The sequence below is a fragment of the Elephas maximus genome, chromosome 3 (genome assembly GCF_024166365.1).
Source record: "Elephas maximus indicus isolate mEleMax1 chromosome 3, mEleMax1 primary haplotype, whole genome shotgun sequence".
Lineage (NCBI taxonomy): Eukaryota > Metazoa > Chordata > Mammalia > Proboscidea > Elephantidae > Elephas > Elephas maximus.
The window spans coordinates 24,855,667-24,927,755 of record NC_064821.1 but is presented as its reverse complement, the minus strand read 5'-3'; the positions used below and the strand labels follow the sequence as shown (position 1 = coordinate 24,927,755).

Sequence of the window (72,089 nt, the reverse complement as noted above, 5' to 3'; positions counted from 1 at the left end):
TTTATTGTGCTTTAAGGGAAAGTTTACAAATCAAGTCAGTCTCTCACATATAAACTTATATACACCTTACTACATACTGCCATTTACTTTCCCCCTAATGAGTCAGCCCGCTCCCTCCTTCCAGTCTCTCCTTTTGTGACTGTTTTGCCAGCTTCTAACCCTCTCTACCCTCCCATCTCCCCTCCAGACAGGAGATGCTAACACAGTCTCAAGTGTCCACCTGATACAAGTAGCTCACTCCTCATCAGCATTTCTCTCCAACTCATTGTCCAGTCCATTCCATGTCTGATGAGTTGTCTTCGGGAATGGTTCCTATCCTGGGCCAACAGAAGGTTTGGGGAGCATGACCACCAGGATTCTTCCAGTCTCAGTCAGACCATTAAGTCTGGTCATTTTATGAGAATTTGGGGTCTGCATCCCACTGTTCTCCTGCTCCCTCAGGGGTTCTCTGTTGTGCTCCCTGTCAGGGCAGTCATCAGTTGTGGCCAGGCACCATCTAGTTCTTCTAGACTCAGGATGATGTAAGTCTTTAGTTCATGTGGCCCTTTCTGTCTCTTGGGCTCATAATTATCTTGTGAGCTTGGTGTTTTTCATTCTCCTTTGATCCAGGTGGGTTGAGACCAATTGATGCATCTTAGATGGCCGCTTGTTAGCATTTAAGACCCCAGAAACCACACTTCAAAGTGGGATGCAGAATGTTTTCTTAATAGAATTTATTTTTCCAATTGACTTAGATGTCTCCTTAAGCCATAGTCCCCAAACCCCCGCCCTTGCTCCACTGGCCTTTGAAGCATTCAGTTTATCCCGGAAACTTCTTTGCTTTTGGTCCAGTCCAGTTGAGCTGACCTTCCATGTATTGAGAGTTGTCCTTCCCTTCACCTAAAGTAGTTCTTATCTACTGTCTAATCAGTAAAGAACCCTCTCCACCCTCCCTCCCTCCCCGCCTCGTAACCACAAAGAATGTGTTCTTCTCAGTTTAAACTATTTCTCAAGATCTTATAATAGTGGTTTTATACAATATTTTTCCTTATGCATCTGACTCATTTCACTCAGCATAATGTCTTCCAAGTTCCTCCATGTTATGAAAGGTTTCACAGATTCATCACTGTTCTTTATTGATGTGTAGTATTCCATTGTGTGAATATTCCATTAGTTATTTCTCCATTCATCCGTTGATGGACTCCCTGGTTGCTTCCAGCTTTTTGCTATTGTAAACAATGCTGCAATAAACATGGGCGTGCATATATCTGTTCTTGTAAAGACTCTTATTTCAAAGAACCAGCTTTTGGCTCTGTTCATTCTTTCACCGTGGTGAAAGCCACCATCATTCTAGAAGTATTACAAAATCACTACACCTAGCCACCCTGAGCCTGCCCTTGTCATCAGGGGGCTGTTTGAATAATCTGTCTGACACTAAATCTTTAATCCCGTCTTTTCTATTCTCCCCATCACTCACTCCATTATAACCTTTACTAGCCTCTGTATGACCTGATTATTGATTTTTTCTGAATTATTGCTCTTGTGGGTCATCATTTTTGCATTGCTTTTCTTCGTGGTTATTTAAATAAGAATTTACTGTCTAGCATGTTCACAGTAGCCTTCAGCAATCACCACTCCTCTAATCCTGACTTAGAAAACTTACTGTGTGAAGTGAGATGTGTTTTAGGATTTCAGTTAGTTTATGCTTGAGTTTCTCGAGATAATTAGGCTTTAACCTCTCTGCCATATAATTGAACATAAAGTAATTGAATCTTTCTTGGCATCCTATTTCATCAGTGAACCTGCTACTCCAATAATGATTCAAACTCTGCTTAGAAAATTATGATCGAATATTTATTAAGTGTCAAACTTCCTGGGGATGAAAGACATGGGACTCACACCTTGTTCTCCTGATTCCCATCTCAGGCTATGTCCCCTTTACAAGAATATATAAGGATTTTTGTTCTCCCATCTACTTTGATTCAAGATGAGCAAACAGAGGCAGAAGCATCAATTCTGCCTCTTGTTTCTGGGGATTTTTCCAGCATGAATATTGTGTATCACTGGGTTTTCTATGAGTAGTAGTTCATTTTACAACTCACACTAGAAATCCGAGATATGGAAATCTTATTCCCTATAAAGATGATGATTTCATGTGGACCCATCATGGAATGATGACTATTACTAGATAAACTTCAGGGGTATTTGTGATTCTGTACATTGACAATAAGAGCATGAAGCTGATTTTTCTATTGGAAAAGCAAATGTTGACAATTACCAGTAATGGTAAAATTGAACACTCATTGACAGCTACAGCTCAAATAAGTATCCTTCATTCATGTATCTTATAGAAATTTCCACTCGTGTGAATGGAGAGAAGCTTAAGATTTATATAGGAGTGTTGTGATAAGAAATTGAAACATAAAATGATATTCACCCCTCAGGAAATCCTATGTATTAGTTAAACCAGATTTTAACTAAATTCATGAGCTTCACAGAGAGAATTAAAATACCATGTTGTGGTAAATGCCAGCAATTTGGGGGACGTATTTTATGTGTAGTGTGAAACTATTTATGTAAATTTTCAAAAAAACTCTCATGGCTGTATAAACCAATCTTAATATTGTCAGGTAAGTGTTCCCAGCAATTTCATGACTGTTGTTCCCCTTGGGGAAATGGTAGTGCAGGAGAATGGGATCATGCAGAAATAGGAGGAAACTTATGCATTATTTGTAACATTAAATATCTCTGAAATATGAGTTATGAAGCAAATATTAAACGTTTACATGTTTAATATGTCGGGTGGTTATTAATGATAATAATAATAGCTAACCTTAATGGGACATTTATTAAGTACATGGAAATATTTTAAGTCAGCGATTCACAACACTTGCTCTAGGATCACCAGGACCCTCAAACGTAGGGATTCTGATTTAACTGGTTCTTGGATGTGGCTAATGCATCAATATATTTTAAAAGAACCATGGATAATTACAATGATCAACCAGAATTGGGAACTTCCATTCTAATATATGTAGACAGATGTCTTTTGATTTCTTACTACAACAGCTGTATAAAGTAGGTTCAATTATTATCGCCATTTCACAGATGAGGAAATTGTCTAAGAGTTTGTGGTAATATACTCTGAACTTTTCTTTTTTCATTCTTTCCCCTAATTATATCGTATTGTGTCCTTCCAAGGAGAATGATAACATGAGTTGCCTTCAGGGAGCTGAATTTAGGAGAATTACAATCCCCTTACAATCCCTTTACCAGGAAGGACTAACATGAAAAGCTGTTAAATAGGCCTTAGAAAGGTAGGTTTTAGGCCTGGCTCTGGGATTTCCCTGGTCCTGAAATTCTCAACTGTTAATATACTGGGTTGGATTTAATGAGAAACAAATGCTTTAAAGGTTGAAGATTAGGAGCATAGTGTAGTACTTTTACCAAGTTTCTCCAAATGCTGACAAAAAAGGAAAGAGTGGCCTCGAACACCAGATGTTTTCCTGAGATTGCATATGGTTAATACAAACAACCCTGCATAAAATGAAAATGAAATGAAAAAGGAAAATCGAGTGTTCCTTATCAGTTAATTATTGCTTAATCATGGACAGGAGAATTGCACTGAATATCATTTTGAATCAGTGACAGTATACGATTGTGTGCATTTAAGAAAAACATATTTTTCAAAATGTGAAGTCCCACAAAGACCAAAGGTTAGGATTTATACTTGAAAATAATTTTAAAAGACAACCAACACATTTGATATTACTCAGCTATAAAGAAAAATGAATTTCTGATACATAATTACAACACGGATGAAACTTGAAAACATCCCACTGAGTATAATAAGTCAGTCACAAAAGGACAAATATTGTATTATTCCACTTATATAGAATATCTAGAATACACTTGCCTATAGGTCCTCACGATGGGACCAGTAAGCAACATCATGATAAATGGAGAAAAGATTGAAGTAGTCAAGGAATTCATTCTACTTGGATTCACAATCAATGCCCATGGAAGCAGCAGCCAGGAAATCAAATGACTTATTGAATTGGGAAAATCTGGTGCAAAAGACCTGTTTAAAGTGTTTAAAAGCAAAAATATCACTTTGAGGACTAAAGTGTGCCTAAACCAAGCAATAATATTTTCAATTGACTCATATGCATGAGAAAGCTGGACAATGAATAAGGAAGACCGAAGAAGAATTGATGCCCTTGAATTTCGCTGTGTTGATGAAGAATATTGAATATACCACGGACTACCAGAAGAAAGAACGAGCCTATCTGGTAAGGATGGCGCCGCATTGTGCAGTGTTTCGTTCTGTTGTGCATAGGGTTGCTATGAGTCTGAAACGACTTGACGCCACCTAACAACAACAGCAACTTATTAAGGTTATGCTTGAGCTCATTATTGCAACCACTGTGTCAATCCACCTCATTGAGGGTCTTCCGCTTTTCTGCTGACCCTGTACTTTACCAAGCATGATGTCCTTCTCCATGGGCTGATCCCTCCTGACAACATGTCCAAAGTATGTAAGATGCAGTTTCACCAACCTTGCTTCTAAGGAGCATTCTGGTTGTACTTCCTCCAAGACAAATTTTTTCGTTCTTTTGGCAGTCCGTGGTATATTCAATATTCTTCACCAGCACCACAATTCGAAGGTGTGAATTCTTCTTCGGTCTTTCTTATTCATTGTCCAGCTTTGACATGCATATGAGGTGATTGAAAATACCATGGCTTGGATCAGGCGCACCTCAGTCTTCAAGGTGACATCTTTGCTTTTCAACACTTTAAAGAGGTCCTTTTCAGCAGATTTGCCTGATGCAATGCATCTTTTGATTTCTTGACTGCTGCTTCCATGGCTGTTGATCGTGGATCCAAGTAAAATGGAATCCTTGACAACTTCAATCTTTTCTCCGTTTGTCATGATGTTGCTCATTGGTCCAGTTGTGAGGATTTTTGTTTTCTTCATGTTGAGGTGCAATCCATCCTGAAGGCTCTGGCCTTTGATCTTCATTAGTAAGTGCTTCGAGTCCTTTTCACTTTCAGCAAGTAAGGTTGTGTCATCTGCATAACGCAAGTTGTTAGTGACTCCTCCTCCAATCCTGATGCCCCGTTCTTCTTCATATACTCCAGCTTCTTGGATTATTTGCTCAGCATACAGATTGAATAGGTATGGTGAAAGAATATAACCCTGACGCACACCTTTCCTGACTTTAAACCAATCAGTATCCCTTTGTTCTGTTTGACTACTGCCTCTTGATCTATGTAAAGGTTCCTCATGAGCACAATTAAGTGTTCTGGAATTCCCATTCTTCGTAATGTTATCCATAATTTGTTATAGAAGATTTTTCTTAGCTGCTGCAGTCTAATAAGTTGTTAGGGAAGAACTATTGTGCCACTTTTCTAGTCTTCTATTCCATCCTTACTATATGCACTCTTGGTCTTTTATTCTCTGTAAAGTACAGCTCTGATTTTGTTACCCACATGTTCAAAACATTTAATAATTCTCCATGACCTATGAATTTAGTACAAATTTATCAACCTATTTTTAGGTTTCTATCTCCCCATAACTCTCCTATATCTATCCTACGTGCCATCCAGACTGGCCCCTTTCAGGTCTTTGTTCCTGCCATTTCTTTTGCTTGGAATGCCTTCTATTCATTTTTTAACCTACTTCTAATCCCATCTACCATGAAGCCTTCTCTGATTTTTCTTCTTACAACTCTCTATTGAATTCCCTAGTATTTGATTTGTATTTTTCTTATTACATTAATATTCCCTCTAATACTACATTATATGGTTTGTACTTGGCTTGTCCTTCTTAGTAGCCCATCTTTTTTTCTGTTTTCTTTTTTTTTAGTGCTTTAGGTGCAAGTTTACAGCTCAAGCTAATTTCTCATACAAAAATTTATACACATATTGTTTTGTGACCTTAGTTGCAATACCCACAACAGGACAACACATTCCCCTTTTCCACCTTTGGGTTCCCTAAGTCCATTCAACCAGTTCCTGTCCCTTCCTGCCTTCTCATTCTGCCTCCGGACAGGAAACGCCCATTTGGTCTCATGCATCTGATTGAACTCAGAAGTACACTCCTCACGAGTATTATTTTTTGTATTATACTTCTGTCTAACCTTTGTCTGAAGAGTGGGCTTTGGGAATGGCTTTAGTTCTGGGTTAACAGAGCATCTGGGGACCACAGTTTTGGAGTTCCTCCAATCTCTGTCAGGCCATTAAGTTTGGTCTTTTTTACATGAATTTGAGTTCTGCTCTACACTTTTCTCCCACTCTCTCAGGGACTCTCTGTTGTGTTCCCTGTCAGGGTCATTGGTGATAGCCAAGCACCATCTAGTTCTTCTGGTCTCAGGGTGGTGGAGTCTCTGGTATCTGTGGCCCTTTTGTCTCTTGGGCTAATATTTTCCTTGTGTCTTTGGTGTTCATTCTCTTTTGCTTCAAGTTGGTTGGGACCAGTTGATGCATCTTAGATGGCCACTGGCAAGCTTTTAAGACCCCAGATGCCACTCACCAACGTGGATGCAGAACATTTTCTTAATAAACCTTGTTATGCCAATTGACCTAGATGTCCCCCAAAACTATGGCCCCCAGGCCCCAGCCCCAGCTACCCTGTCCCTCAAAATGTTTGGATGTGTTCAGGAAATTTCTTAGCTTTTGCTTTGGTTCAGTTGTGCTGACTTCTCCTGTATTGTGTGTTGTCCTTCACTGAAGATGATCCTTGTCTACTATCTAGTTAGTGAATTCCCCCCTCCTCCCACCCCACCCTCGTAACCATCAAAGAATGCTTTCTTCTGTGTTTAAAACTTTTCTCGAGTTCTTATAATAGTGGTCTCATACAATATTTGTCCTTTTGTGACTAATTTCACTCAGCATAATACCTTCCAGATTCACCCACGAGAAACTTCCTGGAATTACCATTGTTCTTTATCGTTGTGTAGTATTCCATTGTATATATGTACCATAATATGTTTATCCATTCGTCTGTTGATGGGCGCCTAGGTTATTCCCATCTTTTTGCTATTGTGAACAATGCTGCAGTGAACCTGAATGTGTTCGTGTGAGGGCTCTTATTTCTCTAGGATATATTTCAAGGAGTGGGATTGCTGGATCATATGTTACTCTTATTTCTAGCTTTTTAAGGAAGTGCCAGATCGATTTCCAAAGTGACTGTACCATTTTACATTCCCACCAGAAGTGCGTAAGTGTTCTGGTCTCTCCACAACCCCTCTAACACTTATTATTTTGTGCTTCTTGGATTAGTGCCAGCTTTGTTAGGGTGAGATGGTATCTTATTGTAATTTTGATTTGCATTTCTTTAATGGCTAATGATCGTGAGCCTTTCCTCCTGTATCTGTTAGCTACCTGAATGTCTTCTTTGGTGAAGTGTCTGCTCATATAATTTGCCCATTTTTTAAATTGGGTTATTTATCTTTTTGTTGTTGAGGTGTTGCAGTATCTTGCAGATTTTAGAGATTAGGCCCTGATCGTATAATGTCATGGCAAAAGTTTTTTTTTTCCCAATCTGTAACTTCTCTTTTTACCCTTTGGGGAAGTATTTTGATGAGCATAAGTGATTTTTAGGAGCCCCCAGTTATCTAGTTTCTCTTCTGGTGTTTGTGTATTTTTAGTTATGGTTTGTATACCATTTATGCCATGTATTAGGGCTCCTACATTATCTCTATTTTTTCTTCCATTATCTTTTTCATTTTAGATTTTATGTTTAGATTTCATCCACTTTGAGTTAGTTTTTGTACATGGTGTGAGGTATGGGCCTTGTTTCATTTTTTTGCAGTTGAATATCCAGCACCATTTTTTAAAGAGACTGTCTTTTCCCCATTTAACAGACCTTGGGCCTTTGTCAAATACCAGCTATTCATAGGCATAGAGATCTAATTTTTATTAGTGGTTACCAGGGATGGATGGAAAGGCTCATGAAGATAACTGTCATATACAAATGCTATCTGATTAAGAACATTAACTTTAATGTAGAATGCTGTTTCTGAGATTCTAACTTGTTGTGACCACTCTTTAGTGTCAGGATGGACCTCTCCCCTCAAAAAAATATTTTGGTTCAAATGTCGTGGCTTATGAGGCCGCACACACACCAAGGGTGTATGACAAGGCTTATTACTCATGTAACGATACTGTCTAGGGAAAGCAGGGCTGGCCCCCCAAGCTGGGCTGAATACAGCTTGGAATAGGAAGGCAAGTGGCTGTCTTGGGATTTTTTGTGGTTAGGAGGTGGCTCTGGACTAAGGGTTCTAGGACACTGGCAGAGGCTTGCCCAATTTGCATCTATTGCCAGCACTAAAAGCAGAAGTACCTGGGCTGTCTTATCAGCTTGCCTAGATACGAGGCAGAAGGCAGAAAGGAGGTTGAGGTTTAAGAGCTGTCAGTGGTCAAACATCCAAAACAATGGAGGCTGGCTTTTATTACATAGCTCTTACAGGGTGTATGTAAGTGGTCCATTCAAAGGAACTTAGTGTACTGCATTTTGATAAAATAGAATACATTTTACAGCTGCTTTGTGTTCTTTAGTTAGACTGATTTTTTTCTTAAAGGGTTAAGAATATTTTTTATTCCATATTTGCTTCATAAAGTGGGGAATAATGTCTTACCTGGACTGACACAGGGGCTGCAACAATGGGCTCAAGCTAAACAACAATTGTTGTTGAGGATGGCACAGGACCAGGCAGTGTTTTGTTCTATTGTACATAGGGTGGCTATGAGTTGAAACAGACTTGATAGCAATTAACAACACCAAAAATATCTGTTTTTTTTTTTATTGTTCTGAAAATACAGAATGCGACACTTGGCAGTTCAGGATTTTTTACATGTACAATTCAGTGACGCCAATGATATCAATCATGTTGGGCAACCATAACCATTAATTTTTACAAAATTTTCCATCACCATAAACAAAAACTCAATGCTTCCTATATAACAATTCCCCCATCCTCTTTCCTTCCACCACGATAACCACTAACAACCTTTGCTCTCTATGCATTTGTTTATTCTAGGCATTTCATATAAGTGAGGTCGTACGATATTTGTCCTTTTGTGATTGACTTATTTCACTTAGCACAATGTTTTCAAGTTTCACCCATGTTGTAGAATGTATCAGAATTTCATATCTCTTTATGGCTGAGTAGTATTTCATTGTATGTATATAACACATCTTGTTATCCATTCATCCATTGGTTGTCATTTAGGTTGTTTCCACATTTTGGCTATCGTGAATAGTGCTGCAGTGAACCCTGGTGTACATGTGTCTTCATTGCTTCTTTCAAGTATATACCTAGACTGGAATTGCCGGGTCATATGGTAGTTCTATGCTTATATTTTTGAGGAATCACCAAATTCTTTTCCATAGTGGCTGAACCATTTTGCCTTCCCACCTGCAATGGATGAGGGTTACAATTTATCCACATCCTTGTCAACATTTTTCTTTTTTTTTATCTTAGCCATTCTTGTGAGGATGGAGTGGTATGTCCTGTGGTTTTGATTTGCATTTAATGCTAACATAAGTCCTGGTGGTGCAGTGGTTAAAGCACTTGGCTGCTAACCAAAAGATCGGCAGATCAAACCCCCAGCCCTCCTCAAGAGAAAGATGTGGCAGTCTCCTTTTGTAAAGATTTATGGCCTTGGAAAGCCTATGGTGCAGTTCTACTCTGTCCTATAGTGCCCCTATGAATTGAGATCGACTCAATGATGATTGTTTTTTTTAATGGCTAATGAAGTTGAGCATCTTTTCATGTGCTTGTTGGCCATTTGTATGTCCTCTTTGATGAAATGTCTGCTCAAGTCCTTTGTCCATTTTTTGACTGGATTGTTTGCCTTTTTCTTGTTAAATTGTAGGAGTTCTTCATACATTCTAGATGTTAAACATTTATCCAACATGATGATTGGGATTGTGTGTCAACTTGGCTGAGCCATGATTCTCAGTGGTTTGGCAGTCATATGTGTTGTGAGATTTGATATAATGTGATCACCCCCATGATGGGATCTGCTGTAAGTAGCCAATCAGTTGAAAGGGAATTTCCTTGAGCAAGTGGCCTGTATCAAATATAAGTGGACGTTCTGGCAAGGCTCCTGGGCTTTTTCTCACTCTGGATCCTGCAGCTGGTTTGTGTTCATCCTCTGGTTCTTGGGACTTGAGTTAGCAGCTTACCTGGCAACTTGCTTGCCAGTCTTGGGATTCATCAATCTTTGAAGCCAGTGAGCAACAGCCTTGTTCTCTAACCTGCTGATTTTAGCTCACCAGTCCATATGGCTACATGAATCAGGAGAAGCCTCCAGCCTGACCCATATACTTGGGACATTCCAGGCTCTACAACCGCATGAGCCATTTCCTTGTTCCAAATGTCTCTCTCTATATATTTGTATGCTTTACTGGTTTTGCTTGTCTAGAGAACCCAGCTGAAGACATCAAATATATGGTATCAAAAATTTTCTCCTAGTCTGTAGTTCTCTCTTTACTTTGTTAATAAAATCCTTTGATGTACAGAAGTTTTTAATTTTGATGAGATACATTTATCTATTTTGTGTTTAGTTGCTTGTGCTTTCAAAGTTATATCTAAGAATCCATGGTTAAAAAGTAGGTCCTGAAGTATTGTCCCTAAGTTTTCTTCTAAGAATTTTTTGGTTTTAGCTCTCTTCACATTTAGGTCCTTGATACATTTGGAGTTAATTTTCATATATGGTATGAGGTATGGGTCCAGCTTCATTCTTTTGTATGCGGAAATCCAGTTGTCCCAGAGCCATTTATTAAAGAGACAGTTCTTTCCCCATTTAATTGATTTAACATCCTTGCCAAAGATTAATTGACCATAGATATGCCTGCTTATCTCTGGATTCTCAATTCTATTCCATTAATTATATGTCTATCACTGTACACTATAGACTGTTCTGATTAATGTAGTTTTATATTATATTTTGAGATCAGGTAATGTGAGCCCTCCTACTTTTTTTTTTCAAGATTGCTTTGGCTATTTGTGATCCTTTATAGTATTGTAATCAGGGCCCTGGTAGCACAGTGGTTAAGAGCTTGGCTGCTAACCATGGTCAGCAGTTTGAATCCACCAGCCACCCCTTAGGAATTTTATGGGACAATTAAACTCTGTCAGTTTGTCATATTGTGGGGACTTGTGTGTTGCTGTGATGCTGGAAGCTATGCCACCAGTATTCAGATACCAGCAGAGTCACCCATGGAGGACAGGTTTCAGCTGAGCTTCCAGACTAAGACAGACTAGGAAGAAGGACCCAGCAGTCTACTTCTGAAAAGCATTAGCCAGTGAAAACCTTATGAATAGCAGCAGAACATTGTCTGATATACTGCTGGAAGATGAGCCCCCCACATTGGAAGGCACTCAGAAGATGACTGGGGAAGAGCTGTGTCGACCTTGATGATGTAGATGGAGTCAAGCTTTCGAGACCTTCATTTGCTGATGTGGCATGACTCAAAATGAGAAGAAACAGCTGCAAACATCCATTAATAATTGGAACCTGGAATGTACGAAGTATGAATCTAGGAAAATTGGAAATCGTCAAAAATGAAGTGGAACACATAAACATCGATATCCTAGGCATTAGTGAGCTGAAATGGACTGGTATTGGCCTTTTTGAATTGTACAATCATATAGTCTACTATGCTGGGAATGACAACTCCAAGAGGAATGGTGTTGCATTCATCGTCAAAAAGAACGTTTCAAGATCTATCCTGAAGTACAACGCTGTCAGCAATAGGATAATATACATTCGCCTATGAAGAAGACCAGTTAATATGACTATTATTCAAATTTATGCACCAACCACTAGGGCCAAAGATGAAGAAATAGAAGAGTTTTACCAGATGCTGCAATCTAAAATTGATCGAACATGCAATCAAACGCATTGATAACTACTGGCGATTGGAATGCGAAAGTTGGAAACAAAGAAGGATCAGTAGTCGGAAAATATGGCCTTGGTGATAGAAACAATGCTGGAGATCGAATGATAGAATTTTGCAAGACCAACAACTTCTTCATTGCAAATACCTTCTTTCACCAACATAAACGGCGACTATATACATTTTAATTTTTTTTTTTTTTTTGGACCTCACCATACGGAACACACAGAAATCAAACTGACTACATCTGTGGAAAGAGATGATGGAAAAGCTCAATATCATCAGTCAAGACAAGGCCAGGGGCCAACTGTGGAACAGACCCTCAATTCCTTATATGAAAGTTCAAGCTGAAACTGAAGAAAATCAGACCAAGTCCACGAGAGCCAAAATAGAACCTTGAGTATATCCCAACTGAATTTAGAGACCATCTCAAGAATAGATTTGACGCTTTGAACACTAGTGACAGAAGACCATAAGAGTTGTGGAATGACATCAAGGACATCATCCATGAAGAAAGCAAGAGGTCATCGAAAAGACAGGAAAGTAAGAAAAGACCAAGACGGATGTCAGAGGAGACTCTGAAACTTGCTCTTGAGCATCGAGCAGCTAAAGCAAAGGAAGAATTGATGAAGTAAAAGAACTGAACAGAAGATTTCAAAGGGCCTCTCGAGAAGACAAAGTAAAGCATTATAATGACATGTGCAAAGAGGTGGAGATGGGAAACCAAAGGAAAGAACACACTTGGTGTTTCTCAAGCTGAAAGAACTGAAGAAAAAATTCAAGCCTCGAGTTGCAATAGTGAAGGATTCCATGGGGAAAATATTAAACGACGCAGGAAGCATCAAAAGAAGATGGAAGGAATACACAGAGTCATTATACCAAAAAGAATTAGTTGATATTCAACCATTTCAAGAGGTGGCATATGATCAGGAACCCATGGTACTGAAGGAAGAAGTCCAAGCTGCTCTGAAGGCATTGGCAAGAAAGAAGTTTCCAGGAATTGATGGAATATCAATTGAGATGTTTCAACAAGCAGATGCAGCGCTGGAGGTGCTCACTTGTCTATGCCAAGAAATATGGAAGACAGCTTCCTGACCAACTGACTGGAAGATATCCATATTTATACCTCTTCCCAAGAAAGGTGATCCAACCACGTGTGGAAATTATGGAACAATATCATTATATCACACACAAGCAAAATTTTGCTGAAGATCATTCAAAAAGGGCTGCAGCAGTATATCAACAGGGAACTGCCAGAAATTCAGGACGGTTTCAGAAGAGGACGTGGAACCAGGGATATCATTGCTGATGTCAGATGGATCCTGGCTGAAAGCAGAGAATACCAGAAGGATGTTTACCTGTATTTTATTGACTATGCAAAGGCATTCGACTGTGTGGATCATAATAAACTATGGATAATACTGCGAAGAATGGGAATTCCAGAACACTTAATTGTGCTCATGAGGAACATTTAAATAGATCAAAAGGCAGTTGTTTGGACAGAGCAAGGGGATACTGATTGGTTTAAAGTCAGGTAAGGTGTGCATCAGGGTTGTATTCTTTCACCATACCTATTTAATCTTTATGGTGAACAAATAATATGAGAAGCTGGACTATATGAAGAAGAATGGGGCATCAGAATTGGAGGAAGACTCATTGACAATCTGCATTATGTAGATGACACAACCTTGCTTGCTGAAAGTGAACAGGACTTGAAGCACTTACTAATGAAGATCAAAGACCACAGCCTTCAGGATGGATTGCACCTCAACATAAAGAAAACAAAAATCCTCACCGCTGGACCAATGAGCAACATCATGATAAACGGAGAAAAGATAGAAGTTGTCAAGGATTTCATTTTACTTGGATCCACAATCAACAGCCATGGAAGGAGCAGTCAAGAAATCAAAAGATGCATTGCATTGGGTAAATCTGCTGTAAAGGACCTCTTCAAAGTGTTGAAGAGCAAAGATGTCACCCTGAAGACTAAGGTGCGCCTGACCCAAGCCATGGTATTTTCAATCACCTCATATGCATGTCAAAGCTGGACAATGAATAAGGAAGACCGGAGAGAGTTGATGCCTTTGAATTGTGGTGTTGGCGAAGAATATTGAATATACCATGGACTGCCAAAAGAATTAACAGATCTGTCTTGGAAGAAGTGCTGCCAGAATGCTCCTTAGAGGCAAGGATGGCGAGACTGCTTCTTACATACTTTGGACATGTTGTCAGGAGGGATGAGTCCCTGGAGAAGGACATCATGCTTGGCAGAGTACAGGGTCAATGAGAAGAGGAAGACCCTCAATGAGGTGGATTGACACAGCGGCTGCAACAATGAGCTCAAGCATAACAACAATTGTAAGGATGGCGCAGGACCAGGCAGTGTACGGCAGCTATCAGTCAAAATCGATGCAACAGCAATGAGTTTGGCAATGAATTATGGTTCAATATAAATCTGAGAATTGGTTTTTCCATTTCGGCAAAGCAGACTGTTGGAATTTTGATGGATATTTTATTGAATCTATAGGTTGCTTTGGGTAGTATTGACATCTTGACAATGTAAGTCTTCCAATCCATGAACACAGAATGCCCTTCCATTTATTTAGAGAATCTTTAACTTCTTTTAGTAATGTCATTATACTTCTCAGTGTACAAGTCTTTCAACTCTCTTGTTAAACTTATTCCTAGGTATTTTATTATTTTAGGTGGTATTGCAAGTGAAATTGTTTCCTTAATTTCTTTTACAGATAGTTTGTTTCTGACGTATAAAAACCCTCCTTTTTTGTGTTTTGACTTGTATTCTGCCACTTTGCTGAATTCATTAGTTCTAATAGCTTTCTTGTGGATTCTTTGGGGTCTTCTATATTTAGGATCATGTCATCTGCAGAAAGGTAATTTTACTTCTTTCATCCCAATTTGGATGCCTTTTATATCTTTTTCTTGCCTAATTGCTCTGTCTAGAACTTCCAGTACAATACTGAATAGCAGTGGTGAGGGTAGGTGTCCCTTGTCTTGTTCATGATCTTAAGGGAGAAGCTCTCAGCCTTTCTCCATTCATTATGATTGTAAAAACAGCTTGGGAGAGGTGTCTGACCTTCTCCAACCCCACATGGGGGAAGGAGAACCAAGATCAAAGGGCAAGGCTGATTCCAATGAGGTGGAGGTCAGATACACCTCCTCTCTCTGCCATCTCTTATCAATTCTGTCATCAACTGTCTCTCCCAAAGCACTCTCTACTGGATTAAAAAATTCATTGCCATGACCACGCAGAACTCACAGACCATACTTACAATTATGGGGTTTATTAGGGAAGTAACAGTTATAGTTCAGGCTCAGGATACAGCTCTTCCATCAGGATACCCTCTCCCTAGCTGTGCTCAGAGGCTCACCACTCCCTGGCCCTCAGCCCCTGCCCAAAGGCATTCAGCTTTCTCTGTGGACCAGGAAGCCCACCTCATCATCTCCTGCTGTCTGGTATCTGCTGCTGAGTCTCTCCTAACTTGGTGGTGGTGGTGGTGGACTCCTCTCTGCTTTGGAATTGGCTCTCTTTTAAGGCAAAGCTGACCAATCCCTTTGGTAGGCCACAATTACCCTAACATACAGACACCTGGGTGAGAGTTATAAGACCATGGCTAGAAAGGCCACATACAAAAGTAATCAATCACACCACAAGGATGTTATCTGTGGGCTTTTCATAAATACCCTCTAACAAGTTAAGGGATTCTCTGTATATTCATATCTTGTTGAGAGTTTTTATTATGAAAAGGTGTTGGCTTTTGTCAAAACCCTCTTCTGCATTGTTAAGATGATCATGTGGTTCTTTTCCTTTGTTCTACTGATGTCGTATATTACATTGATTTTCTAATGTTGAACCATCCTTGCATTTCTGTGATAAACCCTATTTGATAATGGTGCATTATCCTTTTAATATGCTTTTAAAGTAAGCTTGCTAATATTTTGTCAAGGATTTTTGCTCTGTAATTTTCTTTTCTTGTGATATTTTTTCTTGTTTTTGTACCAGGTCATGCTGACCTCATAGAATGAATTAAGGAGAACTCTTTTTTTTTCTTTCTTTCTTGTTGAAAAGTTTAAGAAATATTGAAGTTGATTTTGTAAATGATTGGTAGAATTCCTCAGTGCTGGCTCTGGATTTTCTATATTGGGAAGTGTTTGCTGTTTTTATCTCCTCACTTGTTATGGTCTGTCGAAGTCTTCTATTTCTTTTTTGAATTGTTTTACTTTCTATGAATTTGTTATCTCTAAATGTCTTTGCTTCTCTAATCTTCCTAAGTCAAGTATCTCTAATGTGGGTGTATATAGAAGGGGGTACAGAAACTGATGAAGAAAGAGTTCTAAGAATAAAGATTTTGCTACAACTAAGAAATATTGCTGAAGGTGGTATATGGTACTTAGGTGTGAATGCTTTACATGTGAATTTCCAGAATTCAAAATGTAGTTTCCTTGCTGGCAGCCCATTTATTTGTTTCTTTTTATGAATCTTTCTTTTTCCTTCCCAAAGGTATCTTTGCTACATGGAATCACAGATTACAACATGTCTCTGAATTCCTCTTCCAGGTCTCCTCAGACCATCCAGAACTGCAGCTCCCCCACCCCCACCACCTTTGGAATGTTCTTGTCCATGTACCTGGACACTGTTAGTGGGAACTTGCTCAGTATCCTGACCATCAGTTCTGACAGCCACCTCCATACTCTCCTGTACTTCTTCCTCACAAACCTGTCCTTGGCTGACATTGGTTTCACCTCCACAACAACCCCAAAGATGCTTAATAACATACACACACACCGCAAAATCATCTCCTATGTTGACTGCCTGATTCAGTTGTCTTTGTTAAATTTTTTTTGGATGTACGGCAGTCTGCTCCTCACTACAATGGCCTATGACTGGTTTGTGGCCACTTGTCAGCTCCTGCACTATCCAGTCATTATGAGCCCCCATCTCTCTGGTCTGCTGGTTTTGGTATCCTTTCATTAGTCTTTTTTACTCCCAGCTGCACTGCTTGATGGTGCCACAACTTACCTTCTGCACAGATGTGGAAATCCCTAGTTTCTTCTGTGACCTTTAACTCCTCAATCTTGCCTCTTCTGACACCTCCACCAATACCATATTAGAATATTTTATTGGGGCCATTTTTGGTGGGATTTCAGTCTCAGGGATCCTTTTCTCTTATACACAAGTTGTGTCCTCCATTCTGAAAGTCCCAACACCAGGTAGAAAGTATTAAGTTTTATCCACATGTGGTCTCACCTGTCAGTCGTAGGCTTATTTTAAGGAACTGGCCTTGGAGTGTACCTCTGCTCAGTTGTGTCACCTTTTCTCAGGAGTGGTGCAGTGGCCACAGTTATGCACAGCATTTTCGCCCACATGCTGAACACCCTTATCCACAGCCTGAGGAACAAGAACATCAAAGGGGCCCTGCAGAGGCTCCCAGAAGAATATCCTATTCTTAATTCCTGTGCCATCTTTTTTGGTCTGTTGATTAGAATAGTCAGAAAAACTAAATACGTGGAACTGAAGACTATGCTGACTTGGTCACATGATTTTTGTAGGTTTCATAGCTTTCATTACTCTTGGTGTTTCATACCAGAAAAATGCTTATTCGACACATTCTTTTTGGAAATTGAGTGATGTTCTGGGTTCCATTACATATCATAACGTCTGTACAACTGAGTCCTATAACAACTTGGAGCCTTTTCCTTTTGCCACCTGAAACAAAAACATCCTGGTGCCAGAAGAGCTAGACAGTGCCCGGCCACAACCAATGACTGCCCTGACAGGGAGCACAACAGAGAACCCCTGAGGGAGCAGGAGAAGAGTGGGTTGTAGACCCCCAAATTCTCATAAAAAGGCCAGACTTAATGGTCTGACTAATACTAAAAGAATCCCTGCAGTCATGGTCCCCAAACCGTCTGTTGGCCCAAGACAGGAACCATTCCCAAAGCCAACTCATCAGACTTGGATTGGAATGGACAATGGGTTGGAAAGAGATGCTGACATGGAGTGAGCTACTTGCATCCGGTGGACACTTGAGTCTATGTTGGCATCTCCTGTCTAGAGGGGAGATGGGAGGGAGCGGGGGTAGAAACTGGCAAAATGGTCACAAAAGGAGAGTCTGGAAGGAGGGAGCAGACTGACTCATTAGGGGGAGAGTAAGTGGGAGTATGTAGTAAGGTGTATATAAGTTTATATGTGAGAGACTGACTTGATTTGTAAACTTTCACTTAAAGAACAATAAAAATTAATTTTTAAAAAAAAGCATTCTGGTGAAAGACACAACCCTCTTTAAAAAACAAACTAAAAAACCTCCTTCCCTTTCCACAGTTCATACTTACTTTCCATATGTTTATATCTATCTTATCTATGCAGTTTAGCTGTGTGAATTCTTGTTCTGGTCCTCAATTTTGCCTTTACATTGCAAACATCTGGTAATCTCTAAAAATACTCATTCTGAGTTGCACCACCAGAGATTCTGATCTATTTAGGCTGATGTTTGTGGTGAGCTGGAGGATTTTTCAAAACACCTCTGGAGGTACTGGTGGGCAGCCAAAGTTGAAGATTACTAATGTAAGTGAGACCATTGTTCATTGATCAAAGACTAGAGCCTTCTCTAACTCAACATTAAGAAAACAAAAATCCTCTCAACCAGACCAGTGAGAAACATCATGATAAATGGAGAAAAGATTGAAGTTCTAAAGGATTTCATTTTACTTAGATTCACAATCAACACCCATGGAAGCAGCAGTCAAGAAATCAAAAGACGCATTGCACTGGGCAAAGTGGTTGCAAAAGACCTCTTTAAAGTGTTGAAAAGCAAAAATGTCACCTTGAGGACTAAGGTGAGCCTGACTGAAGCCATGGTGTTTTCAATCACCTCATATGCATGTGAAAGCTGGACAATTAATAAGGAAGACTGAAGAAGAATTGATGCCTTTGAATTGTGGTGCTGGCAAAGAGTATTGAATGTACCATGGACTGCCAAAAGAATGAGCAAATCTGTTTTGGAAGAAGTACAACAAGAATGCTCCTTAGAAACAAGGATGGCAAGACTATGTCTCACACAATTTGGATATGCTATCAGGAGGGATCAGTCCCTGGAGAAGGATACCATGCTTGATAAAGTAGAGGGTCAGCAATGAAAAAAAGGAAGACTTTTAATGAGATGGATTGACATAGTGGCTGAAACAATGGGCTTAAGCATAACAAGGATTGTGAAGATGGGGCAGAACCAGGCAGTGTTTTGTGCTATGTTATACATAGGGTCGCTATGAGTTGGAAGTGAATCAACAGCACCTAACAACAACATTGTTCAGTGACCCTATGTACAAGAGAATGAAACATTGCCCAGTCCTGCACATCCTCACAATCATTGCCGTGTCTGAACCCATTGATACAGCCACTGTGTCAACCCAGCTAAATAAGTGTCTTCCTCTTTTTCACTGACCCTTTAATTTACTAAGCATAATGTCCTTCACCATGTACTGGTCCCTCTGATAACATGCCCAAAGCATATCAGATGAGGTCTTGCCATCCTTGCTTCTAGTGTGCATTCTGGTTGTGCTTCCTCCAAGACAGATTTGTTCACTTTTTTGGTAGTCCATGGTATATTCTTCACCAACACCATAATTTAAAGGCATCAATTCTTCAGTCTTCTTTATTCATTGTCTAGCTTCTGCATGCATATGAGGCTATTCAAACATCATGGCTTGGGTCATATTCACCTTAGTTCTCAAAATAACATCTTTATTTTTTAACACTTTAAAGAGGTCCTTTGCTGCAGAGTTGCCCAATGCAATGGGTCCTTTGATTTCTTTACTGCTTCTTCCATGGGCATTGATTGTGGATCCAAGTAAAATGAAATCCTTGACAACTTCAATATTTTCTCTGTTTATCATAGTGTTGCTTATTGGTACATTTGTGAGGAGTTAATATTTTATGGTGAGGTTTAATCCATACTGAAGGCTGTACACTTTAATCTTCATCAGAATTCTTCAGGTTCTCTTCCCTTTCAACAAGAAAGTTTACATCATCTGCATATCACAGGTTGTTACAGAGTCTTCCACCAATCCTGATGCCATGTTCATCTTCATATAGTCCAGCTTCTCGGATTATTTCCTCAGCATACAGACTGAATAAATATGGTGAAAGAATACAACCCTGACAAACACCTTTCCTGATTTTAAACCACACAGTATCCCCTTATTCTGCTCCAATGATTACCTATTGTTCTATGTACAGGTTCTTCATGAGCACAGTTAAGTGTTCCAGAATTCTCATTCTTTGCAATGTTATCCATAATGTGATATGATCCACACAGTCAAATGCCTTTGCATAGTCAATAAAAACAGATAAACAGTGGTAGATGTTCATCTGATAGTTGTCTGTAAATATCACCAACCCCAATAAACCTATCTTTTCATTTTACTTCTTATCATTTGGTGTAATCACTACTTTCTGCATGTAGTATCTGTCTGTTAGCACTTTTTTCTTTTTTGTCTTTCAATATTTCAATAACTATTTTACTAATTACCTATATTAAATGATCTTCACTAAAATAACTAGCATGGTTTCTTCTTGACTGAACACTGACAGAAAAAGGATACTAAAGGTATGTTGCCATGTGTCTGTATTAGGAAGGCTACAAATGTTCTCAGATAAAAGGGTGGTTATAAATCTTATGCCTTGGTTAAGTGTGTGCATTTGAGGTTCAAGGTGGTGGTATCATATTTCCAATTGCTCTGTGGCTGTAAGGGTAAAAGGGTACCTGAGGATAATTAAGTTACCCAAGTTTTATGAATAAATTTAACTTTACTTTCCTTTTCTTTATTCTAGGATCACAAAAGACCATGTCCTCAGCAAAGTGGGACTCTTTGGGTTTTGATAAGTTACACATATAATAACACTACCACTATCAGTTTCAGTCAAGTCAATTCCAGTCATGGTGACCCCACGTGTCAAAGTAGAACTGTGCTCCTAAGCTCTTAAATGGATGATTTTTGACAAGTGGGTTGCCTTGAGTTTTTTCAAGGTGCCTCTGGGTGGACTCAAACTTCCAGCCTTTCAACTAGTAGCCAACTGTGTTAACTGTTTGCACTACCCAGAGACTCTACAAAAAAAAAGTGTTAAAAAATATGGCAATAGACATTTTTCAATTGAACATGTAAAAAGAGAATGCCAGGAGAAGCCAACATGGTGCTACAGACAGAAGCATCGTGCCATCCTTCCTCAATAAATACCTGAAAAACTAAGTAAAACACATACAAACATCAATCCTGGAACCCTAAGTATCAAATGAAGGGACAAAGAACTCAGTCAAGCACCAAATGGAATAAGAAAGTGACAGAGAATGAGGAGAGCTGGAGTGGAGGTTCCCTCCTAGCTAACTTGGCAAGAATTTGCTATCTTGGACTAAGCCTCCAAGGAACACAGACAATAAGTATGGGAAGGAAGCTTCATGGAGCTTCCAACAGGAGACAAATCACCCAGTAACCAGGGATATGTATTTTCCTACCCCCCACCCTTCTTCCCCTGTACGAGGCCTCTGCTGCTTTCCAATGAGCCACAGTTGCTCAACTGGATAGCCACCACCTCATAACACCCAGATTCAAAATCTTGGATCTCAGTGATCAAGGACCGCAGACAGGGAGCATGGGAAGACAACTTCACAGAGCTCCCAACAGGAGGCAGAGCACCCAGAAACCAAGGATACATGCATTCCCTATCCCCCCCTTTCTTCCCTGTATTAGGCCTCTGTCACTCACCAACAGGCCATGGTCACTTGGTTGGAGAGACACCAGCTCACTGCCACCTGGATTTGCCATCTTGGACCTCAGCTACCAAGGACCTCAGGCAGGTAGTATGGGAAGGCAACTTCATGGAGCTCCCAACAGGAGACAGAGCACCCAGTAAACAGGGATACATGTTTTCCCAACCCCCACCCTTCTTCCCTCTCTTTAGCCTCTGCCACTTTCCAATGAGCCACAGTCATTCAGCTGGAGAGACACCAGCTCAATGCTGACCAAATCTACCCCAACCCCACCAGCAGACTCCATCATTGCTATTTTTGCTTTATTTATTTATTTATTGGTTACTTTTGGGGAGCTTTTTTTTGTTTCTTCTCTCTCTTCCTTCCTTTTCTTTCTCCTGCCCAGCTAGTCCCATGTGCTGTCCCCTCCCCCTTTCTTGATGGGCTGTGCCATGCCACTTGGCTAGAGAGCCACCAGCTCATGGCTTTCTTAGGTCTGCACTGCCCCCACCTGCAGGCTCCTCCAGCATATGGCTTCATCAGATCTGCCCTGCCCCCACACACTGAATCCTACCAAGCTGCCATTTTACATTTTTCCTCCTTTTTCTTTTCTTTGCTTTTATTTCTTTCTCTTCTTCCTATTCTTTGTGTCATCCACTTAGCTCTATACATCACATCCTCTCCCTTCCCTCCTGCTTATAGGCACTGAGCACCTAAGCTGTGTCCCTGAACAGCACCAATGTATTCCCCCAGTCCCATCCCTGCACTGTCCCCAGCCATGACTCATTGGCCCCATTTTATGCAGCAAATTACTCATTTCTGCCTCTCCCACCTGCTGGACCTGCCCTGCTGCATCATGGTTGAGCAACCAGGCCTGCCAACCTGGTCAGTGTGGTGAGAAGTACCATGCCCACAGATAAGCAAGCAACAAATCAAACTGACCCACCTTCCCAGATATAATGAAATGAAACAAACAAAAAAACAGTATGAAACAAACAAATCTACATTAAATGAGGAAAATAATTCCTGAATGTCCCGGAGACATTAGACAATATCAAAAGATAAAAAAAAGGACAGGATGGCTCGAGAAAGCAACCAAAATAAAACACCAGATGACCTTCTGGTAGAAGAACTGGAACTACTAGGGAATTCAAAACTCTAATATTCAGGGCTCTCCAAGAGATGAAGAAAAATGAAGACAAAAGTAAGGAAAAAATAGACAGAATCACAAAAAATATAGACAAAATCAGGGAAAACTCAGAGAAAGCAATGGAATAATTCAGGAAAATAATACAGGAACACAATATCAAAATAAACAAACAACTAGAAGTTGTACAAAAACAGCAATTAAAAATCCAAAAGATAAACAAGAAGATTTCAGTAATGGAAAGCACAGTAGAAGGTTTTAGATGCAAATTTGAAAGAATGGAAGACAGGACCAGCGAAATTGAAGCCAAATCCTTGGATACCAGTTTGTTTGAGGGAAAATCAGAGAAAAGAATGAAGAGAAATGAAGAAACCCTAAGAACCACATGCAATACAATCAAAAGCAAAAACTTGCACATGATCAGAGTTCCAGGACAGGGGGAGAAAATGGAAAAAACAGTGAGGATTATTGAAGATTTGCTGACAGAAAATTTCACTAATATCATGAAAGATGAAAAGCTAACCATTCAAGAAGCTCAATGAATCCTATATAGGATAAACCCCAAAAGAAAATCGCTAAGAAATATCATAAACCCACTCACTAAAACCAAAGACAGAGAATCCTGAGAGCAGCTTGAGAAAAGGGGAAACAATAAGACTCAGCAGAAACAATACAGGCAAGAAGGTAATGAGATGCCATGTATAAAACTTTGAAAGAAAAAAATAGCCAGCCAAGAATAATACATCCTGTAAAACCATCGCTCAAATATGGTGGTGAAATTAGGACATTTCCAGGTAAACAGAAATTAAGGGAATATGTAAAAACCAAACCAAACTTACAAGAATTATTAATGGGAGTCTTTCAGTTAGAGAACCAAAACAGCAGAGAACATCCTGAATCTAGGACACAGGACAGAATAGTCCAGATGGCAACCTAGGTAATGAAATCTCAAGGATAAAACAAAACTAAAAGATTTACAGCAGGAAACCAGAGAGGTCAGAACTCTGACTGAAAAATTATAACGCTAGAAATAAAGACATGTTGTGAGGTCTCTGTAATTGGAAGAATACAAACCGTGCTCAGGAAAAAAGGTTTTAGGTATGTCTTGGTAAAGCGTCTACAATTAAGTTTGACATGGTGGGTTCATATTTCTAGTTCCTGAGTGGCTTTAATGGTGCTGAAGGATTTTTAAGTCATTCAAATCATTATGAATAAATTTAACTTTACCTTCTTTTCATTACTCTAGAATAGCAAAAGGCAACATTCTCAGCAAAGGACACTCTAATCTTCCAGTAGTTACAGCCTTCTTGGAATTTCACTTTGTAAACATGCTCCCTTCTCTTCTGTCATGATGGGTCTGCCTTGGAGCTCCTTCTGCTCTTCATTGTATGGGTATCCACCTTTCCTTTAAGGTGCCGCAGTTTGTTTCTGGGCTCTCTAAAATCAGGTCCAATAACCAGTTTTGTTTTACTGCCTTTTACCCCTAGGCTAAATGCCCACCATCTTCACTGACAAGAGACTTTGATCTTCAAAGTATGCCTGAACCTGGATACATGATGGATGACCTTAGAATTGTTGTTTGCACAATGAGACCTTGAGCACTTTAAGGGCAGAGACCGAATATCATTAATCTCTATATTCAAATCTAGCGCAGTGCGGACAGATATTTGGCACATCTCCACTTTGTATGATGTTGAATAAATTATCTACTTTCTTAGAAGAAAATGTAAAGGCATTTTGTCATCCATGCATCCAGTATTTTCCTTCCTCCTTGAATCACCAGGCCTTTTACAGAGATCTCTATGACAGAAGAAATGTATGATTTGCTTTTATTATTATGTACATTCAAGGGGATGTATATTTCCTCATCTAATACCTTGTACAAGATTAAGAATTATAGAAAAAAGGGTGAGTTTTGATAAGTTCTACAAATAACCAAGGAATAAAAAGTAAATTGGATATCTAAAAAGGGAATGCAAGATGGTTGTGATCTGTTACCTTCAAAGACACTCATCAAGGGAGAAGAAATTGGGAAAAGCACCTTTTACCAAACAATCGTAACTATCTTTGTTTATCATATACCATATACTCTAAACACAGGTGTGGCAGTAACCCTAATGTCTGAAAACCTCTACCCACTATGAAATAACTTCAGTTTTGATATTACTCTTTTGCTACAGCCCAAGAATTCTCAAATGTCTCCACACTGAGGCTCTCTGTCTTCCTCTAAAGACCTGCCATTTGAGCATCTGGTCTCCCCCAAGTTACCATCTGCCATCGTGTGTACACATGTAAAGAGCATTTGTTCTTCTATATCCAATTTAATTTGTTATATATTCCAGTTTTCTTCATAACAATTAGTGACAAACCAATCTCCAAGCTCGTCAGCAAAGAGATCTCTGAGCCGGAAGGGCTGCATGAGGGGGATGTAGAAGGTTACAGTAGTCCATCATTCTTATATACACCACTTTATCTACTAGAGAAAACAGAGAAGCCAAAGGCACATTTTATTAAGACTTCCAGACACAAATGGATCTAAATAAATAACACTTTAGAGTGAAGTGAGACCTCCCTAAAAAAAAAAAAAAAAAAAGCCACTGACTTCAAATCGATTCCGACTCACAGCAGCCCCATAGGACAGAGTAGAACTGCCCCATAGAGTTTCCAAGGAGCGCCTGGTGGATTTGAACTGCCGACTGTTTGGTTCGCAGCTGTAGTACTTAACCACTACACCACCAGGGCTTCCTACTCCTAGTTGCTCTCCCCCTAATGAGACATCACACTCCTTCTCTCCACCCTGTACTCCCATGTTCATTCAGCCACCTTCTGTCACCCTCTGCCTTTTCATTTCCCCTCCAGACAGGAGCTGCCCACACAGTCTCATGTGTCTACTTGAGCCAAGAAGCTCACTCCTCACCAGTATCATTTTCTTTCTTATGGTCCAGTCCAATCCCTGTCTGAAGAGTTGGCTTTGGGCTAACAGAAGGTCTGGGAACCATGGCCTTCAGGGTCATTCTAGTTTCAGTCACACCATTAAGTCTGGTATTTTTATGAGAATTTGAGGTCTGCATCCCACTGTTCTCCTGCTCCATCAGGGATTCTCTGTTGTGTTCCCTATCAGGGCAGTCATCTTTTGTAGCCAGGCACCATCTAGTTCTTCTGGTCTGAGGCTGATGTAGTCCCTGGTTTATGTGACCCTTTCTTTCTCTCGGGGTCATAATTCCCTTGTGTTTTTGGTGTTCTTCATTCTCCTTTGTGCTCCAGGTGGGTTGAGACCAATTGATGCATCTTAGATGGTCACTTGCTAGCATTTAAGACCCCAGACGCCACTCTCCAAAGTGCTGAATGTTTTCGTAATAGATTTTATTATGTCACTTGACCTAGATGTCCCCTGAAACCATGGTCCCCAAACCCCCGCCCCTAGCTACACTGGCCTTCAAAGTGTTCAATTTATTCAGGAAACACCTTTGGTTTTAGTTTAGTCCAGTTGTGCTGACCTCTCCTGTATTGTGTGTTGACTTTTCCTTCAACTAAAATAGTTCTTGTCTACTAATTAGTGAATACCCCTCTTCTTACTTCCCTCCCCACTCTTGTAACCATCAAAGAATATTTTCTTCTTTGTTTAAACTATTTCTTCAGTTCTTATAATAGTGGTCTCATATAATATTTGTCATTTTGCAACTAGCTAATTTCACTCAGCATAATGCCTTCTGGATTCCTCCATGTTATGAAATGTTTCATGGATTCATCATTGTTCTTGACTGATGCATATATTCCATTTTGTTAACATACCATAATTTATATAACCATCCATCCTTTGATGGGCACCTTGGTTGCTTCCATCTTTTTGCTATTGTAAACAGTGCTGCAATGAACATGGGTGTCCAAATATCTGTTCATGTAAAGGCTCTTATTTCTCTAGGATATACTCCAAGGAGTGGGATTCCTGGATGGTATGGTAGTTCTATTTCTAGCTTTTTAAGGAAGAGCCAAATTGATTTCCAAGGTGGTTTTATGAATTTACATTCCCACCAGCGGCGTATAAATGTTGCAGCCTCTCCACAACCAAGGCTTCATTCTTTATGGGAACACATGGCCAGGTCTTTCTGCTGTGGAATGGCTAAGTAGGTTCCAGCCATCAACCTTTCAGTTAACCACCAAACACTTTAACCACAGTACCACCAGGAATTTATAGAATACTTATCCTCCCTAAATGACGTGATTCATTCAGTGGATTTGGGGATATTAAATCACACACTGATTTTTTAAATTGAAAAAGAAAAAAAAAAAGAATATCTGATTTTTATGTTAAAATCCACACAACTTGGAAGTTAGAGGTGAGGAACACAGGTAAGCTTCCTCCTTAGAATGGCAGGGCCCAGATACCAGAGATATTCACTTTCTCCTCTTTCTGTGTCATTAATATTAACAAGACTTCAGAGATTGGAATAACATGAGCCGGTATGGCTAATTGTGTGCTCTGGGCATTGAGCTCGCAAGGCCGTATAGCTATAAATAACCCACCTGTGCCCTGAAGGCCTTCAGTTTGCCCAGCTGAGCTCAGTGAGCTCTGTAGCTGTGTCTCTCCTCCATAGTGGTTGTCTGCCTCAGAAGATCCATGCCTCAGTCTCTCTTCCTGATAGTCTTGAGGAAGGTGACTTAGCCTTCAGGCCCACCCAGGGGGAGGGGTGGCAGAGCCACACTCCTTGGTGGTGCCCCAGCAGAGACTCAGCACAATCCGGTAAGTGCTACGGGAGACAGTGGACACATCAGGGCTGGGAAGCATCATTTCCTCCTCATCAGGATACTCAGCACACTTATGATGGCCAGATGGGGAGGTTCTGAAATGCTAAGTTTCAATTTGGAGTCCTGTGAAGTTTTTGTTCCTGGTTCTGGTAGAGGTCCAAGAAAGCTCATTTAGAGTTTTAACTTCTTCTATATTGGATCTGGCTCCTGTTGCACTTCCCTAGCAGAGTAGGAAATGTGTCCTTCTTACAAAATGATCTTCTAGATGGTAATGGTAACAATAATGATGAAGATGATGACAGTAACCACAGTATCATGAGAGCTAATTGAAGGCTGTCCAGTGCCAGGATCTAAGTTTCCTATGTAGCTTGTTTCCTTTTTCTGCACAACCACACCCAGAAAACAGCAACACACATTATTGTCATTTCACAGAAGAGAAATGGAGCACAGCCTTTTTTGTAACTTGTTGCAGCTCATGCGCCAGAAAAGGTTGAAGCCAGGTTTGAATCCAGGCAGTGTGACAGCAGACACAGGGCACCTGGCACTTTGCTTCTCTGGTGTCTCCAGGCAGACACCGCTTGCTCACTGTGCTCTCTTGTGGGGGGTTTCCGCTGGTCCAAAGTGGACAGCAGTGGGTACCACTTTGTGCCTATACTATCAGAAAGATAGTTGAGAATATAGGATGTGGTCACATCAGGGGTTGGCAGATTATAATTCAGGACACATTTCTCTCTTGTCCTTTTTCCTGGATTTTGTCTCGCTGTCCATTAGTCCTTTCATTCTAGTAATTTAGTCCATCTCAGTCTCAGGCACATAAAGACAGGATCTTGGGTTCCATTCCTTGTCAGGACGCTGGAATGAGTTTAAAATATAACTTAGACTCCTGCTTTAAACTTTCTGAAATATGAAGAAACAGAATGAAGATGGTCAGTGCATGGGCTCCAGTGATGTACAATTTAATTGTGAATCCTGTCTGCTCTCCTTATGATCTGTGTGCCACAGGGCAAGTGCCTATTTCTCTCAGTTTTCACATTATCATGTGATTTGATCCGCAGCTGATAGAGGGAGAGAGAGCTGCATTGCTGTAAGGATTAAACAGATGATGGATATTGCCTAAATGATTAACTATATGATGGATGAATATAGTCAGGGCACATCAGTTTTACATATTATAATTGTTAATATAAATTAGATATAGCTTCACACCATTCAACTAAAGTATCCTGGGATCTGAAGGTTTTGTTTTGTCTGGATCCCTGTAAGAGCATTTATTTTCATTCTTATACAACTGGCACAGTGGTTAAGAGCTAGGCTGCTAACCAGAAGGTTGGCAGTTCGAACCCACCAGTCACTCCTTGGAAACCCTATGGGGCAATTCTACCCTGTCCTATAAGATTGCTATGAGTCAGAATCGACTTGATGGCAATGGGTTGATACAAGAGTGTATAAAAATGCTTGGAAGGAAACAACTGAGTCTTGTTCATTTCTGATTCCCCAGAACATAACCCCTGCTTGGCACAGAGTAGGCTACAGTCCCAAGGACAACAACAAATCTGTGTTAAATATGGAATAGACCCTTGGTTCATTTTTCCTTGATTCACAAAATCAGAGTGTAGGCTATAAAGCTTCTACACTGGGTGTTTTCCTGCCTGTGCATTCATCCCTCCAAGGTTGTGCCATAGGACTAGAGACAAGGTAAAATAGGGCATAAATATATCTATATCATGGGTTTTCTATGGGACCTATTTAACAGAGTGTATAACATTCAATTATTTTCAAAAATTGTGAAGATTTTGATAAAACTGCAAGCTAAAAAGGAAAAATGGAGAAAGTGAAGGGGAAAGTAAACCTTATTGTGTGAACCTAGGCACATTTTAAGATTTCAGTACATTCTATGCTCGAATTTCCTGGGACATATTAGGCTTCTTTCTGATATAATCAAATAAAACTGGGATTGTATGTCAACAATGAACCCTTTATTCTCGTATGGATTCAAATTCTGATTAAAAAACTATGTCCAAGTATTTACTAAGTGCCAAATCTTTGTTAGCAGCCACGCGCATCCTAGCGTGGGTATTATTCCCCCTATTTCTAGGTAAGAGAGTTTGTGAGATTTACATGCGCTTCAAATTCGGTGTGTTTAAGATATGGGATTAGGACCTTGCAGTCCTGTTTCCTATTCCAAGGCTCTGTCTCCTCAACCAGAGCTGAATGATTGTGGTTTTTTTTTTTTTTTTTTTTCAGATGAGCAAATGGAGACTGAACCATTGATTCTTCCTCTTACAACTTGGTGAGTTGATCTGTGAATTAAGCAAATAAGCCAAATGCTTTAAAGGGAATTTTGTAGTGTGACTCCTGTGGCTTGTAGGGTTTTCTCTGAATAATAATGCGTTTTACTGAATACATAGGAAATCTGAGCTATAGGACTGTTATTCTTTACACAGAATGGTAATTTTCATATGAATCTATTATGGAATGACCATTACCAGACAACTTGCATGGATATTTGATTCCATACCTTGAAATAAAAGCATGTAGTTGTGTCTGACTTTGTATTGGTAAGCTAATGTTTGAATAGTAGATTCGGACATGTATCAATTTTATACTTCAAACAGCTCTGCTCCATGCACATATAATATAGAAATTCTTAATTGTGAGTTGTGAATAATGAATTCACACATTATAAATTGTAACTAATACATACACATATAGGGAATTCTCAGTTAAGAGTAATACGGTGAGTGAAAGAAAATTCTGCCATGATGTTCTTAATAAGAAAATGACATAAAATGATCCCTCACCCAGCAATACTGTGCACCATTTAAAGTATGTGAAATAGATGTATGCACTTCCTAGAGACAGTTAAAACACAATGTTGTTGTAAATGAAAATTTCCATGGGACAATATGTGGGATTATACTATTTAGGTACAATATCAAGAAAACTGCTTCTGGATACATAAATTAATACTAATATTATGAAAATACTGAGAGGAAAATAAACACACAAAATTTATTACAGAGGTTGCCTTTTGTGGAGGAATAGGATCATACATCAAGAGCAAGAAAACTCAGGTTTTATGGGTAATATTTCAATCTCTAAAATATGAGTTAAAAAGCAAGTATTATTAAATGCTTATGTAATTAATGTCAGGAGTGAGTATTAATAAAAATAATAGACCACAGTGTTGGACCCCTTACTAAGTGCCTGGCAATAATCTAAAGCAATGGTTCTCAACCCTGACTGCACATCAGGATGACCAAGGGACTCACATATAGAGTCTGATTTAATGGGTTCTAGGTTGTGTGTTTTTTTTTTTTTTTTTTTCACTAGGTTGTGTGTTTTAGGTTGTGGCCAGCTCATCATTATATTTTAAAAGGTCCATAGATAATTATAATTATCAATTAGCATTAAGAATCAGTGGTGTAAGCAATTTATATGTACTATTTAATCTAAACAAGAACTCTGGAAACGCTGGTGGCGTAGTGGTTAAAAGAGCTAAGGCTGCTAACCAAAAAGCCGGCAATTAAAATCCACCAGGAGCTCCTTGGAAGCTCTGTGGGGCAGTTCTGCTCTGCCCTATGGGGTTACTATGAGTAAGAATTGACACAACGGGTTTTTTGTTTGTTTGTTTTATTTAATCTAATTTCTTTCTACAACTATAGATGTTACATTTAATTAATACATGTATTTCAACAAATGTGCAAATGAATAATGTGGTATTTCATATCATCCTCTGTTCTTTTCCCTTTATGTATTCCCAAATTAAATCATATGGTACCTTCCAAGAGAAATGAAGAAGTGAGTTGCCATCAGGAAGCTGAGATGTAAACTCCAATCCCCCTGATAACAAAGGATTGACTTGGAAAGTTCTTCAGTAGTTCCAAACCTGGCTTTGGAAAGGCCCTGGTCCTAATTTTCTCAATTGTAAATAAGAATGTTGATTTGCTAAGGCAACAATGTTTTCTAAAAATTTAGGATGAGGAACACATTCCAGCATTTTATCAAGTCGATAGAGAATGGAAACATAAGAAAAAAAGCCAGTTGAACACCAGACTTTCTCCTGAGATGGTGGTGTATTGATGAAATAATGCTACAAACAGTGAGAATTAGGAACAGAGTGTTTCTTATTGTTTAATCACTGGTGTATTTTACACTAATGCCACCTTTGGGATCATCAGTGCTGCATGATTTTGTACATTTACCAAACCACTCTTATGAACATTTGATGTCCATTAAAGCCAAGGAGAGGAAGTATATTTTAAAAGATTTTTAAAGGCAGCACACATATTTGAATGACCATGTATCTCCCTTTAAGACGAGTGTCAGAAATCCAAAGAATGATGAAAACCTGTGAAGATGATTGACATATAAACACACTTGGTGATTATGAACATTTTAAATTAGAATTCAGCTAATGAGGTCCCTGGGTGAAGCAAACGGTTTGAGTTCAATTACCAACTTAAAGGTTGGTGGTTCCTACACACCCTTCAGTGCTGTGAAGGAAAATCCTGGTGATCTGCTTCTGTAAAGATTAAGGCCAAGAAAACCCTATGGAGCAGTTCTATTCTGTAACACATGGGATTGCCATGAGTCAGAATCAACTGATGGCAACCTTTTCTACTTTGTTTTTTAATGTGTACCTACACCTCATTTGTTGTTTCATAAATATTCCAAACCAAAAGAATTTATTATGTTATACTTGGATAAAATAAAGCTCATCTGACTGCTTCTTAAAAAGAACAACCAATTGTCATTGAGTAGATTCTGACTCATGGTGACACTATGTGTGTCACAGTAGAACTGCTCCGTGGGGTTTTCAATGACTGATTTTTTGGAAGTAGATCACCAGGCTTTCTTCTGAGGTGCCTCTGAATGGACTTCGATCTTTTGGTTAGCAGCCAAGTAGTTAACCATTTACCTACCCTGAGGCCGAAAGTGCTTCTCAGTGTCCTTTAACTGAAATGACTTTTTTCTTTTAGAAGGATAATTCTTATTACATGTGTTTTCTTCATAGAGGGGGTGATATTTTGCTCCATCTATGAATTTTTTTTTCCTTTTTTGCATCCTTTGATTTTTTTTTAATTGTATTTTAGATGAGGGCTTACAGAGCAAATTAGTTTCTCATCAAACAATTAATACACATATTGTTCTGTGACATTGGTTACCATACCCATGACATGTCAACGATCTCCTCTTCTTGACCTTGGGTTCCCCGTTACCAGCTTTCCTGTTCCCTTCTGCTTTCTAGTCCTTACCCCTGGAATGGTATGTCCACTCAGTCTCATTTTGTTTTATGGGCCTGTCTAATCTTTGGCTGAAGGGTTAACCTCAGGAGTGACATCAGTACTGAGTTAAAAGGGAGTGTGGGGGCCATACTCTTGGGGTTTCTCCAGTCTCTGTGAGACCAGAGACCCCCCCCTTTTTTTTTTTTCCTGTGAGTTAAAACATTGTTCTACATTTTTCTCCAGCTCTGTCCGGGCGCCTGTATTGTGATCCCTGTCAGAGCAGCCGGGGTGGTAGCCAGGCGCCATCTAGTTGTGCTGTACTCAGTCTTGTGGAGGCTGTAGAACTTGTGATCCATTTGTCCTTTGGACTAACTCTCTTGCTCCAGATGGCATGTGACCAGTAGAGTATCTTAGATGGCTGCTTGCAATCTTTTAAAACCCCAGATGCTTCTCACCAAAGTAGGATGTATAAGATTTTCTTCATAAATTATGTTATGCCAGTTGAGCTAGATGTTCCCCAAGACCTAGTCCCTATCCCTCAGCCTAGTAATTTGGCCCTCCGGGAGTCCAGAGGTGTCTATGGAGCTTCCATGACCCGGGTTTGGCCAAATTGTGTTGGCTTCCACACTATGGTGTACTGTCTTACCCTTCACCATAGCTACCACTTATCTATTGTTATGAATTTATTATCTTAAAATGCCCTTGCTGTTCTAACATCCTCTATCCCAAAGTCTCTAAAGTAATTGTGTACAGAAACTGGTGAATGGCACAGAAAACAGTGAGGAAAGAGCTCTGAGAAGTACAGTGGTTGAGTTTGCTATAACCGAGTAATATGGTTGAAGGTACTGGGGTGTTAGGTCCTTAAGTGTGAATCTTGTGAATTTGTGTGCTTTATTTGTGAATTTCTTGAATTCAAAATACAGAAACAGTGTTAGGTGTTTCTTGTTTCCTTTTAACAATCCTCTTTTCTTTTTCCAAAAGCTGTATCAGGTACATAGAGCCACAAAATCTATCAAGTGTCTCAGAATTCCTCCTCCTGGGTCTCTCTGAGGATCCAGAGCTGGAGCCCCTCCTCTTCGGGCTGTTTCTGTCCATGTATCTGATCACTGTGACTGGGAACCTACTCATCATCCTGGCTGTCACCTCTGACTGGTACCTCCACCCCCCCATGTACTTCTTCCTCTCCAACCTGTCCTTGGCTGACATCGGTTTCATTTCCACCACAGTCCCAAAGATGCTAGTGAACAGCCAGACACAGAGAAAATCCATCACCTATGTGGGCTGCCTGACACAAGTGTCCTTTTTTAATCTCTTTGGATCTCTGAACAGTCTGCTACTCACCACAATGGCTTATGACCAGTTTGTGGCCATCTGTCACCCACTGCACTATATAGTCATCATGAACCCCCACCCCTGTGGCTTGCTTGTTTTAATATCTTTTCTCATCAGTCTTTTGGAGTCCCAGCTGCATCTTTCAGTGGTATTACCACTTTCCTTCTGCACAGACGTGGAAGTTCCTCATTTCTTCTGTGAGGCTCCTCAACTCCTTAACCTTGCCTGTTCTGACACCTCCACAAATACCATATTACTGTATTGTTTTGGTGCCATCTTTGGTGGTGTTCCAGTCTCAGGGATCCTTTGCTCTTACACTCAAATTGTTTCCTCTATTCTAAGAGTTTTATCTTCAGGTGGAAAGTATAAAGCCTTTTCCACCTGTGGCTCTCGCCTGTCAGTTGTTTGTTTATTTTATGGAACGGGCCTTGGAGTATACCTCAGTTCAGCTGTCTCATCTTCTGCCAGGAAGGGTACAGTGGCCTCCGTGATGTACACCATGGTTATCCCCATGTTGAACCCCTTCATCTACAGCCTGAGGAACAGAGACATCAAGAGAGCCCTGCAGAGAATCCTCAGCAGAACAACCTAATGTCAACAATTGCACCATCTCTTTGGGTATGTGTATTAGAGAATACAGCAAAACCAAACATCTGCAACCAGAAATCTTGCCTTTTTGGTTACATAACTTTTTTTTAGCTCTCATGGGTTTTAATCTCAAGATTTCATATCTGAAGATTCCTTCCTTTGTCACATTTTTAATGGAATAGTGGGAGTGTTCTGGGATATGTCAGTCTTCTTGATCAAATCCGCATTATATCTATGATGCCTTCTGTAGCTTCTTATCTATGACCCAGGCTTTCCGGTAAAATGCATACATCTATTTTTATGTACTTATTATCTTCATCCTTTACCATAAAATTCCTGTCTATTACCAGACTACTTTTGTACCTAACAGAACTGTGTATGCAGGTTTTGTGAGAAAATGCATGTCACTGGCTCCATACCTTGACTTCATATTGTGATCATCTGGGAAGCTCAAAAAATATTGATGCCTTGGTCCCACCAGTACAGATTTTGATTTAATTGGATAAGTATGTGGCTCAAGCATGAAATTTTTAAAGCACCACAGGTACTTTTAATGTGCAGCCAAGGTGGGAGCTATTCATCTTTTTAGACTTTTCCTTCAAAGATTATTTTGTTGTGGGTCTTTTGTGCCTCCTGAGCAGATGCTGAAGATCCGAATATGATCAGAGCTCACAACGCAGAAGATATGAAAAAACTTACCCTAACAACACACAAGTGATTTTTCCCAATATTCTTGATGATACTTCTCATATCTTCTCCCTCTGCATCATGTTGTTGTTAGCAGCTCTTGAGTTGCCTCCCTGACACGTGGTGGCCCCATGCACAACAGAAGAAAGTGCTGCCCAGTCCTGTTCCATCCCCATAATCAATTGTGGATCAGAACCGTGTGATCAATGGAGTTTTCATTGGCTGGTTTTTTATGTAGATTTCCAGGCTTTTCTTCCTAGTTCATCTTGGTCTGGAATCTCTGTTGAAACCTGTTTAACATTTTAGCAGCACATAAGTCTTTACTGACAGATGGTGGCTGCACACAAGGTGTATTGCTTGGGAATGAAACCTGGTCTTCCACATGGAAGGGGAGAATTCTACCAATGAAGCACTACTGCCTCTGCCCTGCACGCCGTAAAGTTGGTCATGCGTGCTTGTTGATAAGCTACTGTCTCCCTTACCCAGATTCACTCTTCTATATTTGACTTCATGATGCTCAGCTGGGAGAAGAGAGAATCTTTTAAACCACTATTCTGATTTCCCATCCAGCTTTATTGCTGGGTCTTCTAGTAATGATCAGTAAAGGTCACCACATCCCAATAAGCCTGGTATTTTCCTTATATACCTATTTGTTTAGACCTTGGTGTGGTAGCTTTTCTCTACAGTTACTATCTGTGTATTGCCACATTGTCATTTTTCCCCATTCAGTCCTTTTGTAACTATTTTACCATTTTCCTATATGAAATGCTTTTCATGGTGTTTTCACTTTTCTTTATTGAATCCTGGCTGATAAACTATTTTGGGAATAAAACTATTTGTGAAGTGTTTAAAATTGGAACATCACCAAGCATGCTCAAAAAAAAAAAAAAAAAAGGTGGCTGTAAATGGTATGTCTTTTTTGTGTTTGCACAAAGATTAAGGTAGTGGTATCATAAATCCAGTTGCTGTGGCTCTATTGGTGCTCTATGATCGTTACCTTATCAAGTCATTATGAAAAAATTAAGTGTTCTATTATTTTTCAATACTCTAGGATGGCAAAGGGTCATGTCCCTGCTAAAGGCCAGCTCTTGACTTTCACTTGGCATAACTTGATTAAGACTTTACTGTGTTGCCACGTGGAAACATGGGTGGAGTAGTGGTTAAGTGGCTCCTAACCAAAAGGTTGGCAGTTCAAATCCACGAGGCGCTCCTTGGAAACTCTATGGGGCAGCTTTACTCTGTCCTATAGGGTCACTGTGAGTCAGAATCAACTCCATGGCAGTGGCTTTTCTGTGTTACCGTGTTTCACTGCCTTTGGGTTCCATCTTTGTTCTACTACATGGATATGCATTTCTCTTTAGAGATATTGACATGATTTCCAAGGAAGTAATTTGGAGCTCTCTGAAAATCTGCCCAATAAATAGCTTAATTTACCCTGTTTTTTATCTCCGAGTTAAATCCCTTACAAATTTTCCTGATGAGAAAGTTCAATAAAGGAGAGTGGACTGTACTTGACAGAGTATGAGGCCATACCAGCTTGTGGGAAGATGTAGCTCTTATTAAAAATCATGAAAGTAGTATTCTGAGCCCCCGCTTATGGTTAACTGCAATGAGACTTTGTGGGTCCCATTTACCTCAGAACCGGGTTGCACATCCAGTTCTGGAAACCTAGGGATCCCCATTAAACCCATTGCCATTGAGTCAATTGCAACTCATAGCAACCCTAGGGATGGCCAAAAAAAATTGATATATCCAAAGTAATGTTTCCTTTTGATGTCTCGTAATAAACTTTCCTCAAAAATACCATTTTCTTTTTCCTTTTTAAACTTCAAAGCCTAAAATGAGTGATACTAGTTGATTAATGTTATGAATGGGGAAAAGACTGGAAAGAAATATGTCAGAGGTTCCTAATGGCTATCAGAAGGTGGTGTGCTTATCTCTGATATGGAAGTGGAATCACAGATAATAGAAAGGGTGTGGGATTTGATGACTTACCTCCATCCAGATCTTGGCTTAGAAGGTGGACACCTTTGATAACTCAGCACACCTCATTGAGTCTCAGAGACCTCATCATCAAATTGAGATTAATAGCGCTAATCTCCCAAGGCCACTGTAATGACTAAATATAATTTTGTCAAGGTTGGATCAAATGGTAATTTCCCATCTTATAGTAGCCCTTAATATCACTTTCAAGAAGTTCATTTTAAGTATGCATTCCAAGAATTCAAAAAGACCTTGATACTACAAACTGTTTTCTGCTTAACTTCTTCCAGTCTGTAGTTGTGATAACAAAAACACTCATCTGAGAGAGGGATTAAGAAGACATACTCAAAAATACTGATTATAACAGTGTTTAGTAAAGATAATAGACCTATAATTGAACCCTAACATAGTCACCATATGGATAGGCCTATAGAATTTTTAAACTGATGTGTTTTGTAGGGAAAATATTTTATTTCAACATTAGCTCCTCTAACTCGTTTGCTTTGTGGACTGGGACTTATCGTTACGGTCTCATGGTGTCCAGCTCTTAGTTTTAAAGGATACTTAGCTTACAAACTTGTAAGAATTAAACAGATAATGTACATACCTGGTTAGTAAATACAGATATCATTCCATTGTCATCTACTCAATGGCTGATGTCATTCAAATAAATTATTTGAACTCTAAATGTGGTTTGCCCTGGATACCTGACAGGCCATTATAATTTATGTTTACCCAAGGGCAGAAACCGGATATCATTTATCTGTTGTTGTTGTTAGGTGCCATTGAGTCAGTTCTGACTGATAGCCACCCTATGTACCACAGAACGAAACAGGTCCTGTGACACCCTTAAAATGATTGTTATGCCTAAGCCCATTGTTACAGTCACCGTGTCAGTCCATTTTGTTGAGGGTCTCCTTCTTTTCCACTGACTCTGTACTTTACCAAGCATGATACACTTCTCCAGGGACTGATCCCTCCTGACAACATGTCCAAAGTATGTAAGACGCAGTCTCGCCATCCTTGCTCTTAAGGAGCATTCTAGATGTACTTCGTCCAAGACAGATTTGTTCATTCTGTTGGCAGTCCATGGTATATTCAACATTCTTCACCAACACCACAATTCAAAGGCATCAATTCCTCTTCGGTCTTTCTTATTCATTGTCCAGCTTTCACATGCATATGATGCAATTGAAAATACAATGGCTTGGGTCAGGCACGTCTTATTGCACAGTAAGGCCAGAGATTAGTCCCTTCTCCACTTCGTATTACATTGAATAAAATACTCACTATCTTATAAGAAAATTTAAAGACACTTTGAATCAATACATCCAGTATTTTCCTTCCTTTCTGGAGCATTGTACCTTTCATGGAGATCTTTAAGAACTCTTGAAGGAATAAATACGTAGTTTGTTTTTATTTATTATGAATATTTGATGGAATCTATTATTCCTTTTAATTGTATGTGCAAGAGTAAGAATCTTTGAATAAAAGGGTAGGTTTTGATACATTCTATAAGTAAAACAGGATTAAAAAATTGAGGGTAAACTTTCCTCAATTGTACACCTAAACAGGTTGCAGGAAGATGATAGTCTTTCTGTTTCTTTCAAGGATAGTCACCATGTGAGAGGAAATTGGGAAAAGCAAATCTCACTTTTTACCACAAGAACACAACTCTCTTTGGTTTTCATACATCTGTCCTCTACACTCATCTTTGGAAGTGATTCTAGAATATAATACACTCTGTTGTTGTTAGTTCCCATCAAGTCGGCTCCAAATCATAACAAGCTTTTATGTAACAGAACAAAACTTTGCCTGGTTCTGTGCCATCCTTGCAATTTTTGGTGTGTTTGGTATGTTTAGAGGCCAATGTTACAGTTACCATGTCAGTCCATCTCATGGAGGTTTTCTCCCATTTTCTCTAATACCCTCTACACATTACCCACTATGAAATGACTTCCGTTTAGTATTAAAATTGTGCTACTGTCCAACCATTCTAAAAGGTTTCAACACCCAGCCTCTCCTTCTCCAATACACTGCTACATACTTATCATTTGGTACCCAAAAAAAAAAAAAAAAAAAAAAAAACCTCTGTACTAGGTATCTACACACAAGTAAATAGCATCCTTTTCTACATATCCAATTGATTATATGTATTCAGGTTTTCCTCATATAAGTTGACATACAGATCTCCATTTCCTCAGCAAAGGGATCCCTGAACCAGGAAGGTCACAAGGGTAGGACATAAAGGTGCAACAGGCCATTATTCTCATAAACCCCACTTTAATTACTAGGAAAAAACAAACAAACAAACAAAAAAAAACCCTAGATAAGACAAAAGCACATTTTATTAAAGACTTCAAGAGTTCTAAACACAAAGAATCTAAAGCAAATTTTATTCTGGAGTGAAATGAGCCCTTTTTGTTATTGTTCTTGTTGTTAGTTGCCACCTAGTCAGCTCCAATCATAGTGGACTTATGTATAACAGATCCTAACGTTGCCTGGTCCTGCACCATCTTCATCATCATTGGTATGTTTGTATCTATTGTTTTGTTTATTGTATCAATCTTCCTAAAAAAACGCCCAATTCTTTTCTGTTGAATCAATTCCAACTAGAGTATAACTTCCCCATAGGATTTCCTAGGAAAAGCTGATAGATTTGAACTGCCAACTTTTTGGTTATCAGCCTCCAAGATCTTAACCATTACAGGACCAGGTCTGCTAGTCTGTCTTAATGAGGAAACTCTGCTGATACCTGTGTACCATGGGTGACCCTGCTGGTATTTCAAATACTGGTGGGATAGCTCCCAGCATCATAGCAACATGCAAGCCACCACAGTAGGACAAACTGACAAATAGGTGGTAGGAGACCTTTCCAGTTGAGTAGAAATCAGAAGCCACTGGGAATATTTGCTGAGTTGGGACACAAAATGGGTGCAATTTAGCATGATGCCTGTGGAAGGGTTCTGCTTGTGCAGTGGAAGCCAGGGAGCCATCTTCTACTGCATGGCCGGGAGCAGCATGGTATAGTCTGCAGAAGTATCCGGTATAGAGGTAGATGTGACCATCTTCCAGTTCTTCCCTAGGTGAATTTTGTTGAGAACATGCGTTGTGATGGGCTAAGAAGATGAGGTGTGACTGTGTTAGGCTTAGAACCCCACATCTTAATAGAAGGCAAGTCCTATGTGGTGGGCAGTACCTAAAATTCTCACAATAACCCATGCCTCCTAGTGTTTAATCCGTAGAATAATCTCCTCCCCACAGTGTGGTCCAGACCTAGTGACACACTTAAAAAAAATAGAATATGGCAAAAGTAATGGGATGTGACTTCCAAGATTACAGTGCAAAAGGACTCTGGTTTTTACCTTCCTAGAATTCTGTTGATTTTTGCTGACATACTTGGATGAAAGCCAATTGCCATGTTGATAACTGCTCAATGAAGAGGCCCACGTGGCAAGGAACTTAGGAAGTCCTCTGGTCAATAGCGTCTAAAGGAATTGAATCCTGCTATACCCATGTGAATTAACTTGGAAGTGATCCTCTCCTAGTCAAGCCTTGAGATGACCAAAGTCCCCTGGGGAACACCTTGATTGCAACCTCATAGAATCCTGCAGATTTCAGACAAAGTATGAAGTTAGCCAAACAAGTATATAAAACACTTTTTTCTAATATAACATTTATCAACTAATGAGAATAATTAGAACTAGTACTGTCATTCAAATTCATGAAAAAATTAAAATAAATAAATAAGTCTTCAGTGCATAAAATCCCAAACCCCAAGAAAAGGCTATGGGAAGGAAGGTAGAATATTCTCCTTAGAGATACTAATCTTAAGAGATATGGACATAGTATCAGATTCTTGGTATAGAAATTATAATTCCCCCTAAATCACCTGATCAGTCCATTGCATTTGCTGATATAAAAGTGACTCATTGATTCTTTCAACTAGAAAAAAAACTGTCTGAATTTCATAATACAATCCCTGCATTTTACGAGTCAGAGGTAAAAATATGTGTGTTTTTCTTCTTGAGATTTGGAATGCCCAGACCATTCCAGGACATTCATTTTTCCCCTCCCTCATCCATTAATTTAACAAGCCTCAGAGATTGGGATAACAGATCAGTTAGTCTAATTTTGAGCTCTGTGAGTTGCACTCTCAAAGCTATACAACTGCAAATTATTAGCCTGTGTCTCCAGCTCTTCAGAGTGTCTGTCCCAGCCCAGAAGCCTACATATGTGTGTCTCTTTTTCCCACTGACATCATTCACCTCAGAAAGCCCATGCCTGAGTCTGTCTTCCTGTCAGCCCTAAGGAAGGAGCCTCAGCCCTCATCTCTCACCAGGCAGGAGAGGGGCAGTGGATCCACACTCCAACCAGGACCCATCAAAGACAACATGCTACCCAGTGAGTGCTGAGGGAGACAGGAACACCAGAGGGACAGTCAAGAGCATTGTTTCCCCATTGTCAGAACATTGTTGGGGTAGCAAGAAGGGAAACCAAAATGGACAGTTTCAGCCAAGAGGCTTGTGAATTTTATGTCCTTTGTACTGCTGGGGATCTGAGGACTCAACTTCAGAGTTCTGCTCCCCTTTACCACTATTTCTAGCTTTCATAGGCATTTCTCTCACCAGAGCAGGGAATGAATCCCTCTAAACTGTCATGGTTAAGAGCTTGGCTGCTAACCAAAAGTTTAGCAGTTCGAACACACCAGCCTCTCCCTGGAAACCCCATGAGGCAGTTCTACTCCGTCCTATAGGGTCACTATGAGTTGGAATCGACTTGATGACAACAGGTTTGGTTTGGCAGGTACATTTAAATTATCATGAATTTGAGGATGATGACAATGATAATAATGACGATGACAGTAACTATAATATCACCAAACTATATTGTGGGTTTCCTGGTGCCAGAATCTGAGTTATGTGTTTTGTAGCTTTTTATATTTCATCTGCACAATTTACCCTCAAAATATAAGCGCACAGATTATTATTATTTTATTTTAACGGAAACCCTGGTGGTCTAGTGGTTAAGCACTACGGCTGTTAACCAAAAGGTCACCAGATCGAATCCACCAGGTGCTCCTTGAAAACTCTATGGGGCGGTTCTACTCTGTCCTTTAGGGGGCTATGAGTCGGAATCGACTCGACGGCAATGGCAACGGGTACGGGTATGGGTACGGTAGGTGAGAAATAGAGCACAGCAATTTCACATATTTTAATCAAGTTTTGGTGTAGAATGGAGTGAACCCAGGTTTGAATCTGGGCAGTGAGACTCCATTCACAGGGCACCTAGCCAATATTCTAACCTGTTAACACAACCTGCTATTTCTCTATGCAGGTCACCCCAGGTGGAGTGCTTGCAGGGAAACAGAGTCTCATTCATTTCTGCTTCCCTAGAGCCTACAAACCCCCTGCAATGGGATGGATTGACACAGTGGCTGCAACACTGAGCTCAAACATACTAATAATTGTGAGGATGGTGCAGGACTGGGCAGCGCTTTGTTCTGTTGTGTATAAGGTCATGACCAGTTGGGACCAACTCAGTGGCATCTAACAACAACAATGCAGCCTATACCACACTTGACAGAGGGTAGGCAACCAAAACAAGAAATCTTTGTTAAATACTGGTCATTCTTTTTTAGTTCACAGGAGCAAAGTGTAGTCAATATGTTGTCCACATACTGGGTGCTTTTCTGACTCTGCTTTCCTCCCTTCCAGGGATGCCCAGTAGGACTAGAGAGATGAATGAGACTCAGCACTCTAGAGAGTCAGGATGGACTCTCACCAACCCAGAACTTGGCTCAAATTTTTAGGCTGATGAGGTCACACACACACACACACACACACACACCCCAAGAGTGGATGAAAAGCCTTATTTCTCAAAAAGAACACTGTCTAGGAAGACCTTGGCAGGCTCCCAAGATGTCCAAAAGTGGCTTGAAAGAGCAAGGAAAGTGCCTGTTTCCAGGGCTGTTTTTGTGACTAAGAGGTAGACCTTGTCTGAGGGTTCTAGCACATCAGCAGGGGCTTGCCCAGCTTGAAACTATTGAGAGAGTCTAAAGAGAGAGCGCCTGGGCTGTCTTATCATCTTACGCAGATGTGGGCAGAAGGCAGAGAGGGTGAGGTTTACTAGCTGTCAGCAGTGGAACAACCAAGCAAACAGAGGCAGACTATTTATTGCATAGCTTTTATAGGGTGTTTATAAATAGTCCAATCAAAGGATTTTTTTTTTTTGGTAAGGGAAAAGTTTAATACATTTTCCATGTCAATAAAAAAAGTTAAATACTGTATGTTTTGAAAGCTTAAAGGCCAAAGGAATTCACTGCATTGAATTTTGATAAAATATAATACATTTTAGAGTATTTAATGTTCTTTAATTAGACTGATTTTATCCTTAAAGGGAAAAACACATTTCTTATTCCATACATTTCCTTCATTAAGAGGGGAGGATATTTTACTGCCTGTATGGATTTGGTGTCTCTAGATGGTCTTGCTCCTCTAACATTCTTCAGCTGAGTGTCTCTAAAGTGAGTGTGGACAGAAAAGGACGAATATCACAGAAACCAATGAGAAAGAGTTCTAGGAAGAATGGGTTTGCCACAACTGAGAAATGTTGCTGAATGTAGTGTATGGTCCTTAAGTGTCAATCCTTTACTTATGAATTACCTGAATTAAAAATAGAAACACAGAACTGGATGCCCGTTCACCAATGCTTTCTTTTCCAAAAGCTGTCTCTGCAACACGGAACAAAAGAATCTTATGCATGTCTCTAAATTCCTCCTGCTGGATCTCTCAGAAGATCTGGGATAGCAGCCTCTCCTCTTTGGAATGTTCCTGTCCATGTACCTGGTCACAATGGCTGGGAACCTGCTTATTATCTTGGCTGTGATCTCCGACCACCATCTCCATACCCCCATGTACTTCTTCCTCTCCATCCTGTCCCTAGCTGACATTGGTTTTACCTCCACCACTGTTCCAAAGGTGCTTATGAATACTTACACACACCAAAGAGACATCTCTTTTGTAGGCTGCTTGATTCAGTTGTCTTTTTTATATCTTTTTGCATGTCTGGACAGTTTACTTCTGATGGTGATGGCCTATGACCGGTTTATGGCCATCTGTCATCCCCTGCACTACCCAGTCATCATGAACCCCCATCTATGTGGCTTGCTGGTCCTGGTGTGAATTTTCATCAGTTTTTTTGACTCCCAGCTACACTGCATGATGGTGTCTCAACTTACCTTCTGCACAGATGTGGAAATCCCTAGTTTCTGCTGTGACCCTCCTCAACTTTTCAATCTTGCCTGTTCTGACACCTCTACCAATACCATATTAATGTATTTAGTTGGTGCCACCTTTGGTGGTGTTCCAGTATTAGGGATTCTTTTCTCTTATACTCGAATTGTTTCCTCCATTCTGAGAGTCCCATCATCAGGTGGAAAGTCTAAAGCTTTTTTCACTTGTGGCTCTCACCTGTCGGTTGTTTGCTTGTTTTATGGAACGGCCGCTGGAGTATACCTGAGCTCAGCTGTCTCACCTTCTCTCAGGATGGGTGCAGTGGCCTCAGTGATGTTCACTGTTGTCACCCCCATGCTGAACCCCTTCATCTACAGCCTGAGAAACACAGACATCAAGAGAGCCCTGCAGAGACTCCTCAGCAGAATGTCTTAATTTGAAAACCTGTGGCTTTTTTTGTGGTGAGTGTGTTAGATTTGGCAGCAGAACCACACATGCGGTGCTGCAATACTTGCTCCTTTGGTCTCATAATTTGTGTAGCCCCCATGGATTTCTTTCCTCTAGATGTTTCATGTCATAATATCATATTGCTTGTTTGGCACATTTTTGGGAATTGGACAATGTTCTGAAATCTGTCATACATCCTAGTGTCTGCCCTACTGAGTCATATGACATCCATAGAGCCTTCTGTATTTATCATCTATGACACAGGCATCCTGGTAAAATTCACAGTCTCTTTAAAAAAATACAGTTCTGCACCCTTTCCACAGTTCATGCCTATGTCCATAAAACTTTTATGTCTATCTTATTTATTTATATAATTTGAGCATGATAATGCTTCTTGTTGTTGTTAGGTGCTGTCGAGTCTGTTCCAACTCATAGTAACCCTGTTTACAACAGAATTAAACAATTCTCAGTATTGCATCATCCTCGGAATTGTTGTTATGCTTGAGCTCATTGTTGCAGCCACTGTATCAATCCATCTATTGAGAGTCTTCCACCTTTTCCTTGACCTTCTACTCTACCAAGAACGATGTCCTTCTCCAGGAACTTGTGCCTCCTGATAACGTGTCCAAAGTACGTGAGACAAAGTTTTACCATCCTCGCTTCCAAGGAGCACTCTGGCTGCATTTCTTCCAACACAGACTTGCTGGTTCTTCTGCCAGCTCATGATCTGTTCAGTATTCTTCATCAACACCATAATCCAAAGACATCAATTCTTCTTCAGTTTCCCTTATTCAGTGTTCAGCTTTCACATGCATATGAAGCGATCGAAAATATCATGGCTTGGGTCAGGTGTACCTTAGTCCTCAAAGTGATATCTTTTGTTTTTAACACTTAAAGAGGTTTTTGTAGCAGATTTGCCCAATGCAATACATCATTTTGTTTCCTGACTGCTGGTTCCATGGGCATTGATTGTGGGTGCAAGTAAAATGAAATTCTTGCAATATCAAACTTTTATCCATTCATCATGACTTTGCTTATTGATCCAATTGTGAGAATTTTGTTTTCTTTATGTTGAGGTGTAATCCTTGCTGAAGGCTGTAGTCTTTGATCATCAATAAGTGCTTCAAGTCCTCTTCACTTTCATCAGGTAAGGTTGTGTCATCTGCATATTGCAGGTATTCGTAAGGTTTTCAGTGGCCAAATTTTTCAGAAGTAGACTGCCAGGTACTTCTTTCTAGTCTGTTTTAATCTGGAAGCTCTGCTGAAAGCTGTCCACCAAGGGTGATGATCCTGTTGCTATTTTAAATACTGGTGCAAAGCTTAGAGTACCACAGCAAACACAAGCCACCAGAGTACGGCAGACCGACAGATGTGTGGTCTTTGTTACTATGCCCTCAACCTTGACTTCAAATTGGAACCATCTGGTGAACATTAAAAATACTCATGCCTAATCCCTTAAATAATGAACTATATGAAACCACATGGCCAATATTTACCCTAAAACAATTATGCGACGCTAAGGAGGGGCAGGGGAGCTAGATCAATGGAAACAGAACAAAAAGAGTGGAAATAATGAGAATGTTGACACATTGTGAGAAATGTAACTAATGTCATGGAAAAGTTGTATAAAATTTTTTAAATAAGAACAAATTTGCTGTGTAAACTTTCATCTAAAACACAATAACATTAAAAATATATATATATTCATGCCTGAGTATCAAAATCAGAATCTGATTTATTTAGAGTTGGGTTTGGGGTAAGTCGGACGGTTTTTCAAGGCACCCTGGCAGGTACTAGTGGGCAGCCAAGGCTGAAGACTACTCTTCTCACTGAAAACATTTTCAAAAATGACTAACACATTTTGGGTGCTTTACGAGAAGATTCCGAAGATCTTAAAGTAATCAGAACTCACAAGGGAGAAAATATGAGAGAACTTATGCTTGCAACAGGCTATATGGTTTTTCTCAATATTTCTAGTAACATTTCTTCATATATATTCTCCCTGTATACCATGTTGTTATTGTTACCTGTCGTTGAGTCATTTCTGACTCACAGCAAACCTGTACCATAGAGTAGATAATACATGCTGGTTATTTAGCTCTAGTGTCTCTGCTCCAAACTCCCCTTTCTATACTATATGATGCCAGTGTAGAAATCCTCACATCGCCGCTCTGATTTTCCATCTGGCTTTCTTGTCTGGTTCTTCCAATAATTGTCTGTAAAAGTCACCCCCCCATAAGCCCAACATTTTCACTGTTTTTTTTTACTTGTCATTTGGTGTGGTTGCTACTTCCTGAAGGTAATAACCCTCTTACCACTTTTTTTTTCTTTTATGTCTTTCAGTCTTTTAATAGCTATTTAAGTAATTACCTGTATTAAATCATCTTCATTAAAATAACTAGTGTGATTTCTTTCTTCTTGGTTGAATCCCAACTGATACATTGTAAAACGGAGAATAAAGATATATTGTCACGTGTCTGCAATTGAAACTTACAAATGTGCTCAGGAAAAAGTTTGCTGGTAAATCATATGCCTTGGTCAAGGGTATACAACTGAAATTGAAGGTAGAGATACCATATTTCCATTTGTTATGTGACTCTAATTGTCATTATGAATAAATTTACCTTTATCTGTTTTTCATTACTCTGAGATAGCAAAGGGTGATGTCCTCAGCAAAGGGGGACTCTTTCATCTCTCTAGCTGTAGCCTCCTTGGAATTCCATTGTGTAACCATGCTTCACTGTGTTCTGTCATGATGATTCTGTCTTTGTGTTCCTTCTGTGTTTCCTTTAGAGATGCCACCTATAGCTCCTGATGCAGCAAGGTGGGCTCTGAAAATCTGTGCAGTGGAAAAACGGGTTTAAATTACTCTGCCTCTTACCACTAAGCTGAATCTCTAGTCAACTTCACTGCTGAGGACCTTTGATACTCAAAGTGTGCTTTAATCTGGATGCATGAAAGAAGACTTTACAGTTTCATCTCTGCACAGTGAGACCTTGAGCAGTTTTAGGGCAAGGACTGAATATCATTGGTGTCTACACTCAAAAGCCAGCTTAATTTGGGCATAGATTTGGTATATCTATACTTTGTTTAATATTGAATAAGTTATTCACTGACTCACAAGAAAAAGGGAAGACATTTTGATATCAATACATCCAGCATTGGGTGGCCTACTAGCCCTTCTATGTATATTTCTATTAACATCTGAGATAATCCATGTACGCCTTGTTTGTTTTTATTATTATGAACATTTAATCACATCAACTTTTTTCAAACTAATAGTATACGCAAGGTTAAAAACCATAGACTAATGGATGGATTTTTATAAGTTCTACAAATTACATCACCACCACCAATATCTGCCACTGAGTTGATTCCAAATCATGGTGACCCATGTGTCTCAGAGTAGAACTGTGTGCTATAAGATTTTCAATAGCTGATTTTTTTTTTGGAATTATATCACCAGGCCTTTTTTCCAAGACACCTCTGTGTGACATTGAACTCCCAACCTTTAAGTTAGGAACCAAGCATGTCAACTGCTTGTACCAACCAAGGACTCCATACAGATCATAAGGTATAAGGGGGTGATAATACTAATGATGAGGATGATGATGTTACTACATTATCAGGAGCCTTTACTTAGGGCTTCATTGTGCCAGGCTCTGAGCTAAAATTCCATGTAACTTATTTTCTTGCATCTGTGCAACCAGCTTCCAAAAAGAGCAACACACATCATTGTCATTTTACAAGTGAGGACAGGAGCACAGCGTTTTTTTTTTTTGTAACTTGTACCAGGTCTTGGGTTAGAAAGGGGTGAAGCCAAGATTGAATATGTACAGCCTGACTCCAGACACAAGGTACTTGCCTGTATTCTACTGTCTCCATCTACCCTGCCATTTCTCTTTCCTGGTCATTGCAAGCTGTTCATTGTGCTCTTCCAGAGGGTATCCCTTGCTGCATCACCTATAGGAAGAATATCTGAGATCCCAGGAGGGAATCACAGAATGAGTTGGCAGATGGTAGTTCTGCGCACACCTCTCTCTTGTCCCTGCTTCTGAATTTTGTCTTAGCTGTCTTCTTCCATTCTTTAAATGTAAAAAAAAAAAAAAGCCCCTCTTAATCTCTAAGGGAGACATATGTTGGTGTCTTGGATTCCATTTCTAGTTAGGAAACTGGAATCACTTAAAAGGTGTACCTTAGGTATACCTTTGATTAAAATCTCTAGACCTCTCATTAAAACTTCCTGGAAGGTAGGGTAACAGAGTGAAGAAGCATAGTGCATAAGCCTCAGAGACTGACAACTTACTTTTCAATTCTGACTGCTGTACTTGTGAAATGTGTGCCATGGAGCAAGTTCTTAGTATCCTTGACCTCTACATTGTCATCTGAGTTGATGTCTAGTAGGTACAACTTCAGTGAATAATTATTAAATAGATAATGAATACTATCTTTGTGATTTGATATATGATGGATGCATGTAGTAATAGTAAAATAAAATTTAGATTTATGGCTTTAAGCTTATGGCCTTGAGAACTCAATGCCCAGAGCTCATAATTAGCCAAAACAGTTCATGTTATCACAATCTTTGAGGGCTTGTTAATAATAACGGATGAGGAAGAAGAGAAAAAAACAAATGTCCTTTTCTCAGGGGGAACTTGCCTATCCTTTTCACTTCCAAGTTGCAAGGAGCTTTAAATATTGTTCTTATGTGTGTTACTAGGCTCAGATTCATAATATTCTACTGAAATATCTTGTGATCTGAAGGATTGGTTTTGCCTGGATCCCTAATAGAACATTTTATCTTCATTTTTATACAAGTAGATATTGAATGCTTGGAAGGAAACAACTGAGTTTCATTTATTTAAGAACCCCAAAGCCTATCCCTTGCTTGTCATAGATTATGCTACAACAACGACAACAACAAAACTGTGTTAAATATGGAATAGAACCTTCCTTGGCTTAAAGGAATAGAGGGAAGTCTGTGTATGTCACACATTAAGCTTTCATCTCTCCAAGGATGTCCCACTAGACTACAGACAAGATAAAATAGGACATGAATGTGTCTATATCGTGGACTTCCTATGGGACCTATTATTGTCCATTTAATTAAAAAAAGTTTTTTATAAAATGTACAATATTCATTTATTTTTTAGATTATGGAGATTTTCTACATGATACTGCAAAAACTCAACTGAAAAAAGACAAATAACCCAATTAAAAAATGGGCAAAAGATATGAACAGACACTCCACTAAAGAAGACATTCAGGTGGCTAACAGATATATGAGGGAATGTTCACGATCATTAGCCATCAGAGAAATGCAGATCAAAACTACAATAAGATTTTATCTCACTCCAACAAGGCTGGCATTAATCCAAAAAACAGAAAATAATAAATGTTGGAGAGGCTCTGGAGAGATTGGAACACTTCTACACTGCTGGTGGGAATGTAAAATGGTACAACCACTTTGGAAATCGATTTCACACTTCCTTAAAAAGCTAGAAATAGAACTACCATACAATCCAACAATCCCATTCCTTGTAATATATCCTAGAGAAATAAGAGCCTTTAGATGAACAGATATATGCACACCCATGTTTATTGCAGCACTGTTTACAATAGTAAAAAAATGGAAGCAACGAAGGTGCCATCAATGGATGAATGGATAAATAAATTATGGTATAGTCATACAATGGAATACTACGCATCGAAAAAGAACAGTGATGAATCTGTGAAACATTTCATAACATGGAGGAAGCTGGAAGGCATTATGCTGAGTGAAATTAGTCAGATGCAAAAGGACAAATATTGTATAAGACCACTAGTATAAGAACTTGAGAAATAGTTTAAACTGAGAAGAAAACATTCTTTTGTGGTTACGAGAGTGGGGAGGGAGGGACGGTGGAAGAGGGGCATTCACTAATTAGGTAGTAAATAGGAAGTACTTTAGGTGAAGGGAAAGACAGCACATAATACAGTGGAGGTCAGCACAATTGGACTAAACCAAAAACAAAGAAGTTTCCTGAATAAACTGAATGCTTTGAAGGCCAGTGTAGCAGGGTCAGGGGTCTGGGGACCATGGTTTCAGGGGACATCTAAGTCAATTGGCATAATAAAATCTATTAAGAAAACATTCTGCATCCTAATTTGAAGAGTGGCATCTGGGGTCTTAAATGCTTGCAAGCAGCCATCTAAGATGCATCAATTGGTCTCGACCCACCTGGATCAAAGAAGAATGAAGAACACCAAAGACACAAGGCGATTGCGAGTCCAAGAGACAGAAAGGGCCACATGAACCAGCGACTACATCAGCCTGAGACCAGAAGAACTAGATGGTGCCCAGCTACAGCCGATGACTGCCTTGACAGGGAACACAACAGAGAAACCCTGAGGGAGCAGGAGAGCGGTGGGATCCAGACCCCAAATTCTCATAAGACCAGACTTAATAGTCTGACTGAGACTGGAAGGACCCCAGTGGTCATGGCCTTCAGAATTTCTGTTGCCCCTGGACAGGAACCATTCCTGAAGCCAACTCTTCAGACATGGATTGGACTGGACAATGGGTTGGAGAGGGATGCTGGTGAGGAGTGAGCTTCTTGGATCAGGTGGACACTTGAGACTATGTTGGCATCTCCTGCCTGGAGGGGAGATGAGAGGGTGGAGGGGGTTAGAAGCTGGCAAAATGGACACAAAAAGAGAGAGTGGAGGGAGAGAGTAATTGGGAGTGTGTAGCAAAGTGTATATGGGTTTTTGTGTGAGAGACTGACTTGATTTGTAAACTTTCACTTAAAGCACATTAAAAATTAAAAAAAAAGATTATGGAGATTTTCATAAAGAAGGGGGAAAGAAAAGAAGAAGGGAGAGAAGGGGGAAATAACTTATTGTGTGGACCTAAGCATATTTTAAGATTCCAATGCATTTTATGCTCAATTTTCCAGGGACATGATAGAAACCTTCCACTCTCTTATAATCAAATAAATGGACATTAAATACTTTGTGGAATTGTATCTCATCAATAAATATGCAACTCCCATAATGACTCAAATTCTCATTAAATAAACAACAACCAAATATTTATTAAGTGCCAAACCTTTGCTTAGCTACCACACCTATCCTAGACATGGGTGCTATTCTCCCCATATGCAGCTCGGAGAGGCTGAGAGATTTACTTGCTTTCCAAATGTAGTGTCTGAAATATTTAGACTCAAATTTTGGTCTCCTGATTCCTATTGGAGTCCTCTGTTTCCTTAACCAGAGTAAAATGATTGTATTTCTTTTCAAACTTGCTTTGGTTCCAGATGAGCAAATGGAGGCTGAGTGGATGATTCCTCTTCTTACAACTTGGTGAATTGGTTGATGAATTAAGGGAATGGGCTAAATATTTTACAGGTTACCTTTTAGCTTGAATTCTGTAGATTGTAGGGTTTTCTGAAAGTAGTAATGCATTTTGTTGCATACTTTGAAAATCTCTGAGATATGGGAATATTATTGTCTATACGGGATGATCATTTTCATTTGGAGCTATCATGAAATGACCGTTAGTAAACTAACTTCATGGATATTTGTGATTCTCTGCCTTGACAAAAGGCAGATTGATTGATTGTCTTATTATTCTTTTGGGTAAATAAATTTTCGTAATTGAGAGTGAATTTAGACATGCATTGATTTGTATACCTCAAACAGCTATGATCCAAGCACACATCACATAGAAATTCTCATTGGTGTGATGTGATGGATGGCACATGAGTTTTAATAGGATTGCCACAATAAAAATGGACAAATAAAATGATGTACCTCTCTCAGATAAGACCATGCACCATTTAAAGTGTTTGAAAGAGATGTATATGCTTCACAGGTACACTTACAACCCAACGATGTAGTAAATGGGACTCTTGGGGACAGTGTGTGTAGTATGATGCTATTCAGGCACATTTTCAAGAAAAATGTTGATGGATACATAAGTCAATACTAATAGTATGGAAAAATTAAATGGAAGTATACCATCCAAATGTGCGACAGTGCTTACCTTTGACAAACAGCCACACAAAGGAACGGGATTATGCAGAGATAGCTAGGATATTCAAGTTTTTATTGGTAATATTTTAAGTTCTATAAAATTTGGACTCTGAAACAAATGCTATTGAATGTTTTTTTCTTTTAATATAACATTTAATATAATATGGAGAGTGAGTGTTAATGATAAAGTAGTAGGTAACATTATTGGCGCACTGGCAATCATGTGTCTGGCAATTTTCTAAAGTAATGGTTCTCAGTCCTGGCTGGACTTTGAGGTGACCAAGGGATTCACATGCAGGGAATCTGATTTAATTGGTTCTTGGCTGTGGCCAGTTCATTAGTGTATTTTAAAGGATCCATAGATAATCATAATGATCAACTAGCATTGAGAACCATGGGTCTGAGCACTTTATGTGTATTATTTAATTTCTTTCAACAACTCTAAAAATTAAGTTCAATTAAGGTTCACATTTACATAAATGTGCAAACTACCCATGTGTTTTTCATATTATTCTCTGCTATTTTCACTTTCCTAAATTAAATCATATTGTGACATTCCAAAAAAAAAAAAAAAAAATGAAGATCTGACTTGCAGTCAGGGAGCTGAAATGAGGAGAATGACAATCTCCCTTTCAGAAAGGATTGGCTTTAAAAGCACTTAGGAGGCATAGGACGGCTGGCTTCAGATATGGCTTTGGGACCTCCCTGATCCTAAGACCATTAACTGTAAATAAGAGGGTTGGTTTGATAAGAAAACAAGGCTTTACAAACATTTAGGACGATGAATACATTTAATACACTTTCTGAAGCCAGTACAGAAAGGAAGCAAAATAAAGTGAACTCAGAGCCAGATTTTCCTAAGATGGTTTAGCATTGTTACAAATACATTTCATAAAATGAAAAATAGAAAAACAGTGTTTCTTAAAGGTTCAGCATTGTTTACTCACTGATGTATTGTACATTAATGCCTCCTCTGGGTTCAATGATGCTATATGATTTTGTGCATTTAGAAAACATATATTTATTTAAAATTTGATGTCCACCAAAGCCAAGATTAGGATTTATATTTGAAAGATTTTTAAAGACAACCCACATATTTGAGTGAGCATTTATCTCTACGGAAGACAGATGTCCGAAAACCAAAGAGTGATGAAAACCCATGAGGGACAACATCATCAGACCCTGCTCTGCTGAGCCATAACTGCAGTACAACATGGCAAGTCTGCAATGCACTCCCAGGTTGTATCTGATTTCTAGAGAGCCAAGAGCCAGGAGGCTATTAGAAAAAGGGCACCGATAACTAATATGGATTTCTCCATAAACATCACACACTTCTGATCAGATCCTGAACACAAGCTAGCATGTGGAAAGTAGATTTTATTACATACAATAAGAAGGGGGCAGTATGCAACAGGAAAGCAGCCCCCCTTGCCTCAAAAGCTGTCCAGGCAGAGATGATGACTTTTCCATGCACACCCATTTCATGTCATGGGTGAGACAAATAAACAAGATGGAATATGACATGCCTGTACCCCCTGGCTTCTGGAAATTGTTCCAGTTGATATACATTCTTCCATGCCTGCTTTCTACCTGCCCCCCACATGACATCATAACTGAGAAACACAATGGGAGCCAACCTACTGTCAGTCTCCTGGCGGCCTACCTTCTGCTGCTCTCACCTTGGACAGCTATGCCCACTTAGGTGGGCTGTAAGCTTAAAACTACACATGCTGCTCATTAGCATCATAGCTGAGGAGACACAGACAAATCCCTTCTCCAGATATTTTATACTCCTAGGCTATATAACCTGTTACTGGGATATTTTTCCTGCTTGAGCACTCAAAGAGGAGGTGATCAGAAACCTTGGAGCCTCACCCAGTATTGTATCTCTTTAACCCTGCCGACATTTAGACAAAGCTTTATGTTTGGGGGGTAGTGGTGTGATGGCTTGTTTCTGAAGCCCGAAGATGCTAACAGGGGAGCAACAGGGAAGATCATAGGTGCCAGGCTCTCCCAAAGGACTGCCTATTCAAAACCTGTGAATGTAATTGGCATACAAAAATGATCTATGATTAATGATTAGGAACACTTTATTTTAACTTAGAATCCAGTTAATGTGGTGCTATCTCTTATGGGGTGTTTATTCATATTCCAAATCAGAAAATATATTGTACTGAGGAGGTGGAGTCAACATGGTCCTATAGACAGAAGCACCAGACCGTTCCTCCACGGCAAAGACCTAAATAACTAAGTAAAACAGAGATAAACGTCAATCCTGGAATCCTAAGCATCAAATGAAGAAATACTCAACCATGCACTGAATGGAATAAGAAACTGACAGAGAACAGAGAGCGAGGAGAGATATGAGTGGAAGTCCTCTATCAGTTAATGTGACACAGATTCGCCATCTTTGACTCCTCAGCCAGAGAGATCAATGGACAGGCAGTATGGGAAAGCAGTTTCATGGAGCTCCCAGCAGAAGACAGAGCACACAGTAACCTGTGATGCATGCTTTTCCACCCCCAACCCTTCTTTCCCTACTTAGCCTCAGCTGCTTCCCAGTGAGCTGCAGTGGCTTGGCTGGGGAGGTGCTAGCTCCGTACCTCTTAAATTCTCCAAGCCCACACCGGCTGGCTCCTTCAGTATCATTTTTTTTTTTTTGTTGCTTTTTTTGCTTTCTTCTCTTTTTCTCACCTCCTTCCCTTCCTTTCTCTCGAACAGCTGGATCCATATGTTGTCTCCGTTTCTTGTTGACAGGCTGTACATCACTGCTTGGCTGGGGAACTACTTCTCTGGTCTTCACCACCATGTTGGTAGGATCCCTGGGGTGAATTTTTTTTCTTTTTTCCTTTTTGTTTTTCTTCATTTCTCAGTTTCTTATCTCTCTCTACTCTCCTTCTTTTCCTGTCTGCTGAATACCTGGTGCTGTGTGCCATCTTTTCCCTTTCTAGACAGGCTGTACAGTTCCTAGTGGCTAGGGAGTCACTTCCCTAGTCTGAGCTGCCAAGCCAGTAGGCTCCCTTGGGGATTTTTTTTTTCCTTTCTTGATTTCTTGTCTCTCTCTATCATCTTTTCTCCAAACAACTGGTGCCATGTGCCATCTCTACTCCTTTTAGATGGGCTGTGCAGCATTGACCACTGGGGAGCCACTTTCCTGGTGCATGGCCATCACACCAGTGGGCTCCCTCGGAACATCTTTTTTTTCCTCTCTCTCTTTCTTCTTTTCTTTTCTCTATTTCTTATCTCCCTCTACCTTCCTTCCTTATACTTTTCCTTAACACCTTGTGCTGACTGTCATCTCCCCTTCTTCTTGATGGGCTGTGCAGTGCCACTCAGCTGGGGACCTGCTTCTCATGGGCTCCCTTGGGTCATTTTTCTTTTCTTCTTTTTTTTTCCTTAGTTTCTCATCTGTCCATACCTGCCTTCTTCACCCTTCTTCTGAGTCCCTGGTGCCATCTCCACTCCTCCTGGACATGCTGAGCAGTGCTGCTCCACTGGACACCCCCTTCTGGTAGGGCTCCCTTAGGGTATTTATTTTTCTTTCTTCTTTCTCCTTTTTTTTTTTTCCTTCCCTTGGTTTCTTGTTTCTCTTTATGTCCCTTTTTTTCCTTCCTCCCAACCACCTGGTATCTTTTTTTTCCCTCATTTTCTTGTCTGTCTCTACTTTGTTTCCATTCCCCTCTTCTAACCACCTAGCCAAGTGTGCTTTTCTTTCTCCTTTTTTAAAAAATCTGGTTTCTTATCTCTCTCTCCCTTTCTTCCTTTCCTTTCTCCCACCCATCTAGCTGTGTGTGCCGTACCTGTCCCTTCTTGATGGGCTGTGCCTCACCGCCTGGCTAGAAAGCCACTGGCACCTGGGTTCTCCAGGTCTGTGCCACTCCAACAGTTGGCTCCCTTAGTACCTTTTTTTGGGCTCCTGTTTCTCTCACCTCTTTATTTTATTTCCTTCACCCACTTAACTCAACACATCACAACTCCCCTCCTTCCTCCTGCCTATCTGCACTGTGCACTGAACATCACACTCCTGAGCAGCACAGACATGATCTACCAGAATCTGCTCTGCACTGAACCCTGGACCCACCCTGTTGGCACAAATTCGTGCCCCAAACGACCCATCCCAGCCACTCCCCTCCTGCTGGACCTGCCCTACTGCACCATAGCTGAGCAACTGGCCCCATCCATTAAACGAAGTGGTGAAAAGTATTGTGCCCTCAGATGAGCAAACAACAGGGAACACCCAGCCCACCTGCTCAGACACAATCAAAGAAAACAAAAAAGCCAGATGAAACAAACATATCTACATCAATAAATGAAGAAAATAGCAACTGATTGTCCTGAAGATAGTGGACAATATCAAAACATAAAACATAAAACATAAAAAGAGGACAGGGTGGTTCCAGTGGGAGTACATAATAAAGCACCAGATGACATTCCAGCAAAAAAAAAAAGGGGGGGGCACTGAAACTACCTTGTAGGGAGTTCAGATGTCTAATATTCAGAGCTATCCAAGAGTTGAAGGAAAAAGAAGACAAAAATGAGGACAATATAAACAAATTCGTGGAAAATGCAGATAAAATCATGGAAAATACAGACAAAACAATGGAAGAATTCAGGAAAATAATACAGAGACAAAATGCCAGAATAAATTCACAACTAGAAAGTATACAAAAACAACAATTAGAAATCCAAAAGATAAACAAGATTTCAGAAATGGGCAGGGTCATAGAGGGTCTGAGGAGTAGGTTTGAAACAATGGAAGACAGGATCAGTGAAATTGAAGACAAACACTTGGATCGCACTTTGAGAAAAAGAAATCAGAGAAAAGAATGAAGGAATATGAAGAAGCCCTGAGAAAGATGTGGGATAAAATAAAAAGCAAGAATTTGTGAGTGATTGGAGCTCCAGAACAGGTGGACAAAATGGAAAAAAAAAAAAAAAAAGAGGATCATTAAAGAATTGCTGACAGAAAACTTCCTTAATATCATGAAAGATGAAAAGCTGACCATTCAAAAAGCTCAACAAACCCCATATACAATAGGCCCCAAAAGAAAATCACCAAGGCATATCATAATTACTCTCACTAAAATCAAAGAGAGCAGCTTGGGGCGGGGCCAAGATGGCGGACTAGGTAGACGCTACCTCGGATCCCTCTTGCAACAAAGACTCAGAAAAACAAGTGAATCGATCACACACATAACAATCTACGAACCCTGAACAACAAACACAGATTTAGAGATGGAAAACGAACAAATACGGGGAAGCAGCGATTGTTTTCAGAGCCTGGAGCCAGCGTCCCAGTCAGGTAACCTTTGGCGCCCGATTTAGGAATAGCCCAGGGGAGCTGACAGTGCAAACAAGGGGCCCAGCCCTACCCCCCGAACTCACCCATGGAGGGGGCCCAGCCGGTTTGTGAAGGCGGTGTGGCGACACAGCCGGTGGGAGAAGTCCCTGGGAGGCAGTGACTGGTCTTGGAGCTGGGAGAGCAGCGTCCCAGCAGGGGAATCGTCCCGCCGGGATTTTAACTGGGCGCTGTCATGGCACAAGCACGGGGAGCTGCTCCACTCCCCTGAATTAACCCCGGGAGGGGGCCCAGCTGGTTCGTGGATCCGGCACGGCGACACGGCTGGCGGAACGAGAAGTCCCCAGGAGGCAGCGACTGATTTTGGACCCAGGAGTAAAGCGTCCCAGCAGGGGAACCTTCACGCTAGGATTTGGACTGGCAGTGGGTGGCTTCAGAGGGCCAGACCCCCGGGGGCAATCTCCACACAGCCAGCACACATAGGCGACACGCCCCGCGGGAATCTCAGATGAAATAGTCATTCCAAGCAAGACAAGCAACTCTGGCTATATTCTGAGGTGCTACTCTCCTATCTCGCTGATCCCTCCCCCACCCTCCCCAGGCGGCGTCATTAATATTGGAATTGCCTGAGCCAGAGGGAGAACGGCTCCGGCTCCGCAGCGGCTTTGCTTCCCCCCCACACACTTTTTTTTTTCTTTTGGTCTTTTCCTAACCCACTCTTCCGGCCTGAGAGAAGGAACCAAAAAAAAAAAAAAAACGAGGTACCAAAGATCCACCCCTAACTGGACTAAAAACACAGAACCAGCTACAGCCAAGCATATATGATCCAAATCTCAGACTTTCATCCTTACAGGGAACAAGGTGGCAGTTATAATCCAAAGACAATTCTGATAGGGATCTGACTGCATTTTTATTTAGCGGATTTTCTGGAAAAACTAGTTTCCCAGTGATGGCTCGGAGACAGCAGTCCATATCAAACCACATAAAGAAGCAAACCATGACACCTTCTACAAGCCCCCAAACAAAAGAATCAAAATCTTTCCCAAATGAAGATACAATCCTGGAATTATCAGATACAGAATATAAAAAACTAATTTACAGAATGCTTCAAGACATCAGAAACGAAATAAGGCTAACTGCAGAAAAAGCCAAGGAACACACTGATAAAACTGTTCAAGAACTCAAAAAGATTATTCAAGAACATAGTGGAAAAATTAATAAGTTGCGAGAATCCATAGAGAGACAGCATGTAGAAATCCAAAAGATTAACAATAAAATTACAGAATTAGACAATGCAATAGAAAGTCAGAGGAGCAGACTCGAGCAATTAGAATGCAGACTGGGACATCTGGAGGACCAGGGAATTAACACCAACATAGCTGAAAAAAGACAGATAAAAGAATTTTAAAAAATGAAGAAACCCTAAGAATCATGTGGGACTCTATCAAGAAGGATAACTTGCGTATGATTGGAGTCCCAGAACAGAGAGGGAGGGCAGAAAACACAGAGAAAATAGTTGAAGAACTCCTGACAGAAAACTTCCCTGACATCATGAAAGACGAAAGGATATCTATCCAAGATGCCCATCGAACCCCATTTAATATTGATCCAAAACGAAAAACACCAAGACATATTATCATCAAACTCACCAAAACCAAAGATAAACAGAAAATTTTAAAAGCAGCCAGGGAGAAAAGAAAGGTTTCCTTCAAGGAAGAATTAATAAGAATAAGTTCAGACTACTCAGCAGAAACCATGCAGGCAAGAAGGGAATGGGATGACATATACAGAGCACTGAAGTAGAAGAACTGCCAGCCAAGGATCATATATCCAGCAAAACTCTCTCTGAAATATGAAGGCAAAATTAAGATATTTACAGACAAACACAAGTTTAGAGAATTTGCAAAAACCAAACCAAAGCTACAAGAAATACTAAAGGATATTGTTTGGTCAGAAAACCAATAATATCAGATACCAGCACAACACAAGGTCACAAAACAGAACATCCTGATATCAACTCAAATAGGGAAATCACAAAAACAAATTAAGATTAATTTAAAAAAATACTCATAACAGGGAATCACGGAAGTCAATATGTAAAAAATCACAATAATCAAAAAGAGGGACTAAATACAGGAGGCATAGAACTGCCATATGGAGAGTGATACAAGGCGATATAGAACAATACAAGTTAGGTTTTTACTTAGAAAAATAGGGGTAAATAATAAGGTAACCACAAAGAGATATAACAACTCCATAACTCAAGATAAAAGCCAAGAAAAACGTAACGACTCAACAAACATAAAGTCAAACACTACGAAAATGAGGATGTCACAATTTACTAAGAAAAACGTCTCAGCACAAAAAAGTATGTGGAAAAATGAAATTGTCAACAACACACATAAAAAGGCATCAAAATGACAACACTAAACACTTATTTATCTATAATTATGCTGAATGTAAATGGACTAAATGCACCAATAAAGAGACAGAGAGTCTCGGACTGGATAAAGAAACACGATCCGTCTATATGCTGCCTACAAGAGACACACCTTAGACTTAGAGACACAAACAAACTAAAACGCAAAGGATGGAAAAAAATATATCAAGCAAACAATAAGCAAAAAAGAAGAGGAGTAGCAATATTAATTTCTGACAAAATAGACTTTAGACTTAAATCTACCAAAAAGGAAAAAGAAGGACACTACATAATGATAAAAGGGACAATTGTTAAGGAAGACATAACCATATTAAATTTTTATGCACCCAATGACAGGGCTGCAAGATACATAAATAAAATTTTAACAGAATTGAAAAGTGAGATAGACACCTCCAAAATTATAGTAGGAGACTTCAACACACCCCTTTCGGAGAAGGACAGGACATCCAGTAAGAAGCTCAATAGAGACACGGAAGACCTAATTACAACAATCAACCAACTTGACCTCATTGACTTATACAGAACTCTCCACCCAACTGCTGCAAAGTATACTTTTTTTTCTAGTGCACATGGAACATTCTCTAGAATAGACCACATATTAGGTCATAAAACAAACCTTTGCAGAATCCAAAACATCGAAATATTACAAAGCATCTTCTCAGACCACAAGGCAATAAAACTAGAAATCAATAACAGAAAAACTAGGGAAAAGAAATCAAATACTTGGAAACTGAACAATACCCTCCTGAAAAAAGACTGGGTTATAGAAGACATCAAGGAGGGAATAAGGAAATTCATAGAATGCAACGAGAATGAAAATACTTCCTATCAAAACCTCTGGGACACAGCAAAAGCAGTGCTCAGAGGCGAATTTATATTGATAAATGCACACATACAAAAAGAAGAAAGAGCCAAAATCAGAGAACGATCCCAACAACTTGAACAAATAGAAAGTGAGCAACAAAAGAATCCATCAGGCAGCAGAAGAAAACAAATAATAAAAATTAGAGCTGAACTAAATGAATTAGAGAACAGAAAAACAATTGAAAGAATTAACAAAGCCAAAAGCTGGTTCTTTGAAAAAATTAACAAAATTGATAAACCATTGGCTAGGCTGACTAAAGAAATACAGGAAAGGAAACAAATAACCCGAATAAGAAACGAGAAGGACCACATCACAACAGAACCAACTGAAATTAAAAGAATCATATCAGATTATTACAAAAAATTCTACTCTAACAAATGTGCAAACCTAGAAGAAATGGATGAATTCCTGGAAAAACACTACCTACCTAAACTAACACATTCAGAAGTAGAACAACTAAATAGACCCATAACAAAAAAAGAGATTGAAACGCTAATCAAAAAACTCCCAACAAAAGAAAGCCCTGGCCCGGACGGCTTCACTGCAGAGTTCTACCAAACTTTCAGAGAAGAGTTAACACCACTACTACTGAAGGTATTTCAAAGCATAGAAAATGACAGAATACTACCCAACTCATTCTATGAAGCCACCATTTCCCTGATACCAAAACCAGGTAAAGATATTGCAAAAAAAGAAAATTACAGACCTATATCCCTCATGAACATAGATGCAAAAATCCTCAACAAAATTCTAGCCAATAGAATTCAACAACATATCAAAAAAATAATTCACCACGATCAAGTGGGATTCATACCAGGTATGCAAGGCTGGTTTAATCTCAGAAAAAACATTAATGTAATCCGTCACATAAATAAAACAAAAGACAAAAACCACATGATCTTATCAATTGATGCAGAAAAGGCATTTGACAAAGTCCAACACCCATTTATGATAAAAAACTCTCACCAAAATAGGAATTAAAGGAAAATTCCTCAACATAATAAAGGGCATCTAAGCAAAGCCAACAGCCAATATCACTCTAAATGGAGAGAACCTGAAAGCATTTCCCTTGAGAACGGGAAACAGACAAGGATGCCCTTTATCATCACTCTTATTCAACAACGTGCTAGAAGTCCTAGCCAGGGCAATTACGCTAGACAAAGAAATAAAAGGCATCCGGATTGGCATAGAGGGAGTAAAATTATCTCTATTTGCAGATGACATGATCTTATACACAGAAAACCCTAAGGAATCCTCAAGAAAACTACTGAAACTAATAAAGAGTTTGGCAGAGTCTCAGGTTATAAAATAAACATACAAAAATCACTTGGATTCTTCTACATCGACAAAAAGAACACCGAAGAGGAAATAACCAAATCAATACCATTCACAGTAGCCCCCAAGAAGGTAAAATACTTAGGAATAAATCTTACCAAGGATGTAAAAGACCTATACAAAGAAAACTACAAAGCTCTACTACAAGAAATTCAAAAGGACATACTTAAGTGGAAAAACATACCTTGCTCATGGATAGGAAGACTTAACATAGTAAAAATGTCTATTCTACCAAAAGCCATCTATACATATAACGCACTTCCGATCCAAATTCCAATGTCATTTTTTAAGGTGATAGAGAAACAAATCACCAATTTCATATAGAAGGGAAAGAAGCCGTGGATAAGCAAAGCATTACTGAAAAAGAAGAAGAAAGTGGGAGGCCTCACTCTACCTGATTTCAGAAGCTATTATACAGCCACAGTAGTCAAAACAGTCTGGTACTGGTACAACAACAGGCACATTGACCAATGGAACAGAATTGAGAACCCAGATATAAATCCATCCACGTATGAGCAGCTGATATTTGACAAAGGACCAGTGTCAGTTAATTGGGGAAAAGATAGCCTTTTTAACACATGGTGCTGGCATAACTGGATATCCATTTGCAAAAGAATGAAACAGGACCCATACCTCACACCATGCACAAAAACTAACTCCAAGTGGATCAAAGACCTAAACATAAAGACTAAAACGATAAAGATCATGGAAGAAAAATAGGAACAACCCTACAAGGCATAAACAGAATACAAAACATTACCAAAAATGAAGAAGAGAAACCTGATAACTGGGAGCTCCTAAAAATCAAACACTTATGCTCATCTAAAAAAAGACTTCACCAAAAGAGTAAAAAGACCACCTACAGACTGGGAAAGAATTTTCAGCTATGACATCTCCGACCAGCGCCTGATCTCTAAAATCTACACGATTCTGTCAAAACTCAACCACAAAAAGACAAACAACCCAATCAAGAAGTGGGCAAAGGATATGAACACACACTTCACTAAAGAAGATATTCAGGCAGCTAACAGATACATGAGAAAATGCTCTCCATCATTAGCCATTAGAGAAATGCAGATTAAAACTACAATGAGATTCCATCTCACTCCAACAAGGCTGGCATTAATCCAAAAAACACAAAATAATAAATGTTGGAGAGGCTGTGGAGAGATTGGAACTCTTTTACACTGCTGGTGGGAATGTAAAATGGTACAACCACTTTGGAAATCTATCTGGCATTATCTTAAACAGTTAGGTATAGAACTACCATACAACCCAGAAATCCCACTCCTCGGAATATACCCTAGAGAAACAAGAGCCTTCACACAAACAGATATATGCACAGCCATGTTTATTGCAGCTCTGTTTACAATAGCAAAAAGTTGGAAGCAACCAAGGTGTCCATCAACGGATGAATGGGTAAATAAATTGTGGTATATTCACACAATGGAATACTACGCATCGATAAAGAACAGTGACGAATCTCTGAAACATTTCATAACATGGAGGAACCTGGAAGGCATTATGCTGAGCGAAATGAGTCAGAGGCAAAAGGACAAATATTGTATAAGACCACTATTACAAGATCTTGAGAAATAGTAAAAACTGAGAAGAACACATACTTTTGTGGTTACGAGGGGGGGAGGGAGGGAGGGTGGGAGAGGGTTTTTATTGATTAATCAGTAGATAAGAACTGCTTTAGGTGAAGGGAAGGACAACACTCAATACATGGAAGGTCAGCTCAATTGAACTGGACCAAAAGCAAAGAAGTTTCTGGGATAAAATGAATGCTTCAAAGGTCAGCAGAGCAAGGGCGGGGGTTTGGGGACCATGGTTTGAGGGGACTTCTAAGTCAATTGGCAAAATAATTCTATTATGAAAACATTCTGCATCCCACTTTGAAATGTGGCGTCTGGGGTCTTAAATGCTAACAAGCGGCCATCTAAGATGCAGCAATTGGTCTCAACCCACCTGGAGCAAAGGAAAATGAAGAATACCAAGGTCACACGACAACTAAGAGCCCAAGAGACAGAAAGGGCCACATGAACCAGAGACCTACATCATCCTGAGACCAGAAGAACTAGTTGCTGCCCGGCCACAACCGATGACTGCCCTGACAGGGAGCACAGCAGAGGACCCCTGAGGGAGCAAGAGATCAGTGGGATGCAGACCCCAAATTCTCATAAAAAGACCATACTTAATGGTCTGACTGCGACTAGAGGAACCCCGGCAGCCATGCTCCCCAGACCTTCTGTTGGCACAGGACAGGAACCATCCCTGAAGACAACTCATCAGACTTGAAAGGGACTGGACAGTGGGTGGGAGAGAGATGCTGATGAAGAATGAGCTAATTATATCAGGTGGACACTTGAGATTGTGTTGGCATCTCTTGTCTGGTGGGGGGATGGGAGGATAGAGAGAGTGGGAAGCTGGCAAAATTGTCACAAAAGGAGAGACTGGAAGGGCTGACTCATTAGGGTGAGAGCAAGTGGGAGTACGGAGTAAAATGTATGTAAACTTATATGTGACAGACTGACTTGAATTGTAAACGTTCACTTGAAGCTCAATAAAAGTTAATAAAAAAAAAAAGAGAGAGCAGCTCTAGGAAAATGAAAGGTCATATACAGAGGGGAAACAATAAGACTAAGTTTTGATTCATTGGCAGAAACCACGCAGGCCAGAATGCAATGGGATGATATACATAAAACCTTGAAAGAAAAAAGATTGCCAACCAAAAATAATATATCGTGCAAAACTCTTGTTCAAATATTATGGCGAAATTAGGACATTTCCAGATAAACAGAAATTGAGGAAATATGTAAAAACCAAACCAAACTTATAAGAATTATTAAAGGAAGAACTTCCGTTTGAGAACAAGCAATATCAGATGACAGCCTGAATCTAGGATGCAAGGCTGCATCAGCCAGATATCAACTAAGGTAATGAAATCTCAAGGATTAATCAAAACTAAATGATTTACATCAAAGAACTAGAGAGGTTAATCTGTAAATGACAGCAATGTCAGAACAATAAAAGACAAAATAAATGGTGTAGGTGTAAAAGTTTCAAATGAAGAGGAAGGCAAGGCAATACAAAGTGATAAAAGACTGGTCCAAATTTAGGAAGATAAGGGTAAATTTCAAGGTAATCACAAAAAAAGTTAACAAACCTACTCACAAAAATAAAGAGGAAAAACAAAGTCTCATTAAATACAAAATCTACAAAAACAAAAGAAATGAAAAACAAACATTCCCCACAAAAGGAATTCAGCACAGGAGAGTAAAAGAAACAAAGAAAACATTAGCACCACAAAAATAAAAAGCACTACTAAATGACAGCAATAAATTCACACCTATCAATAATTATACTGAACATAAATGGCCTAAATACACCCATAAAGAGACAACGACAAAATGGATTTAAAAAAGGGATCCATCAACATGCTGTGTTCAAGAGACATACCTTAGAAACAGACATAAATTTACTAAAAATCAAAGGATGGGAAAAAATATATCAAGCAAACAGCTAACAAAAAAGAGTAGGAATGGCAATGCTAATCTCATATAAAATAGACTTTAAAACAAACAAACAAAAAAGCCATCATAAAAGACAAAGAAGAGCATTATATAATGATTAAAGGAATGATCCATCATGAAGACATAACCATAATAAATATCTACACAACCAGTGACAGGATTCCAAAATAAATAAAAACAAATTCTAACAGCACTGAAAAGAGAAATTGACGCTTCCACAATAGTAGTAGGAGTCTTCAACACACCACTCTTGGTAAGGGACAGAACATCTAGAAAGAAACTGAATAAGGATGCAGAAGATCTAAAGGCCACAATCAGCCAACTTGATCTCATAGACATATACAGACACTCCACACAACAGCTGCAAAGTACTTATTCTTTTCCAATACATGGAATGGTCTCCAGAATAGACCACATCTTAGGCCATGAAACAACCCTCAACAAAATCCAAAACCCTGAGATAATATAAAGTATCCTCTCTGATCACAACACCATCTAGAAATTAACAACAGGAAGAGTAAGGAAAAAAAAATCAATTACATGGAAACTGAATAACAGCCTGCTTAAAAACCAATGGGTAATGGAAGAGATCAGAGATGGAATAAAAAAAATCCCTAGAATCAAATGAGAATGAAAACACATCATACCAAAACCTTTGTGCCACAGCAAAGGCAGTGCTCAGAGGTCAGTTTATAGGAATAGATGTACACAACAAAAAAGAAGAAACAAAATCAAAACATTAGTTACACAACTCAAACAAATAGAAACAGAACAGCAAAGAAGCCCTCAGGTACCAGAAGGAAGGAATAACAAAGATCAGAGAAGAAATAGATGAAATAGAGAATAGAAAAACAATAGAAAGAATTAATAAAACGAAAAGTTGATTCTTTGAAAGGATCAACGATATGACAAACCACTGTCCAAACTGAAAAAAGAACAAAATGAAAGGAGGACACAAATAACCCAAACAAGAAATGAAATGGGGGACATTACAACAGACCCAACTGAAATAAAAAGGATCATAACAGAGTACTATGAAAAAGTATACTCTAACAAATTTGAAAACCTAGAGAAAATGGACGAATTGCTAGAAACACACTACCTACCCAAACTAACACAAAATTGTGTTGAAAACCTGAACAGACCCATAAGAGAAGAGATTGAAAAGGTAAAAAACAAACAAACAAAAACTCCCAACAACAACAAAAAAAGCCCTAGTCCAGATGGCTTCACTGCAGAATTCTACCAAACATTCAGAGAACAGTTTACATCAATACTATGCAAACAATTTCAGAACATAGAAAAGGAAGAGATACTTCCAAATTCATTCTATGAAGCCAGCATAACCCTGATACCAACACCAGGCAAAAAAAAAAAGACACCACAAAAAGAAAATTACAAACCAATATCTCTCATGAGTATGGATGCAAAAATTCTCAACAAAATTCTAGCCAATAGAATTCAGCATCATATCCAAAAAATAATACACCGTGACCAAGTGGGATTCATATCAGGTATGCAAGCCTGGTTCAACATTAGAAAATCAATCAATGTAATTCATCACATAAATAAAATAAAATAGTCACTTGATCATTTCAATCAAAGCAGAAAAGGCACTCGACAAAGTCCAACATCCATTCCTGATAAAAAACTCTCAATGAAATAGGTTTTGAAGGGAAATCTGTCAACATAATAAAGGGCACCTCTACAAAACCAACAGCAACATCATTGTTAATGGAGAAAGGCTGAAAACATTCCCCTTGAGAACAAGAACTAGACAAGGATGCCCTTTATCACCACTCCTATTTAACACTGTGCTTGAAGTTTTAGTTAAAGCAATAAGGCAAGAAAAAGAAATAAAGAGCATTCAAATTGGTAATGAAAAAGCAAATTTGTCCCTATTTGCAGGTGATATGATACTATACCCAGGTAACCCAAAAGACTTCACGTGAAAACCACTGGAACTAATAGAAATATTCAGCAGAGTAGCAGCATATAAGATATATATACATATATATATATATACATAAAAATCAGTTGGGTTCCTATACACCAATAAAGAGAACTAGGAAAAGGAAATCAGGAAAAAAATACCTTTTACAACAGCCCCTAAAAAAATTTTTAAAAAACCCATTGCCATCGGGTCAATTCCAACTCATAGTGACCCTATAAGACAGAGTAGAACTGCCCCATAGAGTTTCCAAGGAGTGCCTGGTGGATTCAGACTGCTGACCTTTTGGTTAGTAGCCGTAGCTCTCAATCACTGTGCCATCAGGGTTTCCAAAAATACTTAGGAATAAATCTAGCCAGGGATATAAGAGACCTATACAAAGAAACTACAAAGCACTACTGCAAGGAACCAAAAGAGATCTACATAAATGGAAAAACATACCATTCTCATGGATAGGTAGACTCAACATTGTGAAAATGTCAGTTCAACCCAAAGCAATCTACAAATACAATTCAATTCTGATCCAAATACCAACAATATTCTTTAAAGAGATTGAAGAAGCCCAGGATAAGTAAAGCATTATTGAAGAAGAAGAATAAAGTAGGAGGACTCACACTACCTGACCTCAGAACCTACTATACAGTTACGGTTGTCAAAACATCCTGGTACCTGTACAACAACAGATATATTGACCAATGTAACAGAATTGAGAACCCAGATGTAAATCAATTCACCTATATTTACCTGCTCTTCGACAAGGACCCAAAGTCCATCAGATGGGAAAAAAACAGTCTTTTTAATAAATGGTGCTGGCAAATCTGGATGTTCATCTGCAAAAAAATGAAACAGGACTCATACTTCACACCATACACAAAAACAAATTCAAAACAGATCAAAGACCTAAATATAAAACCAAAAACTATAAAGATCATAGAAGAAAAGATAGAATCAACACTAGAGACCCTAATACACAGCATTAATAGGATACAAACCATAACTAACAACACACAAACTCCAGAAGACAAGCTAGATAACCAGAATATTAAATGCTCATCAAAAGATTTCACCAAAAGAGTAAAAAGGGAACCTACAGACTAGGAAAAAATGTTTGTGACAAATGCAACAAAGGTCTAATCTCTAAAATCTACAGGAAAATCCAACACCTGACAAATAATCCAATAAAAAAAAAAAGAGAAAGAAAATGAACAGATGCTTCTCCAAAGAAGACATTCAAGTGGCTAACAGACTCATGAGGAAATGCTCCTGATCACTCCATTATAGAAATGCAAATCAAAACCACCAGGTAACATCTCACCCTGACATTACTGGCGTGAATCAAAAAAAAAAAACAAAACCAAAAATAATGAATGTTGGAGAAGCTTCAGGGAAATTGGAACTCTTATGCACTACTGGTGGGAATGCAAAATGGTACAAACATTTTGGAAAACAGTATGGCGCTTCCTTGTTGTTAGGTGCCGTCGAGTCGGTTCCGACTCATAGCGACCCTATGCACAACAGAACGAAACACTGCCCGGTCCTGCGCTTCCTTAGAAAGGTAGAAATAGAAATACCATAAGATCCAGCAGTCGTAATCCTAGGAATATATCCTAGAGAAATAAGAGCAGTCACACGAATAGACATATGCACACCCATGTTCACTGCAGCATGTTCACAATAGCAAAAATATGGAAACAATAGATGAATGGATAAAAAAACTATAGTATGTATACACAATGGAGTACTACACAACGAAAAAGAACAATGATGAAGCTGCAAAGCATCTCACAACGTGGATGAATCTGGAGGGCATTATGCTGAATGAAATAAGTCAATCACAAAAGGACAAAGATTGTAAGAGGCTACTACTGTAAAAACTCATGAAAAGGTTTACACAAAAAATAAACAATCTTTGATGCTTACAAGAGGGGGAGGGGTGGGAATTAAAAAACATTAAATAGACAATAGATAAGTGATAACTCTTGTGTAGGGTAAGACAGCACACAATACTGGGGAATCCAGAACAGCTTGTTCAAGGCAAGGTCACGGAAGCTCCATAGGCACATCCAAACACTCCAACGAATCAAATTCCTGAGCTGAGGGCTGTGGGGACCATGGTCTCGGGCAACATCTAGCTCAGTTGGCATAACATAGTTTATAAAGAAAATGTTCTACATTCTACTTTGGTGAGTAGCATCTATGGTCTTAAAAGCTTGTGTGAGCAGCCATACTCCACCGGTCTCACTCCATCTGGAGCAAGGGAGAATGAAGAAAACCAAAGACACAAGGGAAAGATTAGTTCAAAGGACTAATGGACCACAACTACCACAGCCTCCACTAGACTGAGACCAACACAACTAGATGGTGCCCAGCTATCACCACTGACTGCTCTGACAGAGCTGGAGAAAAATGTAGAATAAAATTCTAATTCACAAAAAAAGATCAGACATACTGGCCCGATAGAGACTGGAGAAATTCCAAGAGCATGGGTCCCGGACATCCTTTTAGTTCAGTGATGAAGTCACTCCTGAAGTTAACCCTTCATCCAAAGTTTAGACAGGCACATAAAACAAAACGAGACTAAAGGGGCACACCAGCCCAGGGGCAAGGGCTAAAAGGCAGGAGGGGACAGGAAATCTGGTAATAGGGAACCCAAGGTTGAGAAGGGAGAGTGTGGACATGTCGTGGGGTTGGTAACCAATCCCATGAAACGATATGTGTACCAGTTTTTAATGAGAAGCTAATTTGTTCGTAAACCTTCATTTAAAATACAATAATAATAAATAAAAACAAATCATTAATATATATACAGTACTGCATTTGGATAAAATAAAGCACGTTTGATTTTGTTGTTGTTGCTAGCTCCTGGCTCATGGTCATCCCGCCCACAACAAAAGGAAATGCTGCCTAGTTCTGCTTCCTCCCCATGATTAGTTGCGGATCAGACTGTTGTGTTCCACAGGATTTCCATTGGCTGATTTTAGAAGTTGATTGACTGGATATCCTTCCTCCTGTGTCTAAGTCTGGAAGCACAGGGAAATCCGTTCAGCATCATAGCAACACGAAAGCCTCCACTTTCATCTGGGTGGTGGTTGCATATGTGGTGCATTGGTGAAGAATTTCAATTGGGTCTCCAGCATGGGATGTGAGAATTCAACTGCTGACCCACCGATGTCCTCCTTGACTGCTTTGTAGAGTCCTCTAATTGGCTTCTTTTCTTTTCTTTTTTTAAGAGGAAAGGATATTAAATATTTCCTATGTTTCCTTAATAAAGATATCTTACTGTCTTTATAGATTTGTTATCTGAAGATATCCTTACCAAAAACAAAAAAACAAACAAATCAAACTCATTGCCGTCGAGTCATTCTGACTCATAGTGACCCTATAGGACAGAGTAGAACTGCCCCATAGGGTTTCCGAGGAGCACCTGGTGGATTTGAACCGCTGACCTTTTGGTTAGCAGCTGTAGCTCTTAACCATTATGCCACCAGGGTTTCTGAAGATGTCCTTAGTATTCTAATATTCTTCAGTCCAGTGTCCCTAAAGACATGAATAGCGTAGAAACCAAGGAGGAAAGAATTATAAGAAGAATGGGTTGGTCACAAC

At 39.5% G+C, this 72,089-nt stretch overlaps 1 protein-coding gene and 1 pseudogene across 1 annotated transcript; both read left to right on the top strand.

The window, feature by feature from the left end:
* The first annotated feature begins 16,442 nt into the window (after positions 1-16,442).
* Positions 16,443-34,696, top strand: LOC126071128 (olfactory receptor 18-like). Its single transcript, XM_049875397.1, has 2 exons — positions 16,443-16,795; positions 33,754-34,696. The coding sequence occupies exons 1-2, from the start codon at positions 16,443-16,445 to the stop codon at positions 34,694-34,696; spliced, it is 1,296 nt and encodes a 431-aa protein (XP_049731354.1).
* Positions 34,697-42,531: 7,835 nt separating this feature from the next.
* LOC126071127 (olfactory receptor 18-like) lies at positions 42,532-45,032 on the top strand (annotated as a pseudogene).
* Positions 45,033-72,089: the final 27,057 nt, after the last annotated feature.

What these genes read in the sequence shown, in the direction of transcription:
- LOC126071128 (XM_049875397.1), top strand. Translation starts at nt 16,443, where the DNA reads ATGTCTCTGAATTCCTCTTCCAGGTCTCCTCAGACCATCCAGAACTGC. An exon ending in ACTACAATGGCCTATGACTG is followed by an intron (nt 16,796 to 33,753) that starts GTTTGTGGCCAC and finishes TTTTTCCAAAAG; the next exon opens with CTGTATCAGGTACATAGAGC.